Below are 72,089 nucleotides of genomic sequence, written 5' to 3'. Positions count from 1 at the left end.
CCTTCAATCTATTTGATCCATCCAATCATGATAGGATGACAACCCGACATCACTCAATCCTATGCAAAAAGGTGAATGCTACCAGAATAATTGTAGTCTTACATCATACCCGGTCTCCTTCGACCTACTGTTTCCTGATTCCAATTATGTTGTGACCTACTTACAACCTTGCGAACTGGCCCACCCTGGCCTAAGTCATTTGAACGAATCCGTGAATGGCACGGCTATCCTGTAGTCTTTCTGAACTTCCCACACCATCTGACCGCTTATGAATGCTATGGCTCACTCGCAGTCTTACAACACTTTTCCACTCTATCCGACTACTAGTGAATGTAATGGCTCCCCCGTAGTCTTACAACACTTTCTCTATAACTGATCATTAGTGAATGCTACGGCTCCCCCGTAGTCTTACAAAGTTTTGGCCCTAACTTACCATTAGTGAATGCTACAGCTCCCCCGCATTCTTACAACACTTTCACCCCAGCTGACCATTAGTGAATGCTACAGCTCCCCCGTAGTCTTACAACACTTCCATCCTAACACAACCGCAACCAAATGCCTTACCCCTCATCTATCAATTCGAATCGCATACAGAGTCGAGCACGCACTCGACTAAACACTTGAACTGAACTCAATTCATGAATGGAGTCCCAACCTGCTTCCCCAAATTCTGCTATCAAGCCCCAAGAAGATGCGATTCACATGCTGGGAAGTTTTGCCAAACTCCAAACTAACACAACCCTCAAACTAAATAGCCACTTGGGCCGCCATTTTCCTTGATCAAGATGAGAACTCATCCCGGTCTCATACCTACCCTTGTCCTGAATACCTGTGTGATTCTCCCCCACTTAGATTCCATTGAGTCCGCTTGTCACATAAAAATTGAAGGATTCCCAATCCTTCTTTCGTTCCAATGATCAATATGTTGACGACCGGTTCCTACCAAACTAGTGCACCATAAGTAACCCTTCCTAAAACAACACAACTCCTGAAAACTAGCTAACACTTCTTGTATTCCAACAACATCAATGACTTCAGACACTTAAAAGTTATATCACGCTCAGATCTCGGAGTCCAACGGTCGGACATTCTAACCAAAACCTCAGCAACAACTCTCTCTTCCCTCGACGATCCTAAATGCTCTTCCAAGCACAAAATACTAAGGCTACTGAAAATTTTCATGATTCCCTCATACAAGCCCTTGATCCAACCCTGATTACACCCAAGATGACATTCGAACACTGGGAATCTGTTGTATATAAGGAGACGATGTAACGCCTGTGTTTCTGGGCTTGTCATTAATGTTGATATAATAGTCTAGGTTAACCTTTGTAACCCGTTTTGAAATAATAGAAGAATGTTATTTGAGTATTATGTGTCTTGTGCTTAATTGCTTAATTATGTGGTTCGATTAATTAAGAATAAAAAATAAGCGTCAAAAATTAAGTGTAAAATAAACTTGATATCTTTGGTTAATGTTGTAGTAGCCGAAACGAGGTTTCCGAATATATATAGAACGCCCAAATCTGACTTCGTATGAGGAGGTTATGATTTATCGAAGTTTCGGCTTAGCGGTATGCAGCCTGAAATACTCGATTTGAGATCGAGCGGTTTTTAGCCGAAGCAATCTAAACGAGGATCGAAGGTCTCATTGTTGGTATCGAAGCGATGAAAAGTTAGGCGAGAACGGACGTCAAACGAAGACGTTATGAATTTTATAACGAAGTTTTTCTGTCCCGGCATATTAAAAATAAATAATAAAAATAAAGTCAATATTAGCCGACGGAGTCTAAACGAAAGTTGTAGAGCATAGTCCCACCTTCGCGTGGATATAAAGAACGTCGAAAACGGAGTTCGTATGAAGAAGATATGAATTTTCAAAGTTTATTAAATAATTAATATTTAAATTTAATTATTAAACCCAGTATTATCCGAAGGGTAGTCACCGGGCATATCCGAAGTACGCCCAGCGTACTGCAGTACGCCCCGCGTACAGCGAAGCATGGCGACCTTCGCACTCGAGTTCTTCGGATGACGAACGCAATGACGATTTCGGACGAGTACGCCCCGCGTACTCCGAGACTCCAGCCTCCTATAAATAGGATGCGAGGGTTCCGGGCTTATTTGCTCATTTCTCCTCGTTTTTGTGCCGAAGCTCTGCGCGTAAACCCCCAAAGCCATCCCGACACCCCGGATCTCATATCCAAGTTAAGAAGGAAGTTTTACGATCCCGAAGATCCCGAGAAGTGCGGTTCCCAAGCCGAAGCTCTGCCCGCGAGAAGTTCGATTTTTGTAGAGATCTTCCAGATCTGTTGAGGATTACTACTTCTGCAAGTCGTAGTGCTGTCCGATCATCTTCTGATCAAGTGAGTGTATACTACCTTTCATAAACACGATAATAATACAAGTATGGTTCAAGTGTATTAAGTATATTGTTGTTTATATGTGTGAGTGCGTAGTTACTTTCTTCTAACGCATGATTATGAAGTATTTTATACGAAATATGTGTTATGTGTATAATTTTGTTGTTATGTGTGTGAATGTATATTCACTCTCTTCCATCTCATAGATCTGAATTGCTTTCTATGAAATACGTGTTATGTGGGTGTGCCTCATCTGTTATGTGGAATATATATTGAATGAAGATGCTATACAGGTTTTAAACTATGTATAAAAATATATATTTTTATCTACTAATATGTTGGGTGGAACATGGGTAGATAGTTGGTGTGAAATAAACAGATGAGAGACCCTGATGTTGTTGTTGTTGTTGATCTAGTTATTCAGCGGAGTATGGATAACGACCACGGACTCTTTCTAGACAGTCCAGTGGAACACTAGCAGGTTCATAACCTATAGGTGTTGTGAACGATGTGTTCACCGGTGTACTCTATCCCCCTCATGGTTGCCTTTAGGATATCTATTGTTGAGGAAACCCCTTAGCAGTGATGTTCGTCCCAATGAAAATCCTAGATTAGGTCCCTTGAGATAGATGTTATTTTAGGGACGTAAAGTGAGGATAACGGGAATGGGTAATCGGGATAGTGATTGGTTGGTGAAATTAAATATAATTAATTTATTGTGGGTTGAAAACCCTATATGCTCACCAGGCTCCCAAGCCTGACCCACTCAGTTTTATTTGTATTACAGGAAGTGGAATCATCGAGTTGTTTTGTTTACAAGTCTGTATATGTATATATTTGTTGAATGACTTGTAATGTTATCGTTTATGCTTTATGGTCTGTATTGGAACATGACATCCCGAGTTTTTATTATATAATGAAAATGCATCTCTTGATGAAATGCTTTGATAAATATTACTTTATCATGTTTTGTTTTGGGAACAAATTCCGCAACACTTTTAAATAAAAAAGATTTACTCTGAAATTATTTTAAAAAGCATAAATGAAATCGGTCTTTTCTGGCCGAGATTTTGGGGATGTCACAGACGACCTCGTCCTGCTCCACCAAAGATCCATGGTATGAAGATGGCATATGACTTTTCTTTAATATAATTAACTCAACCACCAACAGAGATAACAACCCCAAAATAACTGGAGTAGGTGCACTCACTGCTCCTCTCTGATCATCAGACAGTCGAACTCCTTGTCGTCCACCTGATCACAACGCAAATATACCAGGCTTACCCCCTGTGGGCAATCCCTGTTGACATGGCCGAACGTGCTACACCTGTAGCAACCCAAATCATTGAATAGATTCTGACAACGACTCAGAGCAATCACGGTACACGCGGAACCCGCTCTGCGAGATACGTCTGTCTGAAGATTTCTCAAGGATTCCTCGACATGTTGAATGGAATCTGACAACCCTTGCTCACTCAGACATTAGCAGAGAACCGACCCAAGATCTAACTTATCATAATTCCAAAGCAATGCAAATTCCTGATATCCATTGGAAATGGCAGAAGATAGCATCTCTACAAACATCTGCAGGAATCCTGACCTCCTCCACTTCTTGTGTTACCTCGATCACCCTGAGGACATGGTGTAACACTTCCTTCCGATCCCAATGACAATCCAAACCCTTGGAACGAACCTCCTATTAGATTAGGTGTCTAAGTTCATAACTATTTCTTGAATGTACTTGACCCGATTAGCATGGTCCATTTGGGTTGCATGGCATCATGCATTTGGATAGACCAAAATGAGAGAAATAACACTTAAGGTTTATTAGTATATTATAAGTTCTAATATATTAATAATATTATTTAATTAGTATTGATCAAAGAATTAATTTGAAATTAATTAAGTGATCAAAAGGAAGACTAATTAAATATATGGGTTGATTATGTAAATCACCCATACTTGTATAGTGGGCTAATGCTCCATGGATTATCAAGTTAGGTTAAAACCCATAGGATGCTTCGTGGATGCTCCATGGTGTCCTTGAACCCATGGATCATGGAAATGAAGAGCCATGTCAAGTTAGGGTTTACATGGTGTAACCCTACTCTTGAAACACTATAAAAAGAATATGTGAGCAACCAAAATTGGCACTGGTGTGAGAACAAGAGGGCATAGCTGATTTTAGAAGTTTTCCATTTCTCTCAAGGTTATTCCAAATGTATTTGATGCTGTGTGAGACATTTGAGGCATCACACGTAAGGTGCTAGGCTCACAAGGTTCTCAAGGAATCCAAGCAACTAAAGGTATGCATTTCTTATTATCTTTTATGTTTAAAAATTCCCCATGTATGCTAGATAGTTTATGAAGCTTGGAAAATCAATTTTGCATGTCTCATAGATAAAACATAGATCCAAGGTTTCTAGGGTTGCATGTACACCATAGGAGTGTTAGAATGCTCAAAACCCAACAGTGGTATCAGAGCCTAGGCTTGTTTGCTTGATATTTGATGCAAAATTGTGAAAAAAGCTGAAAAGCTTGGTGTTTGGACAGTGGACTCGCCGATTCCATGGGGGGACTCAACGAGTCCAAGCTCAAACTCATCCTACTCGTCGAGTAGCTTGATGCACTCGACGACTAGGAGCCCCAGAATGCAGTTTTTCAACTTTTGCTACTAGAAATGGACTAGAACATTACCGTAAATTGTTTTGGTCTTATAAAACTTGTTTTAGACGGTGTAATGGTTATGCTAATCAATGCTATTATCAAAATTTAAAGTTTTATATGGTTAATTTTATGATTCTTGAAATTTTTGATATGCATGTTTATGAACTTATGAGTTTAAAAGATCATAGGAATTATTTGTAACTTGCTTGTTAGTTTAATTCTTGATCATTATGTGTTTTAATGGAATCCATAATTTGTCCTCAAGTTATGGATTACCAAAAGTCACTCTTTTAAAGTCTATTATGAAACACATAGGTTACATAAAATGAAAAGTCTCTCATTTTAATAAACCAATAACTCATAAGTTATGAAAGATGAAAAGTTTTGAAAGTTACAAAACTTGCCCTCAAGTTTTGGAACATGTAAAGTCACCTTAAAAACTTTAGTTCCAACTCGTAGAATTTTAAAAGTTAAAATTCAACCGTTATACTTTATATTATTATAAGTTTAATAATAACTATATATGTATAAGAAAAATTCGTTTTACTATTAGTAGGCCTCATTCACGAAGCCGGTCTATAATGGGGGGTATAAGGTTGCTGCCTATAAAATGACAGCTTAATGGGTGTCCACTCTCACTCACCGCTTCCTTGATCGGTGGAGGGTCGTTAGCCGAATAGGTAGGACAAGGACTAGAATTATCCTTTCATTAGAATTATTAATGATGAATATAAAGTAACTAAATGTTTTTATAATTCCCAATCTTAGTTACTTTAGGACAAAGTGAATAAGGTTCTAACCCATGAAATTACACTTTGCACTTTGCTTAAGTCAGTTAGTGGAGCGCGTGTGGTTAACTGGCACACTAGCTGGATTTAACAAGGTAGGCAAAGGGTAACTTAATGTTTATCATAGTATCGATGGAGCGCGTGTGGTTAACTGGCACATCAATTGAGGGGTAATACATTAAGGGTACCAAGTAATTTTCATGGTTACTTCACACCTTGTTTTGTGATCCTTGGCATCCCAGTCACAAAACGTGAAGGGCACACTCGAGATTGAAATATGCCATTAAAAGTCCAATGAATCTCAAAAGATCTAGGAGTTTCAAATCCAATTAAAACCTAATAAATTATTTTGTTTTTCATGGTGGAAATTGGTGAATCGTGATTGACCTACCTTCAAATATTTTATAGCTTGGATTACGACATCCCTCTTCGAAGTTATAAAATATTGTGTTGTTTCCTAGCCTTAATATTTCATATTGGGTGTTATATTAAGGACTTTAAATCAACTATCCTGAATATCTCCCAAAAGATGTTTGGTTCACACAATTACGATCTTCCCAAAACTCTTGGAATACGTTTTCCTAATGAAGATGATGTCCCGTGACTGCATCATGGAAATCATATTTCAATTCCTCTACCTCATCCAATTATTCTCCCTATCCCACAAGTTCAAGGTCACACAAGCCCTATTGGCAAGCAAGGTCTATGTGTGATCACATCTTGGAGATGAAGTCAAATATTGACAAGCCGGGAGAGTTGGGTGTCAAAGTCTTGAGAAAGTTGGTTGTTTAATCACTTTCTAAGTCACATAGTGAGTGTCCTTTGGTGTTGCTGAATCAGAAATGATTTGGAGCTCTGGTAAAGCAAATTTATTAGTAGATCAACTTCCCAAACTACCATGGACATTGATAAATTGGTGACTTTGGAAATCGAGAAAACTTTCTCTTCCCAATGGAAAGGGATCGGCCATAGTGAACTTGGTTGACCAAATGGTAAAGAGAAAGGCTAAGTCTGAGATAGTCTAGTGTACCATTCCCAAAGGGTCCATACGGTTCTATTGCCAAAAAGGGAAGGTGCGTTGGTTGCAAAGTTGTCCTAACTACCTGAAAGATCTGAGAGAAGGTCTAGTCAGAAAGTTTGATTCTGCTTCAGGTAAGTCCTCTATCTAACTCTGTTAAGTTCCTTGTTGACGATTCTTAATAGAAAATGTGACTCGGTTACATTTTGATGTTTAGCAGAATCAAGCAAAGGGAAGGACACTTAAAGAAAGAATATGTTGAATCTGATCGCGAAGATGGATTTCAATCGCATGGTTCGAAAATCGGATTCTTGAGCTACTACTTAAGAGTTATGATAGATTGCTAGGAAATATGTAATAGCATAGTTTTCATTTAAAGTTGCATTGTAAGGAAAAAGTTTTTTCCACATTTTATAAATAAATAAAAAATTGATTTTATTTTAGTTTATATCTCCTTGCAATGGCTTTTATGGAAAATTGATGTTTATATGTTTCTAGCAATAATGGAAATATGAATTTGATTCTTTCATTTGTGGTAGTGTGTAAATTTACCAAATAAGGAAAGATTCTCATCACCCAAGGTTTCAATCGGACTGAAACTTGGAATCATGCAAGTTCTATAGTATGATGAATGAGAATTTTCAGCTTTGGAAAATCAAGACTAATTCCTTGTTTACATGTATATGTGAGTCAAGTGAAGGACTAAGGGATCGAGTACACATTCTTGTGCACTATTCAAGTCCACGATAAAAGATCGATAAGATTATTCGTCATGATTTACTAAAGTTTAGAAAATATGATTATACTTACCAGTTTATGTATAATTCTAAAACATTGGAAAAGTTTCAATGTTTTGCAGGACGAATGAGAAGAATCAAATTAAGCAGAAGGATAAAAGTTTCTCAAATCTGAAAAGATGGGAGAGTACTTTAGTATCATGTCTAGTGATCATCTTAATGATTAAGAAACCATATCACAATTGGTCCTCTAAGGACATCTTAGTGCATTCTTATGGCTAAGAAGAGGAATCATGAATTGATGAAGTGGTTAAATCAAGAAAATGAGCCATACTTCTTTCCAAAACAAGTCTTAGAGTCATACTCCAAGATTGTAACTTGAGTGACATATCTTAAAGAAAGGTTTATAACACTTGTCAAATGTAAGAGTAAAATGTATCCTACTCTTGTACATTTGAAATCGGTAAGTTGTGATGTTTTGGATAAAACAAAGACCAACTAAGGCCAATTGTGTGAAGTGTTTGTCTTGATAAAGACTCTGTACTATCTCTTGAATATTTGGCAAGTGAGTCTTATATGTCAAGAGGACATTAGGAGTCTTAAAGATCTTGAAAAAGTTTTTAGATCTAATCAAGAAGAAAAACCTATAGTTTATCACTAGCACACGACTTGAGATTTATAACCTATCGTGTTGACATATTCCTACTTTTGTGCCCATTCCAGTGAAAGTTGGCTTTGCATATGAGTTCTGAGAGTTCTTAATTGGTTGCATAACAACTTGGAAGCAATGGCAGGCCCCTGTGTTGCGAGGTGGCAAGAAGTTAAGACTGCACAAGTTCAATCCATAAGAGTTTGGATTTATCACTAACCTTGTGTTGTGATTATGGTTTTGACAAATTCACATGAATAGGAACACATACACCAAAAAATCTAAGTGTCATGAGGTTTCTCTCCGATTCATGAAAATGATGGTGAGAAAACGCTTTCACTAAGTAGATTTTAGGTAGATAGCAAGTGTGATATTTGCATTCTCAAAGTCGTTAGTGGAGCGTGTGTGGTTAATCAGCACACTAACATCGACTTGTGAGGAATGTTAAAGGTCAAAACAATTGAGACTATGATTACGACATCCCTCTTCATAGTTCTGAAATTTTTTAGACACATATGTGTGCTATCAAGGGAAAGGTGTATGATTTTGATAAAGTTTTATCAAAACATCTCGTATCAGAAATATGAACTTTGGAAAGAAGGTCAATAAAGTATTGATTTCTAGAAGTCCAGATGATTTCTGAGTACATGTCAAAGCTAGTGGGAGCATAAGTTTTATGCTAATAATCATCATGCAAGTGGGAGCATGATAATTATAATAAGTGTTGCAAGTTAGCAATGTTAATTATAGAAAACAAAAGGTTTCAATTAGGATAAAGGTTGCTTTGCTATAATTAAGGGAGAGGAAATTATACTTCATTTCAATTCTAAAAGCTTAGATTGAGGTTTTAATCATCTTTAGTCAAGGATATATATATATATATATATATATATATATATATATATATATATATATATATATATATATATGAATTTTATGTTGGAATGGCTCAACATAAGGAAATTCTATACATGGGTCCATTATTTGCGTTCTAAAATTCGATTATGGTTACGGAATCCTTATTCATAATCTGAATTATGAGAACTTGGCAAATAGAAATAGAAATATTATAGCAAAAGACTGGTCTACTATCATGTCGTTATGAATTGTGTCCCATATGCTTCGGATATAGGATCGATTGCATGTGCTATAATATTCATCTGTTCTAAATTTTTTTCCGAATGCCCAGAGCATTAAGAGGGAAAAAGTACTAGACCTAGATATGACTAATTTGATTAAGCAATTGTCGAAGACAATCTAAGGTTTACCAAAGATTGGTTGATCAGGGACAGTTGAAAGTATAGTGTTAATTTTGGAAGGACCATATTGACATATTCTAAAAAAAGTCAACTCTTGTTCAGGAGTAATAGTCAAAAGGGGAATATGGAAATGTTCCGATAAATGGAAGTTATTCATTAAATATGTGTAAGATTAGGAAACTTAATGCAAGGAGAATGTTCAAAGCAATGAACTTTGAATATGAGACTTCGTTTCCATGGAGTTGATCTTCATTGGAATACTCTGTAATCTCTGTTGATAAGTCTTTGTGACTTTGTGCATAATCATTACAAGAGGACCAATGCATATAAGTTTAGAATCTAACAGATTTAGGTAAATAGCATGAATTTGTAATTCTTGCATTTGCGGTAAGGATTTGGGATTGTGAAATGAGTATCATTGGAAGTATGTTCAATCGATCTATTTCACAGAGTAAAGATCATAGACAAACTTAGTGTGCATACTTGGTGTGGCATGACTAATGTTTTAACATAGTGTGCATACTTGGTGTATGGCATGACTAGTGTTTAGAAAAACATAGTGTACATGCTTGGATCATGGAACAACTATTGTTTTAATTCAAGTATAAAGTTGATAGTTTGAAACAATATACAATGAATAATGTGTAATCAATATGGTGATAAATAAAAGTTGTTTCATTTATATTAATAAGTTCTGAGACCATATTGAATTCGATTATTCTTGTGTTTCACTTTGCATGTTTTGACTTCCAGAATAACTAAGTCGCTCTTCCTGAATGACTAAGTTATTCAAACCATCCACAGTCGGTCATATGTTGGAAGTAGATATGAATCAAGACTGTCATGAAGTTGGATTGTAGATGTCCAAGGTATGGGACATAGCAAGAGTTGCTGCAACATTCATGAGTGCTCATAAGTTCTGAGTATTGGATTCAACCCACGCTCACTGGTATCACTTCATGGAATTTATCACAAGTGATCGTGAGACGGTAATATCATATAAGTCTTCAAACCTAGAGATATGACTTGTTGCCTATGAGTTGGTTATACATTGATTGTACATAAATTCATTGGTAACTCGATGTTATAAAATGTGCCTTTGTGTAGGATTCAACAAGTAGTATAACAAGCATATGAGTCAAATTTTATCTGTTCCTTCTTGGATTAGAAGCGATATTTGGGCCCCTCGATGATTTTGTGTTGACCCATGTACTGGGCCCGGTCAGAACTAAGTTGATTTGTTCAATTAAGTTCTATGTCAAACAAATCGGAAATCGAGAAACAAACTGCTGGACAATAAGTAAGACATTGTTCCATGTATTTGTCCAGCTGATATCTAGAACAGAGGATTATATGATCACTTATCTTAAATGGCGTAACAGCATCATCTTAGTTCCACGAGACCTTGAAAGAGCTACGATTGTTGATCGGTTCCTGAAGTTATTCTTGCAGATATAGTTATTAGACTTATCCAAGTGGGAGACTGTTGGATTAGGTGTCTAAGTTCATAACTATTTCTGGAATGTACTTGACCCGATTAGCATGGTCCATTTGGGTTGCCTGACATCATGCATTTGGATAGACCAAAATGAGAGAAATAACACTTAAGGTTTATTATTAATATATTATAAGTTCTAATATATTAATAATATTATTTAATTAGTATTGATCAAAGAATTAATTTGAAATTAATTAAGTGATCAAAAAGAGGACTAATTAAATATATGGGTTGATTATGTAAATCACCCATACTTGTATAGTGGGCTAATGCTCCATGGATTATCAAGTTAGGTTAAAACCCATAGGATGCTCCGTGGATGCTCCATGGTGTCCTTGAACCCATGGATCATGGAAATGAAGAGCCATATTAAGTTAGGGTTTACATAGTGTAACCCTACTTATGAAGCACTATAAAAAGAATATGTGAGCAACCAAAATTGGCACTGGTGTGAGAACAAGAGGGCATAGCCGATTTTAAAAGTGTTCCATTTCTCTCAAGGTTATTCCAAATGTATTTGATGTTGTGTGATACATTTGAGGCATCACACTTGAGGTGCTAGGCTCACAAGGTTCTCAAGGAATCCAAGCAATTAAAGGTATGTATTTCTTATTATATTTTATGTTTAAAAGTTCCCTATGTATGCTAGATAGGTTATGAACCTTGGCAAATCAAATTTGCATGTATCATAGATAAAACATAGATCCAAGTTTTCTAGGGTTGCATGTACACCATAGGAGTGTTAGAATGCTCAAAACCCAACACCTACATCGTGAAATTTCCATAAGCGTTGCACCGAACCCGACTTGCTGGCCTCTCAAAACTAATCCAAATTTCTTGGGTCTCCGCCTGAGATCCTCCACTAAATTAACCTAACCTGAACCTCTCTCATCAAGGTACTCCTAATCAATTTTCCGCCCTCGGCTCTGGGATCCATATCATTCAGGGTTTTGGACCCCGACACGCTCACTAGCTCAATCATCACGACTGAACTGCAATAGCTGGAGCAACCTCTGTTCTAAGCCAGCTACAAAATACTCCTAAGACATAGTCTCCAATCCCAAAGCATAATAAATCGCACAATCAACCCCTGCCGCCTGATATAAGAGATCCAAGGCGAACCCGAAATCATGGCAGTCCTTCCGCTAACTGGCTCACCATCGGAGCCGAGACCAAACCCTGGTCCTTCCTCATGTGTGCACATCCTCAACTTGCAAGGAAAATATACTCATGATCGGAGCCTAATCAAGAGTTTCTTTACCCCAAGCTTCTCAGATTCTCCAAGACTCTCGCCGATTCGAGTATGGATCCTGTGCTTTCAGTGGTACGGGTCCAATACTACCTTCCACACCTATCCATACTTTCCTCAGCAATCCTCCTGAATCCTCTAAGCCACTCACTCTACCGTTATACTAAATGTATGCTAAACAACAACACGATATCTACCATAGCACCTCCTAGGCTCCCCCTAGGTTCCCAACTTCATCGAACCGCCCCACTAAACTCAGTGGAGCATATCCTAGGCTTTCCTAGGTTCCCAACCTCACCCTACCCTCAACTGCTGAAGGATTCTTATTAATGTCAACTAGATACCTCATGAATATATCCGTATGCAACAAAGATCAGATAATCCTTTGAGTAAAAGTCTTTACTCTAGAACGATTGGACTCATACGAGAGTTGCGCAACAGGGTCAAGTCCATCACTCTGAGATTATACAGCCTGTGCCACATGTAACTTAGCATATTCACTTAGTAGCTAACTCACATTAATAAGAGTCCTACAAAGCACAAAGCAAGCAACATTCAGGTAATGGTAAATCTAATCAGCATACACTAGACAAGTCAGTCTATCTACACGTACAATCTGCAAGCAGGTAACACCTATCACTAATCTCATATTAGGCTATCCCTAGGGTACTCCCTAATCTGTGAAACTATCATCAGACAATCAGTCCTTGTACCACTACCCATGTTATCCATCTCCACCCATCCTCACTGTTGGCTGCCTTATGCATGCAAATTGTACATAGAATAGGAAACGAGCCAAACCAATCATTCTAAAGCTATAAGATCCTAACTGTATAATTTTTTTAAAAATACACTTAGCCGTTATCAATACCAATAATCATTATCGTTCTAGCATGGCGTCCAGTATCCCCGAGGCTACAAGCATCACATATCAGGCCAATCTATTGTTGACTACTCAACACTAGCTTGCAAGTCTACCAGCACGTACAACATATAAAGGCATCTTTCCTAGCCCTAACTAGCATGAGATTCTTAAAACATAAACCAAGTCATAACAGATAACATATATGGGTATTATGGGGAAACATACTTGAGCTCGGCCGATTGCATGCACCACACCCTTTCTTGTGTTAGAAAACTTTTTCCATGAAAACATTTTTCTTTTCGAAAACTTTACAGATCCTCAGTTTTAGTTCAGACACACCTGAAAGTATGTCCGAATCCCTCAAACCAAGGCTCTGATACCGACTTGTAACGACCCAAAAATCAGGGGTAAAGTTTTCATTTTTAATAAAGCCAAAACATTGATACCATTTATTTCAAACATTCCAAAACATCGTTAAGTACAATACTGATCAGAGTTGATCCCAAAATCATTCATTGCGAAAAACATAGGTGTGTGTGTGTTGCGATCAATCCGGGCCCTTCTTTTCCAAATCGATGATACCTGAAACCAAAACTATAAACCGTAAGCATGAAGCTTAGTGAGTTCCCTAGAGCATACCCCACACAATCCACATAACCACATAATCTATATCAGCTATAACAGCTACATAAACCATATCAGTCGCATAAGCCATGCATATAAACATATAAGGATGTTGTGGGCTCCCCCCCAAGGTCTTACACCAAGATGCCATGGGCTCCCCCCAGGGTCTTATACCTTCGTGCCATGGGCTCCCCCATGGTCTGATATCCAACTTCCACGGGCTCCCCTGGAGTCTTCCATGTAAATAACACAAAGTCACAAGCATACTACATATCACGGAACAAAACTATCCTACTACATAACACATAAATATATAAGCATATGAGGATGTCGTGGACTCTTTCCAGGGTCTTACACCTATGTGCCATGGGCTCCCCCACATGATCTTAGCTATTTGTTATGGGCTCCCCCATGGTCTTTACCTGGTATGCCATGGGCTCCCCATGGTCTAATAACCAACTGCCACGGGCTCCCTCATGGTCTTACATGTAAGTATCACATAGATAACTAGCATACCACATAATCACTATCATACCACACATATCAGTAGTGAATCCGTAATAACACTACAACTAACTAAATGGGCCGACCTTGGTGCCTTAGACCCATTGGTATGCTGAAGAGACTCACCTCAAATGCAGAAGTTTCCTGAATGACATCCTTAGTTGCTGCCCTGCCGACTTCCCGAGCTATCAATACCAAAATATCACCCAATCAGCAATTAGGTTCTATCCCACGATCCATAATCCATACTTGGGTAAAATGACCATTTTACCCCTGGCCTACAAAATACTTAAATAAGTCCCAAGTCCAAAACCAATCATTTCCAACACTCAAAAAACATAAAGGCCCACTAATGGCCCAATTTTCCAAATTGGGCCCAAACCCCTTATTGGGCCTTATCCTATGATCCAATCATTCAATTAGTCCAGAACACAACTAACCAGATAGTCCATTAGGGACCAAGAATCTAGGCCCAAAAGATGTCCTAAACCCGAAGCCCAAAGTCTAAAATCCCAAATAGAGGCGTACGCGGGGCGTACCCACTTTGTACATTGGGCGTACCCTTGCCTCGCATTGACCATCTACGGGATGGTTGACTATGTATACGGGGCGTACTCGCAAAACTTCCAAACTACTTTTGTGACTTAATCAGTTAAGAGCTTTGCATCTAATCTTTAGGGAACCACCAAATGAAGCTTTTAATACACAAAGTTGGCACCTTTACGCATTTGCATGGCTCAAAGGGTTTTAATGACCAACTTAACCCAATAATACTCACCTAGGACATGCATGAATGGTTTCTAGCCTCAAAGATTGCAACTTCATGGGCTTATAACCTCTGAAATGCTAAGAGTAGCACCTCAAATCTCCTGAAGTGGTGTCTACCCTCTAGATCTTGCTCGTAAGGCCAAAAAGGGACCAAAAACCCACATATTCATAAATAACAACATCTAGTGATCAAGCCCATAACTTTTTACTTTCTTTGAGCTGAAAATGTAGCAAGAAGTCCCGATCTACAAGCCCTCCCTTAAACCACCACCTTGTATTGAGCTTCCACTTCTTGAAATGCACCAAAAAACCACCCAAAATGCACCCACAAAGCTCACAACACTCTTGGATGAAGCTACCACTCGAAATTAGGGTTTAAGGCTTTGAGAATGAAAGAGAGGTGCACCCCCTTAGACTTAAGGTGATTTAAATAGTGAGCTAACCCTAAAGATTAGGGTTTTGGAGATCCTGGACATACGATGGGCGTACTCCCTGTACATTGGGTGTACATCTTTCGCACCCACGTTTCCCTTATCCAGCACTACGTCGGGCATTCCCCAGCTTACGTTGAGCGTACTCATTGTTTGTCACCTTTGCCTGAATGCTGAAATACTAGCTTTTCCTACCCATGGACCAAAACTGCCAAATCCTTCAAACTATCATAACTCCCTCATTCTAGGTCCGTTTCCGAAAAACCTTATATCAATGGAAAGGTGGCGAGAAGCCCTACACTTCTAATACATCACCTGCACCCAAATGAGCGTAGATCTTACCTTTTTAAATGCCCTAATCCTTATGATGACCGATCTTTGGGCCACAACCTCCAACTAGGAATCGATTCGGAATAGGGCGTTACACTAGGACCACAACCAGACGAGAAACATGAAATAAGGCTAAATCAGACCTTCCAGGTCTATATGATCCTATTCCTATATAGTTCTTAAAGCACACACCGAGTAATCACTTCTACCAATATAGATTCCAAATCTAACATTACATCCAATTACTCCTATGCTACAAGGCATCCCATATCACGACAAACTATCATGCAATTCCTGAAAGTATCCTTAGCATTATCCTAGCATGCAAGTATACATATCATCCATGGTTGCAAAAATCGGGATTAATCGGCGATTAATCGTGGATTAATCGTTTGACGTTGTCCAACTGTCGATGATTAGGGTATTAATCAAAAATTTAGGATTAATCGGGGTTGGCGGGTTTAATCGGTCAACAAAAGTAAAAAAAAGTCAAAAAAAATTTAAAATTTTTTTTAAAAAAAATCAAAAAATCAACTTTTTTTACTCCAAAATTTTCAAGTTTTCAAATATTATACCAAAATGTTCATTTTTCATCTTTTCAATTTACAAATTTTTTTATTTTCTAATTTTGAAGTACTTGTTTTTTTAAGATATATTAATATTTGATTAATTTTAATATTTTATTAATAATCTATGGTCCTCGATTAATTTCCGCCAAGACCGATTAATCCCTTAACACCAGTCGAATGTCGAGCTACCGTCGATCGATTTTTACAACCTTGATATCATATAACCAGTGTTCTAAAAGGCGCGCCATGGCGTGAGGCGTGGCGTCGCTGTTACGAAAAGCTTTATAACGTTGCTGTTAGGCGTGGCGCGTGGCAAGGCTTGATATGGCATGCCATGGCGCGTTATGGCGTGTTATGGCGCATGTTTTTTCGTTTGAGACACGTTTTTTGCTCTTTTTTATACCTTTTCTAATCGGACATACAAGTATTGTGTTTTTTATTAACTTTCTGTTATTAGTTGTTGATGTAACACTTCTAAAAACTAGGTATATTTGATATAAATTTATATTTATGCGGTAATATAATTATAAATTAATACAAAATCGCCGCCTTACATCACGCCTTGAAAAACGCCATGGCTCGCCATAACTTGTTAAGCTTGAGGCTTGGCCTTGCCGCCACGCCTCACGCCTTTTAGAACCTTGCATATAACATATCAACATGTATGGGTATTCTGATATCACTTACTTGAGCTCGGCTAATTACATGCATCACACCCCCTTTTTTCTTTATAAAAAAAATCCTTTTATAAACTTATTTTCTTTCGAAAGATTCCCAATTCCTCTGTTTGAGTTCACTCACACCCGAGAGTGTGACCGATTCCATCAAACCAAGACTCTGATATCAACTTGTAACGTTCCAAAATTTCATAGTAAAATTTTCATTTTTAAAACAATAAACCATAAAACAAGTTTTTTCAAAACCGATCAAAGTGAATATATTATTTAAACATCTGAGTAAAGATCATAAATTGCCAATGCGGAAAACTCTAAGGGATGTTGTGCGGTCACGTTGGGCCCTTCCCTTTTGTACCTGAAGTACGTAAAACCATAAACATGAAACCGTAAGCATAAAGCTTAGTGATTTCCCCAAAATACCACATGCAATAGAGATTGCTATGTGCCAACCATAGTCGCGACCTACGATAACGATTGCGACTGAGATATCGTCGGTCGTGACTGCTGAGTCGACAGTTGTGACTGTTGGGTCGGTGGTTGCGACTGTTGTGTTGTTGTCGACTGAGGTGTTATGGTCATCGTTGTAACCAACGACTCTGTTGTTACGGGTGAAGGTTGCCAAAGGGCGACGATCGCTGTTGCTGCGGTTCCCGATAATCGGAACTGGTGTTTGTACTGTTGGCGTAGGTGTGGAGGCTTATACGTCTGACGTTGATGGTTGTGTGTTGTCAAGTGACGACATTGGTCTGAGCGGACTTGTTTCTCCTCCGTCAGACATTGCAGGTCGTTTCTTGTTATTGCCACCGTCTAGGGTCGATTTGAAATTGTGTAACTCTAAGTACACGCCCAAATGGCGCCAAATGTTGTGGTATCTACTTCGAGCTTAATGTCGTTTGAGGTGGTTTTGCCTGAGTTAAGCATGAGAATCACAACAAATAAAGAACTGACGTCAATCGTCGTCCGGGAGGGTGTCCCGGAACGAGGCTTCGACGGTAAAGTCAGTAATTTGATGAAAGAATTAGGGTTACCTGTTATTGGTGCAAAACCACCAAAGAGCAGCGCTCTGAGCGCTCCGCTTGTCGCTTTGGGGAGTGATCGATATTGTTTTGTCTTGTTATGGACCAGAGCCTCGTATTCTGAGTTGGACCTTGGCGCTAGATCGTTGAGGTTTAAGTGCGAAGCCGCGAGGACGAGTTCCCGGACATAGCACTTACACTGGGTATCGACCGTTAACTAGGTCGTCTTTTGGATAACCGTCTCGTTATCTTTGACGTATTCCTAGAGGGATACGTTAACAACCCGCATCTTCGGTTGTCTCTTCCAAGCCCAACCCTCGTGTGAGTTACATAGCCTGTCAACAATAAAACACGATTTTCTCCGATCCAGCTCAAAAATAGGAGGAAATTTTGAAGCAAAGTCCCCATCGCCCATCTAGTTGTCAAGCCAGAAGAGAGTGTTCCTGCCAGACCTAATTTTTGATACAAAAAAAAACATGATAGGAAGATACCTATGTCTTAGAGGGTGACAATTGTCTTAGTGATAGTTAACCATACACCTATAATGGATTTTTTTTGAGAGATTTGACATCGGCTTCCTGTCAAGATTGTAAGTCCCATAAATAACCCTATGCCAAAGGGCATTTGGGTCCGATTTAAAGCACCATATCCACTTACACAACAAAGCCCAATTAAGGGAAATCAACAACTCGATCCTAAGCCCTCCCTTTTCTTTTGGCCCTAAAGTAATCTTCCAAGCCACCCAATGAATCTTGTTTTCTTCTTCATTGCCACCCCAAAGGAATCTTCTTTGCAGCTTCTCTAACAAATTAATAACAGAGATGGGTGCTTTGAAAATCGAGAAAAAATAAAGGGGCAAACTGCCAATGACCGCCTTAGCAAGAGTAACCCGACCCCCAAACGATAAAGTTCAGGCTTTCTAGGAAGAAAGATGCCTTTGAACTCTCTCGATGAACAGCTGTCAATTCCTCTTAAGAGCCATATTAACTCCCATTGGAACACAAGGAAATTTAAAAGGAAAGTTAGTTGCATCACAACCGAGAAGACAAACACAATTGGCGATTTCCCCATCCGAGGCTCCGACTCCATAAACTTTAGACTTGTGAAAATTCACCTTTAAACCGGATGCTGCATGAAAACATCTAAGGATGCGCGCCAAGTTTGTGAAGTTGGTGTTTTCCCATATTACAACTCTTTCAAATCATTTTTTGGTAAACGGTGATTTAAAAAAAATCTTATATTTAAACTATTATTGGCATTTTCACACAAAACGAAATAAAAAGTGTAATTCCTTATGCTATTATATTTTTGCAAGCAATATAAACAAGTCAAAAATAAGAAACAAATATACAAATTCCAAAATTGAAGAACATTTCTAGGAGCCGGACATGTAAAAAGTACTTAAAATCACTATTGTGGGTTAGCTCTACGAAGTGGTTTAGCTCTACGAAGTATAGCAAACATACAAACATATGTAATGTTTTTTTATGTATAAACATGTTACAACGACAACAATTCAGACAAGTTGAATATGTCCGAAATCTGAAGAACATTTATGAAATCCGAAATCCAAAATCCGGAAATCATTTTCGCAATCTATATTTTGTGCATAAAGTATACTAGGCTAACCCATGAAGTACAACAAACATACAAATATATGTAAATGTTTCTTGTATGAAAATGTAAAAAATCACCATTTCGGACTACAAAATCCTACATTTTGATGTGTAATCAACAAAGTAAACAAGTTTACCACATTGGAAGACATGAGTGACAATTTAATAATTTTTTTCTTTTTCTTTATTAATGTTTGATTCAAATAAAAAATACGACATATTATACAGATACTAAAATTTTAAACGAGTCTATTTGAAAAATAATGTCATTTCAGGAAATCGCAAAATATATAATCATCCATCTTTATTTTCAATAATCATATGATATTTTCACGATCATTCCCGTAATTTATTTATCTCCTCTCCATTCATAGTCCATAGATGTAAAAGGGCACTAAACAATTACTGTTTCAAATAATTAGCTTGTTCATTAAACTTCACTTCTCATGTTGACGGAGTAAAGGGCTAACAGCTATGGTAGTTCTAATATCTTTCTGTAACAGACTAGTTAGATACATGATAAATTATTTGTTTCACATGCCAAACATGCATTAAAACATATAAGTTTGATAAATTATTTGTAATAATTTATGAGGCGACAATTACATCATCTATGTTTACTTTATTGATAATAATATATAAATTATATATTAAATGGTTGAAAAGAAAAAGCAAGTGCCAAAATTTGTGGTCACCCACCGATGTAAAAATAGCTTAGGTTGTGTTTTCTTTTTTTTCCTTTTTGCTTTTAGGTAATGGCTTTTGATATTATTGGCATGACTTGTGGGGTCAAAATGCAAAAGATTTTGGTTTGCATGGGCAAAAGTGAGAAAGGGAATATTTATTACATTTGTCTTTTTGCTCTTCATTTTTTTGGTAAATGTCTTAAAAAATAAGAGGTACTTTAAATCAAAGTAACAAGCATCACTTTGAATCTAGTTTATTATGAACCATACTTTGAAACATACATATATAGAGGATATTATAGTTTTAAAAATGATGGGTTTTGAGATCCATTCTAGAACCCGTACATTTAAAAAGGGCCACAGTGTGAAATTTGTCCATTTTAGGAACCGTACTTTTAATAAAGGCTCATAGTATGCAATTTCACCTTTTGAAGATTGCAATTTTCTGATCATTTATATATAAATTTTGAAAAAAGCATATATAATAAAAAAGAAAAATTAAATATCATCTTACATTTTGTTTATCTTACTACTCATATAAAAACATTTTAATAAAAATGGTCACTATGGTATAACAAAAATTACAACTTTAGTCCAAATTTTAAATTTCTTGCATGAAAAGGCCCATGGCTTGCGTTTTTGGTTTTTGACCAATGAAAAATGACTTTACCCTTTATGTAATTTTTTTATTATCTAATTGATTATGTATTAATATATTATTAATTTGATATGGACAAGTACATATTTTTCAATTTACATCTATTATAATTAAGATAGACAAGATAAATATGTTTAATCTTAATAATTTTTTAAAAATAGTGTAACATTAGCTTAATCAGCGAAATATGAATTAATTTCACAGATAACATATGTGAAATCAAAGTTGTCAAGATTAAAATATTTTCTGTTTTACAAAACCGTGATCATAAGAACCAACCAAAATCAGTTTAAAACACACACACACACACACACACACACATATATATATATATATATATATATATATATATATATATATATATATTAATCATTTAGTTAATAATAATAGTTTAAAACTTGAAAAATACATCTACAACACATCATTTAACAATAAACAATTCAAAATGAGTTTTATAAGTTTCATAATAAGTTCACTTGATTACCTCAAAAAATATTATGTATTTTTTTAAATTAATAATAATGATCTTACAATCCTACATCTGATCATATACAACAACGACCCTAACATGGCCGAGATCAGTTTGCCTATGTGAGATTGTAGTATTCTACAATTAGGATCTTAATTTTAATAAACTTTTGTGAAATTACAAACCAATTGCAAAATGATAAAGTCACTTGAGAAATGTTGATGTTACAACCACCCGATGTCGTTTTGAAAGAAAATTTCTACAAAATTAAATATTCATAGATGCCATCTTTGTTAATGAATATCAAATGTAAAAATATCACATAAATGTTTTTTTAATTACTACGGATAAAAAATATGATTTTATAGAGGGTAATTGTAGACTTTTTAAGATTTTTTTTTTCTTTTAAAATGCCTTCATTTTAGTTCACATCACCATTGACTGTAATGTTTTTAGAGAGAAAGATTGATTTATTAATTTATTATATGATTAATAAATTAATTAGAAATCAAAATAAATGATTTATTAATATATTATGAGAATAATATATTAATTAGAAATAGTATTGTTTAATTAAAATTTAATCAAAAATTAACTGAAACCAATTTTGGGATTAATTAGATTAATTAAAAGTAGAAGGACTAAAGGTGACAATGTTTAAAAGTCAAACATTGACTAATTTTAGAACCTCCCATAGAGGGGACGGTTTTTAGAGGGTTTCTAAAGGTTTTCTAGAGCTTTTATTGGGCTCTAAGGAAGCTTGGATGTCTTAGGGGGGAAGCAAAAAGATTAGGGTTATTTAAAAGGAACATGTCTTATCTTTAGCCTCCATATCACCAATATAACCCCCTTAGGTTTAATTTTTGAAATTCACCTCATTCCAAAGAGAAAATTTGAAAATTTCTAACCTCTCCTCTCTCTTCTTAAGCCTCCAACTTGCTAGGGTTTGGGTGTGAGCCATTAGACGCACGAGACTTCTAGTGTCTGCTTTCTGAAGACCAACAAAGAAGGAATATTAGTTTATTTGATATAATAAACTACAAATATGTATTTTATAATAACCCTTTCTTAATTTTGAAAATAGGAACATACTTTTAGGGTTCTTGATATTCAATAGTTGTTTGCAAATCATAGTGAGAACATAGATACTTTAGGTTGCATGTGAACTTAGGGTTTAAGTTTTCCGCAAAAATCAGAATTTTGTAACGTATAAAACCCATCAGTGGTATCGGATTCGTTGTTCTCGTTGATCTTGCACAAAGTTGAATATATCAAAATTAGGGTTTATAGAAACCGTAATAACATAACCCCCTTTGTAGATAGTAATATCCCAATCCATCCGCCAATCACTTAGCCTACGACTATAGTCCTCGAGCCGATCATCAAAATCGCTTCCTTATTCAGTCCCACGACTCAACTGGCACTACCTCGAGCAAGGCCCTTGAGACCTTAAAATCAACTAACTCACCAAGGTTTGCAACATTTACACCCAAACTGACAGGTGATGAAGTTATGGGTGGATAGATAGGGGAGAGATAGAAGGTCAGTCCAGTCGCAACCGGCAGAAAAGCAGGAAAAGCATGTTGATTTGTGAACAAGGGGTCAAAGGAGTTGCACTTGCATTGAGTGCGACAAGGGTCATGATGGTCCCTACCGACCGGGATTGGTATTCTACTTATGTGGCAATGACGAGCACTTTGCAAAGGAGTCAAAGTTCCTGAAGGGTTTGCGAGTTTGTTTCAGTTGCAACCAGGAAAGCAATGTGAAGGCTAAATGTTCGCTTCTTGTAGTGAAGCCAGTTCAATCTCCAACTCATACAACCCTACGCATGACTTATGGGCATTAGGGAAAGGTTGAGGCCCTGAAGGCCAGGGGTCGATCTTTTCAGTTGATTGCGGAGGAGGCCCGAGCAGCACCCGATGTCGTCACTGATTTTATATTTCTACTGAATAATTTTAATAAATAAGCTTATGTTGTATTTATGTTAGGTACTTTCTTATGAATTTTCTACCTTCCTTAGTGTTATTTAACTCGGGTACGAGTCACTCATTTGTGTCTACATCTTTTTGTAGAGGTTTCAATGTTGCTCGTGAGGCCATAGATGGACCTTTGAAGGTCGTTATAGATAATGGTCACACAGTTTTAGCGGTTGAGGTCTATCGGGATTTTGTATTGGAGATTTTTTAATGATTGTGGGTATAGGTTGGTTAAGCTGGTTCAGAGAATTGATAGACTGCAAAAATCGGTTAGTGTCGATTTGTGACCCTATTAGGGGAGTGCTAACTATCTACGGTGAGTGTGCTAGGGTTGGATTCGCCTTTTGTTTCGCTGCCAGGGCGAGGCAGTGTCTTCAACATGGAGGTGAGGGGTACCTTACTTATATGGTTGATACATGGGTTGAGAAGAAGAAGTCAATTTCTGATGTCCCTATTGTGAGAGAGTTTCCTAATGTTTTCCCTGAGGAATTGTATGGTGTGCCTCCCGAGAGAAAAGTTGAGTTCAGGATCGATCTGATCCCTGGTGTCGCCCCGATTACGAAGGTGCCATATCGCCTCCCGCCACCGGAGATGCAAGAGCTATCCTCACAACTGTAGGAGCTATTGGGGAAGGAGTTTATTCGGTCGAGTAGCTCTCCATGGGTAGCACCAATCATTTTTGTTAAGAAGAAGGATGGTTCACACCAAATGTGCATTGATTACTGGGAGTTGAGCATGTTGGATTATGTGTCTAAGCCCATAACTATAATTAGTATGTACTTGACCTGATACATCATGGTCCATTTGGGTTGTAACACTCTGGAACAATTTGATAGAATGGATATTTGAGAAAGAGGTTATTTGTCAATTATTAATATATTATAAGTATAATATATTAATTGATAAATCATATTATTTAATTAGTATTGATCAAGAATTAATTTGAAATCAATTTAGTGATCAAAAGAGACTAATTAAATTAACGGGGACTGATTGTATAAATCAGTGATACATATGATTTGGGCTATTGATCCATGATGGACTAAGCTTATGTGAAAGTCCATGAAATATTTGTCCATATGGATTATGGATCATAAGCCTAAGTGTAACAATTAGGGTTTGCTTATGACTCTTGGAATTCTAAACTATATATGTATTCCTCTAAAGCCAAAATCATGCACAAACTATTCTTAGAAGCTCTAGCCGATTTTTGTGTCTCCTTACTTCTCTCTCAAATTCCTCCTCTTATTCTTGGTTTGTTATAATACATTTGAGGCATCACACTTGAGGTGCTAGGCTCTTGAAATACCAATTCCTACAAGCTACAATGAAGAGGTAATCTTCTAACTTACTTTTATGATTTATATGTAAAATTGTATGCTAGTTGTAGGCTTCAAGCTTTGGAAATTTTGTTGCATGTATAACTAGAGAAAACTTAAATCCAAAGCTATTAGGGTTGTATGTGCACCATAGGAATGTTATAGTACTTAAAACCCAACAGTGGTATCACAACCATGGGTAGTTTTCTGTTATATAGATGCATAGCTAATTGTTCAAAGTTGGAAAAATCGAGAAATTGCACTCTCATAGGAGGACTCGACGAGTCCATACACGGACTCGTCGAGTCCTTGCTCATAAGTGATGAACTCGTCGAGTCCATTATCTGACTCAACAAGTTGGATCATCCGTTGGCAGTTTTCGGGTTTTTTGGCCTCAATTGGATTAGAATCATTACCACAAACTGTTTTGTATCATAAAATCTATTTTTCTGATATGGTAGTGATTATTCTCATCCAATTAAAAGATAAATTGTCAAATTTTAAGATAATTACTAGTTTATATGATAAAGCTAATAATTTGTAATTTTTTGATTGAAATTATCTTACTACAAGAATTGTATTATGATCAAATTGGCAAAAGCTAAAAATGGTTATTTTATAAGTTTATAATTTGATCTAAATGTTTTTAAGGAGTTACAAATTTTGTCATCAAATTTGGAACTCAAAAAGTTTTTTTAAGGAGTTACAAATTTTGTCATCAAATTTGGAACTCAAAAGGTTTTTTAAGGAGTTACAAATAAATATTAGTTAAATTGACCTTAATGTTTTTGAAGAGTTCCATAAGTTATGGAACTTGAAAAGTCTCGTCTTCATAAAACAAATTAACTCCTTAAGTTATGAAGTTCAAAAGTTTTTCAAGAATGACAAAACTTAACTCATAGATGATAGGATCATTCTCTTCACGAAGGAAGTTATCATCAGGGCAGTTAGAGTTCCTCCAAATCCTAAAGGTTTTAAAGTTGTTGAACTTTTTGTTCAATAATTTCAAGATTTATTAACCCAATTTGGATTCAAAGGGGAATCTAAGTCCAAAGAATTCAAGAAATCTTATGTGCCTGACATTTGAACCATCTTGATGCACATAATTATGAATTGTATCTTTGTAAAACATGGAGGTTATGACTTCATGATAAAAGATTGGTTGTACCTCATCTACAACATCTTCATAGGAAAAGTCAAAGTCATCGATCTTCCTGAAGTGTCGTGGAGTGATTTTTGGAAATTTACTAATCGTCAGAAAGACAATGAGATTCCTTATCTGAGGTTCTGGGACCTGAATTTTCAACAAATCTACAAAGAATGGCGTGGAGTAGTGTAACGACGTAAATTTTCAAACAATTTTTCTCATTTTAAAAACATAATATAACTCATTTCATAACTCTCAAAATCACATATGTCTCAAATGTCAACAAACAAAACATAAATCCCAGAATCATAAAGCAATCTCTCGCTAGTGTGTACAATCATGCCAATGCCTTGCCACGATCCTCAGAACTACCTGAAACACATAACACATAACACAGTAAGCATAAATCTTAGTGAGTTCCCCAAAATACCACATACAACACATTTTCCACTTGAGGCTATAACTCTGTAGGACCCTCCAGTCGATGTGTCTCAGTGGGACACTCTAGTCCCACAACTCAGTAACTCAATACAACACACAGTAAGCATATCACAGAATAAATAACAGGATATCTCAATACACATCACATACACATAAGACCCTCTGGTCACACATAAATTACCACTCAAGGTATGTATAGTGAGAAGACTCACCTCGTAAGCTAACAAGTGAAAACCTCGTACTCGGAAATCCCAAACTCTACCCACCGGTCTAGCCTCCGCCTATCACATAATCATTATCCCTAATTAATATTGCTCCTCAAGAAGCTAGACTCATCCTTCTACACTCACAGAAGGGTAAAAGACCATTTTACCCCTCCAAAGGATCAATAGTTCACAAATTGACCAAACCCTAAAAGTCAACAAAAGTCAAAGGCAGGGAGTACGTTGCACGTTCCACCTCCCTACACTGGGCGTACTCGGCTGCTACATAGAAATCGAGGATGCTCGACCCCTACATTACGCGTACTGGGGTTACGCCCAGCGTACGCCCCAGTTTCACACTCCTCACGATTTTGGTCTTAATCAGTTAAGACATGGGCTCATATTTCAGATCCGGTCACTCTAATGTCTCTTAATCCATAAAGTCAGTGACTTTAAGCCTTTGCATGGCTGAAAAGGTCACCAACACTCAAAACACACAACCCCTTTCCTTAAGAAGCTCACAACTCATGAATGGCTCACTCCTAACGTCCAAGATTGGATTTTTATGACTCTATGTCACAATATACACTGAAAAGGGGTAGATCAAGGTCCTTGGAGATCATTTACTCATAAAGTCTCCACCTTTTAGGACTAAAACCCTAAATACACCAATATTGTTTTCTCAAAACTATAAGATTCAAGTAATCAAGAAGATGTTCATATAACTCAATATACTTAGTCATTAACAGAAAATAATTATCATTAACACATAAGGATCTTTTAACAAGCTTAACAAGATAAATAACCAAATCAATATAATCCAGCCACTAATCAAACCATATTCATAAGATCATCTAGTCTAAACAGAAGTATAAAGTTTTAGCCCATAACTTCAGCAAATAACATCATAGAAATGAAATTCAATGTTACAAACATGATTTACACAAAGAATTAAGAGAAAAGTAATAGTTAAATGCATTTGATCACTTCAAAAGTAGCCTCTATTCGAATTCTGAGTTCCAAAACTTCTTGAGAATGTCTCTGGTCTCCAAAGGCGCTAAAAATCTTCAGCCAACGTTAGGGTTTCGAGTAAAAATGATCTATATATAGATTCTGAAAAACAACACAACTCGTCGAGTTTTATGACCAAACTCGCCGAGTTTTTTACCTAAATCATGTGTACGGCAAGGCACTATTTTGTCGGGAATCTTCATTTCAACTCATCAAGTTGAAGGACCCAAACTCGCCGAGTTCTTCTTCAATTTTGCCTTCTTTCTTCAAAATCCAATTTCCAAGCTTCCAATTGCTAAATCTGCTTCCTTTTCCTTCCGAGCATGTCTTCGTTGCTGAAAATGAAATTTTAAACTAATTAAACACCTTTTGTTCATTATTTTAGACAAAAACAACATAAAGGATTAAGATAATGCATGAATTTGATAACTAAATATGCCTATACCAACAACAAAACCGATATCCTCCACGAATCAAGGACATTCGGGTAGTACTAATGTTTCATGAGATTCTCTTATCTATAGGCTTCAATCTCTCTATCCAGAGAAATATATTGTTGACATCACAAATTTTCTTCTTGGAAAGAGACATCGTGCAACTGGAAAATTTCCAAGAGACTTCATATTTCTAAAAGGTGATGTTGATTCCATTCTTGACGATACAAACCATAAATTCGCAGCCCAGACCTATGATGATGTTCCCAATCCTTTGGACGATCCATCAAACGGTGCTCTCAAGAAATCGAGTTTATATGTTCCCGAACAAACTCCTATTTCGGATGAGACTCCTCAAACAATTAAAGCTACAGGGGATGTTCCCATCAGCATCTAACTTAATATGATCCACCAATGTCTTCCAACAAACCAGAAGGAAATATGCATCGACCGACCAAGGTTTCACAGGATCCTCCAACAAATTTTAATTTCTATGTTGAAGATGGTGCAAGTATTGAAGTGATTTTTGAAGATGTTAATATTGGAATATCCAATGTTCTGAAATCTCCTCATTTATTCAACTTTTAACAACCGTCCTCTTCAAGACCACAAGTTGAGTTTGATTTGTAATCTTCATCGGACGACATGTATATTGGGGGTGATACTTGTGAAGAAGATGAGGAGGAGAATGTTGGGTTTTTGTTCAAAAACTAGTTTAAAAAACATAAGATTTACGCAATGGAAGACTTAATAATTTTTGAATAACATAAACAAGTTAAACCCACCAAGGATCATCTTTCAAAGTTTGAAAAGAAAACAAGAACCAAAGAAGAAGATGGAGAAAACACAACCTTTATAGTTCTTTGGATCCTCTTGGGAGGCTTGGAAGTTGATGAAGAATGAAGAACTTTAGAGACACCAACAAGTTGTCAACTTGATTTAAGATGCTAGTCTTGTAAGAAAAACTCGTAATCTCTTTAGCTTGAAGTTCATAACCAATATGAACTTCAAGAGAGCATAAGAATAAGCAAGTATTCTTTAAAAGAAGGAACAAAATAGAGAGTCTCCATGTATGTGTATCTCATGGTTTTAGGACAAGCACAAAAGAAGTGCATAAAAGCCTTTTAACATGCCATATTTAACCATTAGATCTTAACCTTTAAGACCTACCTATCCTAGAATCACCCATACTTAATCATGTGCTCCAAGCTTACTTTTAAGAGGAGTGTTCTTTACATTATAATAATCAAATACCCATTCCTATATCTTCCAAGAAGATTTCGGCCGTACGGACGAACAAAGCAAGACCAAAGTTTATAAAAACTACAAACCTTTTATATTTTATAAACTATAATTTTTAGCTAAAAGACAAAAGTCTTTATAGTTTAAAAAGATGTACATGACTTAATAAATCATACCGTATGATATATATTTTGTTACTTGCTAATGAAAATTATTATTTCCTAGAAATAAATAATTTCCAATTTAATTATAAGAGTTTATTGAATATTTATTAAAACCAATTTCTAATAAATAATCAATTATATCAAGTTATTGTTAGTGTGACCCATTAGTTTCATATGTTAATTAGCAATATCACTTCAATACGATTGTTGAGCATACCAGATCTTTCAGACAGGAGTGCTAAAACACCAAATCAAGGCGATGGTGGTGATGATGGTAATTATGATGAGTTAACTGAAGGATCCAACTCGGACACTGAATCTTCCGGAGAGCTTAGTTTCGATCCCTTTGCTCTTCTAGAGATGCGAGTTAAAGTGGAAGGAGTTGATGCCAAAGCCGACACGGTGACTTAAGTCGGAGCACTTGATTCTAAAATGGATTTAGTTCTCTGATCCATTTTCGAGATCAAGGCTGCCACTCCTTAACTCCAATACCGAGAGCAACATTTGGATCAACTCGTCTCGTTAAGATTGAAGCACACCCTGGAAGAATCTGACTGTTGATATGCTGAAAATCTCCAAAATCGCTTAAGACGATGGAGAAGATGCTCAAGGTCCATGCCAACATAGTCTCTACTACTAATGAGTTAATCAAGCAGGCGTATGTTTGACATGAAAAAAAATTCAGAGATTGGAGAAAGAAATTAAAGATAAGGATGGCATGAATCTCAACATGCAAAAAGTTCTAATAAAGGTAGTTCGGTTTGCCCAACATTTTGTGGATATTCCAGATTACAAATTCGATGAGGTTCTTAGTATTTTTGAATATACTTTGGAAACTCTGAATGCTCAAGCTCCGATGGCAAATGCATATGGAAATCTCATCGAGATTATAAATGTGAGTTTTCAAAAGGTTTTTGAGAAGTTCGGAGAGCCGGAATAAAGCATGAAGCTTGCAATGAAAGTTGAGCCTTCGGTTGCAAGAGGATGGAGAAGATTTTGGAAAGTAAAAGTGGACCTCAAAATTCAAACTCTAAGATGAAACATATGATGACGAAGATGAATATTGATGCTTGTGTCAACTGAGGAGAAACGACAACTAGTGGATCCGAGCAATTAAGCGCAATCTTCTGCTGGAAAGATCGTTTCCGACGAAAAGAAAGATAAATCGTCTACATGGCCATCCACTCTTACTGATTATTTAAATCAAGGAATGGAGGTCGCAAAAGTAAAAACTCAACTCAAGGTTGATGCATTTCGATCCACTCAACTAAAACTGCTTCAAATTCATACTCCTCAAATTCAGCTAATTGATGAAGGCTCACCAATGCAAACCAATGATGGAATTCCTGCCCTGGAATTGGTCCTTCCAAATTTTTGTGACTCATACGCTCATCATTATACTCCAAGAGCACTTGCCAAAAGCAAAGGCAAAGCCATCAAGCTTAAAGAAATCATTCAAATGAAGTCGTTTGACAAAAACGATGATTGGTCACAGGAACAAATGGATCTGGCAGTTCAAGAACGTCATTTTTTCCATGCTATGAAATATTTTCCAAATTAAATTGAGGTAATTTCTCCTTACTTCCATGAAGGACAATTATACGAGTTCCATTTTGTTCCCTATGTGATCTATGCTCTGCCATCCTCGAATAAAGATCAACTCGACCTTCCTTTCTCACCACATGGAAGATTGTACATGGAATTTTCCAGTCTCCACTCATCGGACATGGCCATCTAAGCCTGAATTGAAAGAGACAATTTAAATTTCTACTCTTCAAATGCATTTCCATTAAAAGAAGCATGGTCGAAGAAAAGGATTACCGAGAAAAATGGATATGGGTTCAAGATATTGAACAAATTCAGACTAAATTGAAAACTTCATTACTTCTACATTCATCAGAACTTGAAGATTTAGGATGCCGACTTTCCGACCATAAAACCTAATGATGTTTTAGATCTAGCAGTTCATTTTCAACAGAAGAAAGAATCCAATCTTACCATTGGTGCATATTAATCTGCACAAATGTTCCTTCGAGATTATGTAGCCGATTTTCCATAATGGATGTTGAGACTGCTCTGATTTCAAGATCAAGAATTTCCTGCCCCTTGTAATGATGAATTAGATGGGATTGAATTTCAAGATGTTGGTCCTATTGGAGATCCAAAGCTTGGATACATTTACAAAGTAAAGGATTCGAACTAGAAGAATTTTAATAGAGTTAAAAAACCACTTGTCTAGCACCTATGTTCCTAAGAAGTTTGTTTCAAGAACAACCAAGTCCCAAACACTTAAAGAGATCAAGAAGCAGTTCATAAAACAATTGAGTAGGTGGTTGGAAATCAGTGAGTGGCTGCAGAAGGCATATTTGTTCTCCTATGACAATGCAACATGAGTAGTGTTGGGATAGCTAAAGATCACTTAGGGGGAGATTCTTAATACACGAAAAGTGACCCTTTGTGCTATTCGAAGTTACTAAGTTTCCGAGACGAGCAATTCATCTGAAGTAATGATGTTCTAAGAAGTAAAGAATCTGAAGTTGAGAGAATGACAGAAGACTGAAGACTTGTACTGTTTTATCCTATTGTATTTCTCTTGTTCATTGTAATAGTAGTAGGAGACAAAATCAACTGTAATACCTTATTAGGTGATCAAAAGTCCGTATTTCACTTTATAGTCTCTTTTGTCAATTGTGCTCCTAAGTTGTATAAATAAGAGTGTTAACCACGTAATCCATGTGACTTTTATCAAAACATTTTACATGAAACATAAATCATCAAAACATTGTTTCATAATCATATCATAAAACCAGATTATCAAAAACATAGAATCTCTAAGAACGTATCGACTACTAGATAATGTGTACAATTGTGCCTTCGCCTTGCCCCAATCCTTAGAAGTACCTAAAACATTTAAATCCACAACTTTAAGCCAAAACTTAGTGAGTTCCTCAAAATACCCCACACAACAATACACATACATTGCTTGCACACAAGGCCTACAACACAAGGCGGGACCGCCACCTGAGCCTACAACCAATAGTTAGACCTCTCTCCTGAGCCTACAATATCAATTAGATTGCTCTCCTGAGCCTATAACATGTAGTTGGACCGCTCTCTTTGGGCCTACAGCAACAAGTGGACCGCCTATTTATTTTGGCCTACAACACGAAGTAGGGCCGCTTCAACCCAAGCACAATATGTCGACATATGAAAAAAACAAATAATAACCAAAAAAACACAGGTAATTATAACAGATCTACCAATCTAACAGATCATTACAACATATCAACATCGTACACACAAAGGATACATACTCTAGTATAAAGTATAATGAGAAAACTCACCTTGTAGGCTAGTAGACAATCAACACAACTCACATGAAACAAAGACTAGTGCTACAAGCCACCTATACAAAAATTAGAGGCACATCCTCAATCTATAGCCTAAAAAATCTTAAGGTGATCAAAAGTCAACTTGGTCAAATAATCAATGGCTAAAGTCAACCCTAGCTGACCACCACGTCGTGGCCAAGCATATGCCACGTTGTGGTACCTTCATGAAGAAACAGTCGCAAGAATGCCTATCACCACGTCGTAGTGATTAAACCACCACGTTGTGACATCTATTTGGCCAACTAAATGGATTATTCTCTTAATAACTTAAACCACTCATTCATAATTTCCAAAAGGCTTCTTACACCCATATCAATCACAAAAATCTTTGCTTTATGGACATGCATGTCTTTTCCAAGCTAGGTAAAAAATAAAAGAAATGAGCTCAAAACTCATGCATGAGACCAAGGACTCCATAGAACATTAGATATGGAACATATAACCACAAAGGGGACTCAAGGATCTATAATGTTGCCAACTTTATGGAATCTATCCACTCAAACCACCTTAAACATGGAGAAAAGTGCTTAAAATCCTAGATCTAGAAAGGTTACACACAAAATTTATGATATTGAGGACTTAAAAATGTCCAAAATATGTGTAAGAATATGGTGAGGAGCTTGCTTTTTGAATCTTAGACTAAGAAAACCTTCTTCTTGCTTTAAAACCACCAAAAAGCTTCAAGATACAACCAAGGGAGGTTAGGTTTTGTTCTAAGTCAGGAGGGAGTGATGGAGGTTGAGGGTGAGCAAACACAACCATCGCATATCTTGAATATGGGAACTAACCCCAGAAATTAGGGTTATACATAATGGTTGCCACCACATCATGGCTAGGACCTTGCCATGTCGTGGCATCCAAAAGAATGTGCGCTTTTTTTCGGGTGAGTCCATGTCGTGGTGTCTTCACCACCACGTCATGACCACCCAAAATTCCATTTTTTTAAATCTTAATTGCTATGAACACAAAATACATATATAAATGGGATCGGTGTTATAAGTCTCCTTCACTTGAACTAGATTTCGTCCTCGAAATCCTCAATCAAAAAAAGATATGGGTAGTGCTCGCGTATCTCTGCCTCGGGCTCCCAAATCCACTTTGAGCCCTTTTCGATGCTGCCACCGAACCTTAACCAAGGACACCACCTTTTTATGTATGACCTTCGTGTTCCTATCAATAATTGCCATTGGTCTTTCCACATAATTCAAGCACTTGTTAACCTGGATGTCATCTAACTGGACCATAGTTGAATTATCTACTAAGCTCTTTCGAAGCTGTGAGACATGGAAGGTAAAGCTCTTTTGGTAAATCCAATCGATAGGTTTGATACTATGATCACCTCGGGTGTATTGAACTTGATATATATGAATCCTACGAGGCTACAACTTCAAGTACGATGGTTTGATAACCATGATCACCTCGGGTGTATTGACCTTGATATGCATTCGGACAATTACCCCATGCCTAGTGGATGGAAACTAGGCTTCCTAACATTTCAAGGAATCCAAGCACATTTGTATGATGAGTGTTAAATGTTTAACTTAGCTAAACCTGAGATCAACTGAACACAACCTTCAAGGGACCATAAGGACCCATAACAACTTTATGGAATCCTCCCATCCAAACTTCTACAATATGAAGAAAAAGGAACAATAAGCCTGGATCTAGAAGCTAGCATCATAAAGTTTGGATCTTAAATACTTACAATGCTCCAGAAATGGCTCAAACTCAAACTCCAAGCTTGCCAATAGGTCTTCAACATCACACGTGTCTTCTTCTTCCTTCTAAGGACACCAAAACTTCAAAAATATGCTCTTAAATGAAGAGGAGGCTATTAGGGTTTAATCAAAGTTCTATAGGGTGATGGAGGCTGGAAATGTATCCTTAAATCCGAGATTAGGGGCTTAAATACTAAGGAAACCCTAAATGATCATGGGCTTGGGTTGTTGCCCTTGTCACGTCGTGACCATACACATGTCACGTCATGACAAGCCTCCAACCACACGTTCTCATTCTCTACTTGTCACTTCATGACATCCTCATGGTCACGTCGTAGCTCATGGTTTTTCCTAAAAACCATGTCTTTAGCTAGGCCTGTCGAAAAAACCCGAAACCCGTTCTACCCACCCGACCCATTCCGAATTCGGGTAGAATGGGTCAGGTAGAACGGATAACGGGTATGAACATTCGGGTAATAGGTTAACCCGATAATAATATAGGTCGGGTTTTAGGTATGAATATTTATTTTCAGGTATACCGGAATACCCGAATTCGATTTTCAAATAATATCAAATATACAATGCAGTCACGTACGCACACTTCAAATAAAACAAAACCCTTCATTTCCTTCTTATGAACGATGGCTCGACAATCGACGCAAACTTGCAAAGGGAATACGCCGCTGAAGCTGAAGTCCTGAACCGTCATCACAATTCTCAGTTTCTCACTATCGCATGTAATGGAATTAAAAAAGTAAATAACATATTATAATGATTTGTATTGTTATTATATATGTACTTGTTAATTGTATCGAGTATTTTCCTACCCGATTCTTTATTAAACCAACCAACATATAAAAATAAAAAATTATCAATAAGTGTCATTTAAGAAATTTTCGGGTATACCCGATAATTATCCGACCCGACCTCAAACCCGAATACCCGAAACCCGAAAACCCGAATTACAATATAGGTCGGGTATCGGGTATTATTTTCTTAAGGAAATACCCGTTCTACCCGAAACCCGAAAATTGTACCCGTTCGACACCCCTATCTTTAGCTCCTAAAGCACTACATTAAACCATTCTAGAAAACAAGTGTTATAGAATCCATTGTGTCAGTCTGGAACGTACGATTGTCAGATTCTAGACCCGATACATTCAAATGACCCCCAAGTCCAAAATGACAGTAACTACTCCACAATATAATATTTCGAAGAAAGCGATAATTTTTCAAAAACAAAATTTAGATGATTATTATTATTAAAATACTCGTTTATACGAGTTAGATTACTTAATTTCCCTTATTTTAATTAGTAATTACTTAAAATATATCAATCAATTATAATTATCAAATATTTTGATATTGATGTTCAAATTTATTCTTATATGCTCATTTTATTTGATGTTCTCTTTTAATTGATCTTTTATAAAATAATAAAAATAATAAAAATGATTTTGAAATATTAATATTCTAATAAAAATTCAGATTAGGTCGAGTTGCTAATAACCTAACAAAAATTATAATGATTAAATATTTAAATTAAAAAGGAATACTTTTCTAATAAGTATTTGGTCGACTAAATCGTGTAAAAGTAATATATATCATATTTATGTTTGTGTATATTAGCTCACAAGAATATTTCAAATGTAGACCCAATAACTATCTTTCCCACTTTTTTGTTGACTTCTACCGTAAAGTCCAAAACAAATTGTTCATACTTAAGAGAAGACGAGACAAGTAGAAAACAAATTTATGTCTAAGGTGTTATTTACATTTAGTCCATCTTACTTTCTATAATGACATTTTGGTACTTCAGTTTTCTTTCTTGGAAACATGTTTTTGTTAACAAGTTTTACAGATAGTTTGGATCTTCGAGAATGCTAGGCCTTCAAGCATCATTTTATTAGTGAAAACATAAAAACTTTGAATTATACATGTTTATGATACATCTCTTGTTCTAACACAACGAGCCTTAGCTACATGCAATTCTTTTTTCTACGAAAATATTCTTTCAATTTAGACATGTAAGACAATTGGTTGCAGATCCATACATCCGACTTTTTGAATTAGTTGATATTTGACACAATGGTTACTCTATTCAAACTTATTTTGACAGTTTTACAACTTTATCGACGCAACAACATGTAAATAAAATTGCCTTTCATGACATAGTCTATAGGATATTGGACCTTTTGTTTGACCCGTGTAAACATTGATTGTTTTGATCCTTTCATTTTGTCACATTTGATGGCTAAATATGTTTATAGAATGTGATTTCAATCATTACATACAATAAAATCAAACAAAATAAAGCAGAAATATATATATATATATATATATATATATATATATATATATATATATATATATATATATATATATATATATATATAATTCATGAATGGGAAAGACTAAATAGTATAAGAATAAAACCTAGTCAAATAATCTCACCAAACCCACCAAACAAGTTCAGTTCTCATCCAAAAGACTTGAAATTAGGGTAGGCGACATATTTGGCTATTCGGGGCCCATCCATTATCCCTTGTTTTTGACTTGTGATCAATACAACACCAAAATTTTCATTCTTATAAGTTTTTGAAAACCAAACAAAAACTAATAAATTCTGTGCAACTTACCTTCCCCGTTGATGGAGCAAGTTTGCATCCCATTAAAATCCCCATTTTGTCACATTACCGCAATTGACGCGTAGATTAGATTTCTAGAGAGGGATTGAAGAAAAAAAGAAGAAGTCAGTTTTAATGCTCAGGAAACACATGTATATAAAAGGAATAGCAATTCTTAGCCTTCCGTGATCTATTATACTTATATACAAAGACAAATCTGTTGAAAGAATTAAGCATGACCCTATTGAGATTCGCCTGATTCTTGATCTGGGGTCGACTGAAAATTTCATATTGTTTTTTTTAATGGTTTCGTCTTGTTAAAGTGGTGTGAGAAATGGGTTGTGTGACATCGAAGCAGGCAGTGTCTGTGACGCCGGCGGTTGATCATTCTGGGGTTTTCCGGGACAATGCAACGGTGGGTTCTGGCCGGAGCTTAGGTGGTAATGGTAATGATGTTGTTGCGGAACTGGAGAAAAGCAAGAGCAAAAGCAAGAGCAAGAAGAAGAATAAGAGGAGCGAGTCAGGGTTGAGTGGGACTGGGAGCGAGTTGGGTGACTCAGGGAGAGCGAGTTCCACAACTGGTGGTGGTGGTGACTCGGTTAGTTTTAGGTTGGGGAATTTACTCAAATATGTGGAAGCAGAGCAGGTTGCCGCCGGTTGGCCTGCGTGGCTCAGTGCGGTTGCCGGCGAAGCCATTCATGGCTGGGTTCCTCTCAGAGCCGAATCCTATGAGAAATTAGAAAAGGTCCATTTCCGATTTCACACACACACACACACACTATGTGTTCCCAAATTAGCATCTCCTCTTCTTTCATCATATTCTTCAATATTGCTGATAATGATTTTGGTTTAACAGGTCGGACAAGGTACATACAGCAGTGTTTTTCGTGCTCGTGAGCTAGAAACGGGGAGGATAGTTGCCCTGAAGAAGGTTCGATTTGACAATTTCGAACCTGAAAGTGTTCGATTTATGGCAAGAGAAATAGTGATTCTTCGAAGGCTCGATCATCCGAACGTTATGAAACTAGATGGGATCATAACCTCCCGGTTATCTTGTAGCATATACCTCGTTTTTGAGTACATGGAACACGATATTTCCGGCCTTCTTTCTTGCCCCGACATCAAATTCACAGAATCTCAGGTTCTTAATATTTTTAAAAAAAAAATTATTTATAACTTCAAAGATCATAGAGGCAAAGAGGCTGACACTTTTTTGGTTTCAATCGTGAATCAGATTAAATGCTACATGAAACAACTGTTATCTGGGCTCGAGCATTGTCATTCGCGTGGTGTAATGCATCGCGACATTAAAGGAGCGAATCTTTTGGTAAATAATGAAGGAATTATGAAAATCGGCGATTTTGGGTTGGCCAATTTCTGTAATACCGCCGGTGACAAAAAACAGCCATTGACGAGCAGAGTTGTGACTTTATGGTACCGGCCACCGGAACTTTTGTTGGGTTCAACGGATTATGAAGCTTCTGTGGATCTATGGAGTATTGGGTGCGTATTTGCAGAGCTTCTTCTTGGTTCACCTATTCTTCAAGGAAGAACCGAGGTATTTCCACCCCCTTTGACTTTCCAAAGTCAAACAACTACCTTTCACTTTCAACTTCCAGTTTTTGATTTTGAAGGGTAAAAGTAAGGAATATAACCAGTCCCCATCATCAAAAAACATTTTGCTAAAAAGATTAAAAGATTTGTGACAAATTTAAGTTTATAAAGTTCCATTCCATGTTTGACTCTCAAAATAGTCCACTTAGATGGAAAAGTCATATGTTTCATTGTCCAAAAGCTTTTTAAGGCTGGTTTCGAATTTTGATGATGAAGGTGGAGAGGGCATTTACGGCCTTTGCACAAACGTAGTACAATATTTCATATCATGTGCTGTGTAACAAATGGAGTCTTGGGTTGATGATGATGATGGGAAATGTTTGCAGGTTGAACAATTGCACAAAATCTTTAAGCTTTGTGGTTCGCCACCAGAAGACTACTGGAAAAAGTCAAAGCTTCCTCATGCCACCATGTTTAAACCACAGCATCCGTATGAAAGCTGTTTGCTTGAAACTTTCAAAGAGTTGCCTAAATGTGCTGTGGATCTAATCCAAACATTGCTGTCTGTGGAACCATATAAGCGTGGGACTGCCTCTTCTGCTCTTGCAACTGAGGTACTATTGACTTCTTTTGACTTTCAAAGTCAAACAAACAATATCCAGTTTCACAATCGATGTGATGTGTTTAACTTTTCATGAAAAATTGTATGAGTAGATTAAAGTTTTTTAAAATTAGTATAAAAGTATGAAAGAAGAGTATGTAGCTAGCAGTTATACGTCAAGTCAATATGCTAAGACTTATTTTGCAACAATCTTTGATGACTACAGTATTTCAAGACAAAGCCACATGCATGTGATCCATCAAGTTTACCAAAATACCCACCGAACAAAGAGATAGATGCAAAACATCGTGAAGACTCAAGAAGGTAACTTTCTCATTCTGATCACATTACATACTTGCCATTTTGATTCTACATAAAATATTCACAAGTCTGTAATCTTGATTTTAATTATCATACTGAAATTGGGACATAACCCATTTTGTATTTGATCCAAATTATCATACGAATTGAGAAAAAAAAATTATTGTCTTTTTTTTAGTAAAAAGCTGGTTGGGAGAACTCGTGGACCTGAAGTCTCAAGAAGGTTAGCCAGAAAACAGAATGGTTTGACTAAATTGGCACCTGAGGAGGTATGTCCATATCATCCTACTTCAATTTTTTTCTATTACATCATATTTTCATAATCTTATCAACAAATTGAACATTTTCTACAGAGTCTACCGGAAAAAACTCAAACTCAAACCCGAGTTAAAATCAATGGAAATAGTTTAGATACTAAAAAAGGAGGAGACATAATCTTGGGTTTTGAAGTACGAAAGGCATCTGTAAACACAACAGACGATAGTTCACACACAAAACACGCGTCTCAAGGAGACATTCCGTATTCGGGCCCTTTACAAGTTCCGGGCTCGAGTGGTTTTGCGTGGGCCCGCAGGCGATTGGATGATTCCTTATCGATACGATCACGCAGCCGATCGAGTTCAAGAAGCCTGATTTCTGAACCTTCAGCCACTACACATTTGAGAAACTTTGAGTCCAAGTGTGATGAGTCCAATGAGACAGGGGCCCGTGGGCTTGTTATTAAAAACTGGAGCCAATTGGATCAGCCCAATTCTTATGATGCCGGGTCGGATGGGTTTGTGAAGAGAATGAATATGGTAAGTCCAAAAAGGATTTTTTTTTTTTTTTTGAGGTTTCATTTGGTATATGAGATTTGAATGTTTCGAATGTTGTGTGATGTGACAGGCTTATCAAGATCAAGAAGAGAAGGTCGAATTTTCGGGACCTTTATTGACTCAATCACACCGAATTGATGAACTTTTGGAGAGACATGAACGCCAGATTCGCCAAGCGGTTCGAAGATCATGGTTCCAAAGAGGTAAAAACTCATGGAGCTTATTTTTGACAAACAGAATGAGGAGGACATTTACGTCTTTTTGAGCAGGACAAAAAATTGTAATTTTTGTCCATTGACATCAGTCATGGTCCTTGGTGCAATGCATGGCATGTCATGTCATGTCATGTGATAGAGTGTAAATCCAACTGTAATTATGTTTGTGCAGGGAAAAGAAACAGCTAGCAAAGGGAGACGATTCTTGACACTGGAACACTAGAAAATGGTTTGTTAAAGGTGCAAAAACTTGAACCTTTGGAGGATGTTTAACTTTAAGGGACCTAAGTCAATGACAGTTTGCCGTTAAGTAAAGCTTGATGGTCCATTAAACACGGCTCAATGGGATTGGGTGTAGAAAAGAGAGTTGATGGATCATAATCTTTCCTCGTTGTCCAACCTCTATTTCGTAGTATTTTGATTATATATTTATTTTGGGTATTTGATGTAGACTCACCTTCCATCCCTACCCATCATATATATATATATATATATATATATATATATATATATATATATATATATATATATATATATTAGAGTATATGTACATGTTACTGTTGGAGGAAGTTTTTGTGAACGTGACTGTAACACACTAAATTTCTCCAAATACCAATTTATATAAAGATTTGAAGTTGACATAATATTAAATGGAGGATAGATGAAGTTCCGTAAGTTTTGTTTATACATTTTCAACTGATACCTCAAAAGTGTATTACTAGTATTTACTAAATAGTAACTACCCCAAGCATGACCATTGAATTGGTGAGGAGCAGAAAGATAATTCAGTATTGCCATTATGTTGTGCTCTCATCCATCATTTGTAGGCCAAACAAGTACTTCATGAATATGACATCTGAATTATGATGTACCGCTTTTACCGTGTCTCACAAGATATCATAGACCAAGACGTCAACATACACCTTCACACTAATATGGTCTGGAGTAACTTTATTTATTTATCATTTATGTACATCAAATTCATAATTGGTATAAACGGTTGCCTGTTTTCATTGATAACACAAGATATATAAGAGAGTACAATTCGAATTCCGATAATTAAGGGATGATTATCTTCAAATAATCATAATAGCAAAGCAATATCTTACCCCAATACACCCCCATGGTTTAAAATGTTCAAATACCTTTAGTGAAGATATCAGTATATGAGTATATGGAAGGTATATGTAAAACTCGAACATAACAAAATGTATGTCAATTTCAATGCGTTTTGTTCAATGGTATTAGACGAGATTTTCAAACAAAAAGATGGTTGAGAAGTTATCACAACACCCCAATTGGCTCTTTGTAGAGGAATGTGTGGTTTGAGGACAAGGTTTCTTTGCCAATAAGTTTTGGCGACTACATTTTCCACCCTCAGTATTTGGATTTGACACTAGACTATGAGAGGGAAGGTTGACATTTTGTAAAAAAAAGTAATACACATCATTTGAACAACCCACGTCAACCCTTCCCAAGACCGACATGAGAGGTCAATAATAAGATACTAGTAATATTTTGGTTGTGTTATGGTTTGAACCCTAGGCCTCCTATATGTAAATTCACTCTTCAACCATTGGGCTCCCATTGCGGGGGCTATGTTGACATTTTGTTGATTACATGATAAGGTTATCATCCAAGAAGACACAATATTCAGAAGTAGATCGTCGGGTTTTAAGGTAGCCACCTCACTAGCGTTGGTCTATCATATAAGTTAAGTATGGATGGATGGGTAAAGATGTAAGCGGAGTTCAAGTATGCCCTTAAGGTACTTAATACTACGTTTTAATACATGATAATGTTGTTCACGTAGGGCATGTATAAACAAGTAGATTTGTTGTATCACATAGAGTATGTACGGTCTAGTGAGGATGAGGTATTGTAAAGCGCCAACTAAACTTTGATAGATGGACATATCATCCATCAAATCTCTAACATTCACACTTAGTTTGGAGTTAGTGTCTATCGGGATGGCAACATGTTTGTAATGTTGCATTTTGGCCTATTCTTTTATATCTTCGGCATACTTGTGTTTACTAAGAAACATGCTTTTAGCCATTCGAGTAACCAAGATATCTAAGAAGTAAGCAACGAACATTAAATCTGTCATTTTAAATTATATCTAGAGAGCATTGATGATCTTGTCTTTAAGGATTTGTTATGAGGCTGTGAAAATGATATTGTTTCCGTATGAGGAGATAAACAAATTTTGAACTAGCATGTATATGAAAAAGGACATGTCACACTTCATACAAGTAAAGCCAAGTTTGAGTAGATGTTGGGTAAAATGTGGATACCAAGCCCGTTGGGCATGCTTTCTTATGAAGCTTACAAACATGTATAAGACAAGAAGGATCTAAGAAAGGTGGTTGATGCATGTAGATTGTATTTCATGAAGGTCATCGTGAAGGAATGTATTTTTGACATCTAACTTTTGTATTGGCCAGTGACAACCCGTATTACTGTAGAAATGCTTAGGACAAAGTGTATGTATATTTCAATCTGTTTTGTTCATTGATATCACACTAGATTTCTATATAAATAGATGCTTCGGACGTTGTCGCAATACACCAGTTGACTCTTTGTAAATGAATGTTGTTGGAATATTCACCGTCCAATTTCATAGCAAAACAAGATTTATAAGGGTAAAAATGCATTGTTTTTGTTTTAGTTTTAGTTTTTTTTTTTTAATTTATGTTTTAGAATTTTTTAAGAGTTTTAACCAAAATATCCTTTAAAAGTGAAAAAAAGAATATGGAGGTTTTTATACATCAAGAAACGTGAGTCTCACCAATTTCGCTAAGGGTATATGCAAAATGGGTCTTGTACCTTCGAAAATGCCTTAAATGTAGATTATTTTTGTGCTTTCGTAAGTATTATGAATGACCTCTATGAAATTATTGGTTATTTCTATTCATGCTTTGATTTTTATTTATGTAGCGCCCACAACTTCGAACCGGAAAATTAAGGTTTAATAAGCGATAAAAATGACTTTTGATAGAAGGTTATTTATGACAAATAATCTTGACCAAAGTTATAGTATACGTGACAAGAATTTCGTATATATAAAAAAACTCGGAAATCTGACTTCGTAGAAGAAAGTTATGATTTTTCAAAGTTTCAGCACAACGGTATGCGACACGGAAACTTAAATTTAGATTGGTGGATTGTTAGGAAAAACAATCTAAACAAGAGTAGAAAATCTCGTTAATACCTATCCATCGATATAAAGACAGTCAAGAACGGATATCATATGAGAAAGTTGTGATTTTATACAGTTTTTAACGGTCTAAGCCTATTAAAAATATAACTTTTAAAAATAAAGTCAAAACTAGCCGACGAAATTTAAATGAAAGTTGTAGATTTTGTCGATAGCTATGTGTGGATATAAAATACGTCAAAAATGGAGCTCATGTGAAGAAGATATGAATTTTTACGAAAATAAGATTTTTCGCGCGCAACCGCGCGCATAGACAAGAGGCGCGAGAAGCTTCTGACCCACCATAGAATTTTGACACGTGTCACCACCCAGATGACGCCACGTCAGCACTCCGACAATTTGTACGGCACCCCGAACAAAGTGTGTGGCGTGCTTTTGCCTTTTAGCCCTATATAAATTGCATTTTGCAGCCTCATTTCTCACCCCTTTCATCTGAATTCTCTCTGGAATTCTCTCGTATCTCTAGCCCTTTGCTCTCTAGTTCTCGACCACTTTGGCAAAAATCCAGCGGTGTCATATAGCCGGGGAATAGAAGCTTCTGGATCATAGTTTTGCCCATATAATTCATGCTTTCGCTCAAAGCTCTGTAAGTTAAGCTACACTTATTTTATTCTAGTGTAATTCTAGTCATAGTTGTTATTATGAGCCGATAATTAAGATTTATCTTTGATTCTAAGTCATTATACTGATTGATCTACTTACGGGGATCATGTCTAGGCTGGATTTAGTGAGGTGTTTAAAGTGAGATTTCCAAACGATATACTTTGTATACCAAAAAGACCCTACCTCCGATATGATTCTACTTGATTGTTCCTTACTTGATAGATTTTGATGTAGACATTGAGATTAGTGAGGAATCTAGACTATCATTAGTCGTCAGGAACATAAGACTACGACTTAGTAATGTGAATCTATGTCATGTCAGAGGAAAAGATAAATACCAAGGTAAAGTTCTGAAATTCCGAGGTATCTACTTTTATCAAGTGAGTGCATAGTTACTTTCATCTTACACACAGATATGAAGTATTTAGATAATTGAATTCTATATGTGCTAATGTGCAAAGATGTTGTGTGTTAGATGAAATATTATAAAGATAAATTTATATGATTTATACCGTATATGTATTTTTTATGAATGAAGTATTTAGATAATTGAATTCTATATGTGCTTATGTGCAGAGATGTTGTGTGTTAGATGAAATATTATAAAGATAAATTTATATGATTTATGTTGTGTGTTAGATGAAATATTATAAAGATAAATTTATATGATTTATACCGTATATGTATTTTTTATGAATATGATATTGGGTAATGAAGGGCAAAAATGGTAAAAATGATAAGATTCTTTAGTACGATGAAAGAGGAAAATGACGATAGGATGTTACGCCTTTAATAGTATTATACTAACGATGTAAGAACTAGTATTATTATACAAATGATGTACAAATTAGTACTATTGTACTAACGATGTAGGAACTAATACTATTGTACTAACGATGTAGGAACCAATACTATTATACTAACGATGTAGTTATCTAATAGAATATAAATGGCAACCACAATATTTACAACAATAGTCCTTAAGATAGGAGATACTAGGAATGGGTAATCAAGTTGATTGTTTGATATGAAATAAATAAATTAAACAAATTAACTATATTATTGTGGGTTGAAAACTCTATGTACTTATCAGGTTTCCCAACCTAACCCATTCAACTTCTTTGTATCACAAGTAGCGGTACAAATATACATGAATGATGAGAGATTCGAGGAGATATAGACTGACAGGCTAAGATACTGTAAGGTCTGTTTATGCTTAAGTTTTGTATCAATTATGACATCTCAAGCTTTTATAAATCAATGAAAAAAATTTCTTCGGAAATACTTTTAGAGGACCAAATTTCACATTTATAAATTAACTATGTTTTAAATAAACATAAATAAAAAGTTTTAAAATGGCCATAAATTTGAAGATGTCACAACTTAAATCTTGAAAAAAGTTAGAAAGAATAGTTAATTTTTTTTACATAATGATAATTTATAGTAAATATTAATTTTGTAACCAAAATGATAAAAAGAATTAGTTGATTACCTAAATAAATAAGGACAAATTCCACAAAATTCATTATTTACACGAACATTCAATTTTGACACCACGTTGTTTTTTTGCTATATTTCTTTTTCCGATTTGTTTCAATGTGACATCATATTTTGGGTGTCAAAATTGAAAAAAAAAATGTAGTGCATTTTGTGATAATTATCCAAAACACAATGACTTTTATGCAATTTCGTATTGTCATTTTCAAAATTAAACTTCTGCAATCATATTTTAAACCATATACATATTGTTAAAATGTAGATTTGAAAAATAAGTTTTGAGACTTTCATAGAGGTTTGTATTTGGGTCATATGCTATTTGGGTCGGATGTTATCGCTAAACCAGTCCATGAGCTTGTTGTAGGGAAGAGAGATGGTGTGATTAAGTTTAGATACACGAATTATTTAACCACATGATACACATTACTCAACGCTTTAAAAATGTGCATAGTGTAGCCTATCAAGGATCTCATGTGAAATATATAAGGCAATGGATTTTCCCATGAAATGCATAGAATTATTGTACAAGTCTAGAATATATGGTTATGACAAAAGATATGAAAGACCTTAAGCCATTTTATATTGATAGTATTACGATGAGATGCATGAATTTAACACCTGGATCCTGAGGTAATTCAAATTCCAATTTTCGACATTTTAAGGTTTGCCACAATGTGGGGGAGGCACCACAACGTGGGAAATCAAGAAGCATCACAGGTTCATTTTAAGTCGTCATGGCGTGACAATATATAGCCACGACGTGGCAACTAGCAAATGACCAAAACCCTATTTTCGGGTTTTGCTCCCTATTTAAAGGAGCGATGAGGCTAGGGTTTGCTCAGCCTCAGCCTTCATCAGCCTCTTTGAGATATGAGAAAACCCTAATCCCCTCCTCATTTGTTTAAGCCTTGTTTTGGTGTTATTTGAAGCCATTAAAGGAAGAGAGAAGAAGTGAGCTAAGATCCAACAAGCAAGGCCGCCTCCTTTGTGGTAGCATTCTTTTGCACCTTTGTAAGTGTCCAAGACTCGATTTTATCATGATAAGTTGCTAAATCTTGAGTTTTATCCCTAAATCTTTATGTTCTTGTTTGTTGGAGTGGTAAGATCTCATAAAGTTTACGAATTTATGAATCTCGAGGTTATTTAGGGTGTGTGGTGCTTAGGGTGTGTGGTGCTTTGGATCTGGATTTGTAGTGAGTTTTGGTATCATGCATGGATTTCTGGTCAAAAATCCTCATTTTGACCTAATAAGAGCCCAAGACATGCATTAGACATGCATGTCTGGAAAGTAAGGGTTTTTATGTTGTTTTATTGTAGCACCTGGTTCCTGGTACGTAAATCTTATTTGAGTACTTCCCTTCTTTTAGCCTTGGACTCGGCGAGTCATAGGTCCAACTCGCCGAGTGGATGCGGGACCCGGGACAAGTTTAAGTTGGCGACTCGGCGAGTCACAGCTGTTGGATGAAACCCTAAGTTTCAGGGGTTTGCACCCTATTTAAACGACTTAACTGCCCCAAGCCAGCCCCCATTCACCCTCAGAGCCCTGTATCTCTCTCTAGTCTTGCTTTCTTGTGAGTTTGAAGTGTTTTGTGGTGTATTGAAGTTTCTTTGAAGGAAAAGAAGAGGGAATCAAGAAGAGGAGAAGGAGGCCAAGCATCTCTGTGTCATTCCAACGTTTCCCCTAAGGTATAGCTCGTTTCCCCTCTGTTTTTAAGCTTATAGCTACATAAAAGTCCTTTTTGAGCCATTTCCAAGATTGTGTATGCTTGAGGGTTTGTAATAAGTCGATTGGCCTCTAGATCTAGGCAAGATTGAGCTCCAGGAGCTCAGATCTGTTAGCTTTATGGCCCCATGTTGCTTGTTCACCCTAGATCTACCCTTTTGAGGCATTTTGAGCCCTAAAATCCATATTGGTGAATATCCACACGTAAAGTTGGAAACTTTACGTGTGATTCGTGTCCTAGAAGTCTAGATCTGTGAATGGCATGGACTGGAATCGAGCAAATCTGTGTATTTAGTGGGTGCATGGCAACGACTCGGCGAGTCTGTTCGCGAGTCTCCGTGTTTGTCCCCTTTTCGTAGTGTCGAGTGAGCAGTGAGTCACGGGGTGTGACTCAGTGAGTCGGAAGCCGAACTCATCTATGGAGGTACTCGGCGAGTCAATGCCCTGACTCGGCGAGTCCAAGGCAATCTCCTTAGATCAAGAACAGACTCGGCGAGTTGTTCATACAACTCGGCGAGTCGCAACATAAGTGTTCATCGGATGAAGATGAACTCGACGAGTTGTTCATACAACTCGGCGAGTAGGATGAAGGACTTGAATATCAGTTTAGAAGGAGAACTCGTCGAGTCGTCGCCTAACTCGACGAGTAGGAACGGGTTCCAGGACAATCGTTTGGGTGGTGACTCGGCGAGTTGGAAAGCCAACTCGGCGAGTCGGGTCAACTGAAAGTTGACTCTGACTTTGACTTATGGCATGGTCAGGGGTAAAATGGTCATTTTACCCAAAGGTCAGTGAGCAGTGTTTGATTGAGTATGTTGTGGGAATTGCAGCCGGAGGATTTCCGGAGCAGCAGCAGCAGTAGGCAGTCAGTTCCCGATCAGGTCAGCAGCTACTTCGAGGTGAGTTACTTTCCAGTAGCGGTGGGTCTACGGCCACAATGCCGGCCCACCAGTAGGAGTTGTATGATAGGTGATTGTCTTTGTGATATCATCTAGGTTTGTTACTACCTGATATGTTGTATGCTGGCATGATATGTATATGTGATAATCGTAGAGTTCGGTTGTTAGGACCGAAGGGTAGGTCGGACACCCCAGATATGTCTGACAGTACGTGATGATATGATTGTATGCTGGCTTGTTATGTTATATGAGATAAAGGTAATAAGAGGGGACTAGTCCCCGAGGATCGGTTGTTAGGACCGATGGGTAGTCAGCACCCTAGAATGGCTTGACATGGGTAGTCAGCACCCCAGAATGGCTTGACACGGGTAGTCAGCACCCCAGAATGGCTTGACACGGGTAGGACGACACCCCAGAACGGCCGTACCGGGTAGTCAGGCACCCCAGAATAGCCTGGCAGTATGTATGTTATGTGTTTGTATGGTATGTGGTACGATGGGGGAACTCACTAAGCTTTGTGCTTACGGTTTTCAGTTTTGGTTTCTGGTACCTCCTCAGCTAGGGGAAAGGAGCCGGCGCGGTAGCAGCATGTCACACACACTCTTCGGTTTCCGCATTTACGAGCTTCACTGGGATTTGTACTCTGATATTTTGATTGGGTGTATGAATTGGCTTTTAGACATGGTTCACTTTGTGTTATGGTTTGATCAAACAATGTTTTAGTTATTAATATTTTCTAAAGTAATGTTTTAAAACAAAATTTTTGGTCGTGAAAATTGGGTCGTTACATTTATGATGCTAGAAACATTTATGGAAATGTTGCACTAAAAGTCTTCAAGATTAAGTGCTTAATGAATTAAACCAAGTTGTGTTTTACCCTTTTTGGACCTAGGAGTGAAATTCTTACCTCTTGGAGAGTCTAAAGGGATAAAGTTGGAAACTTAATCCACTTAGAGCATGGTATGGATCAGATTTGAGCTTTGGAGCCCTTAGAATCGAAGAAGAGAGCTTAACCCACTAAGCTGTTAGGAACCTAGTGCCCACAACGTGGCCTAGGTCTCCATAGCGTGGCGAGTGGGCTAAGACTCATCTGTTTTGTCACTTAGTGGCCACGACATGGCCACGATGTGGCGATCAACTGGAGTGACTTTTGACTTTGACCGTTGATTGTTGACTTTGACCAAGTTTGACTTTAGGTCAATGGGCATATTTTAAGTAGTAAATTAAGGATTGGTCCCTAGGTGTTGTATAGGTGACCCGTAGAGCCAGGTAGTTGGAGAATCTTTCAGTTCTGCTATCTTTCTGTCATTAAGGTGAGTTGTTCTTCACTGTACTTATGGGTTGAAGACACCAATGTCGGAAAACTGGATTATGTATACTAGTATATTGGATGATGTTATGCTGGTTATATGATAGACTAGTATATCTGTATGATTACCTTTGTTCACTAGATATGTGTTAGACTGGTAGATCTGTATGATTACATGTGTTTGTTGGTTATTGATTGATATTGTATATGTCGACATGATATGGTTTGTTGGGTTGAGGTGGTCCTGCTTTGTGTTGAAAGCTAATATACCCAGGGCGGTCTGGATAAACTGAAGGCGTACGAGGCGGTCTAGTCAAGCCGAAGGCACATACAACAGTCTAGATAGGTTGTAGGACCTACGAGGTGGTCTAGTCAGGCTGAAGGCTCATATATTCATGTTGTTATCTGTTTGGTTGTGCGTGGTACTTTGGAGGAACTCACTAAGCTTTGGCTTAAAATTTGATTGTTATGGTTTCAGGTTCTTCTGAGGATAGGGGCAAGGCGAAGGCATGATTGTACACATCTTTTAGTGATATGCTTTGTGATTTTATGATACTATGATTTTGGGATAATTGTCTCTGACTTGATTTTATGACTTGGGTTTTGATTGGAATAATAATTTACTATATTTGAAAAATAAAATATTTTCCATGATTTTTGGGACGTTACAATGAATATCAAGGCTAAAGATTTGATTACATGTTAATATATAAGCTAAGGGTATCTTTTTGTTTACACTTTATTGGTCGTGTTTGATAGTCTCAAAACTCAGTAGTTTATTTTATATTTTAAAAAGTTATATAAGGTTTAAAATATGAGTGCAAAAGTTTAATTTTGAAACTGATAATACGAAATTGCACAGAAGTCACTAAAATTGAGATAACTATCACAAAAGTCACTACAAATTTTTTATTCAGTTTTGGCATCCATAATGTGATGTCACCAAAAGAATGACACATCAGCATGTCATGTCAACTGTCACATCATCTGTCCACTGGGTGACCGGATAAATTGTCAATATTAAAACAAATTGGAAAAAAACGTACCCGAATTGAAAAGAAAATAACACAATATCAAAATCAAATTCTCTATATAAATTTAGGGGTTATTTGATAGCTGTTGATTGAGTCAGAGTTGATTGAGTTAGAAGCCGAGTCTGCTTCTAAATTAAACTTGATTATTTGATTTTACATCTGATTGACTGTTCTGAATGATGAACATGACCATGTTACCCCCTTTTTTTTAATACTTCTTGTGTGGCGGTGGGACTCATGCTTATTGAACCAATAATCTTTCCCTGACACATCAATTTAGAAGTTTTTTCTTATTAATTGTTGTCACAAAGTAGTTGTCATGAATAATGCAAAGTGCAGGTTAAATCAATTAGTAGGGTAGTAGAGAATAATACATCTTGTACATGTTGACTCATAATGCAAGTAAATATGAAACACATGATAGGATGAATCAATAATAATACAATAATTTTTCAGCTTATAAGGTTGGTCTTATCATCTGATGGCCTCACTAAAGTGACTGCTAAATAAACATTTGAATCTAACCATTGGTTTATGATTAGAGCAATGAATCTGTTCACAATGGATTATATCATCTACATTACAAAATGAACTTAACAAAATATTTGAAGTTATAAAATTTGCTTTATGACCAGAAATAAGCATTTCTCTAATCATGTACATTGCAATTAATTAATCTAAGTCCTTTTTGTAGCAATTAATTCAAGTCCTTCCTATACCAGCTCTATAGGTCATTATCCCAACCTGATAAACAAACTTACCCACATCAGATGCCATAAAGCTGCAAATATCAATAAGATTCCTCCCACACATAAGATTATTATAGGTAGGAGTGTTTAAAATATCTAAAAACCGAAAAACCAAACCTTAAAACCTAAAACCTGTACCGATTTTCAGGTTAACCAAACTGATATTTTTGAATTTTTCAGTTTGGTTAACCGAACCAGTAAAATCTTCAGTTACGGTTCATGTTTTTTGCTATGAATGGTTAATTGAAAAGTTGATTTTTTTTAGACAAAATTGAAAAAATGGTCCCTATGGTATGCATTTTTTTGGGGTTTTAGTCCAAACTACGACTTTTTGGATTGGTGGTCCTTTTGAGCTAGTTTCCTTGCACTTTTGGTCCCCCGGAAAATTGAAAAGACTAAAATGCCCTTCTAATACATTTTTTTTATGGTTTTTGCGATTTAATTTAAAGTTTTATTAATAAAAATTATTGGGCCCACCTCTCTCTCTCTCTCTCCTAGTTTTATTTCTTCCTTTTCTTCTTCGTTTTTGTGGTAAAAACACCACCGGAGATGGATGCATTTCCAGTGACCATCAAGAACAACAACTCCACCGGTGAGCCAAGGGGCTGCCATCGCCACCACCAACACCTCCCTCGCCACCAACTGCCGCCTCCGCTAATGCTTCATTCTTCTCGGATCAACAGAGGATCAAAGACCTCCATGTGTAACCACCATAGATGAACCACCACAAGACCAAGTTTCTTTGTTGCCCCCATGTTTCTTTTCTACTTTTGTCCAAGTTCTTTCTTCTCAGATCAGACAAGGACCGAAGAAACCCACTCCCAAGCCTCCTCTTCATCCCCTTTCTGCAGACGATCACCACCCATAGACATCCCCCTCAATCTGTTGTTGCTTCCAATCGGGCCCCTCTTCTCGATCAGACAAAGGCAGTGGACCGAAGTCCTTATTCCTTCTTCGTGTGTTGCTGGTCGATTGGATCAGAAGAAGAAAGAAGACGCTGAAGAGGAAAAGGGTTTTTGGGTTTGATGTTTGACAGCCTCGTGGTTTTGTAGGATGCTTCTCCATCTCCGGTGGAGCTTCTTGAAAACAATCAAGAAGAGGATGAAGTGAGGAATTGAAGAGGTTGGTCAATTGCAAAGAGGGAGAAGGCATCTCTGGTTCCGGTCTGCAATTGATTTGGAACGAAAGGAACTTGATTGAAATAAGGGAAGAAGGAATGTAATGCAACAATCGGGGTGGATTGATCGTTATTTACAGGAAGAGAGGGAGGGTTGCCATGGTGGTCTGTTAGTTAGGGTGCAAACAACAGCTTTGGCTATTTGTTGCTGCTTCTTTTCTTTGTTGAGAGAGAGAGAGAGGGTAGACATGTGGGCCCAATCATTTATTTAATAATAATAATAAGAATTTTAAAACGTGAAAGAAAAATGAAAATTAAATTCATTAAGGGTATAATAGTCTTTTTACTTTGGACAGTGACCAAAAGTGCAAGGAAACTAGCTCAAAAGGAACACCAATCCAAAAAAGTCGTAGTTTGGACTAAAACCCCAAAAAAATGCATACCACAGGGACCATTTTTGCATTTTTGCAATTTTGTCTTTTTTTTTTTTAATATTGTTTAGATTTAGTCGTTTAAGTTAATATCAAATTATTTCTTAGAGAATTCCAATTACAATTAATAATCGACAAAATTGCAAAAATGGTCCCTATGGTATGCAAAATTTTGGGGTTTTAGTCTAAACAGTGACTTTTTTGGTTTCGTAGTTCTTTTGGAGTGGTTTGTATGTGAAAATGGTCCCTCCAAAAATTGAAATGACTATAATACCCTTGGGGTATTTATTTTTCATTTTTCTTTCATTATTCTTAAATTTTAATATTTATTTATTTATTTTAACAATTAAAAAAAATAAAGGACCTCTCTCTCTCTCTCTCTCTCTCTCTCTCTCTCTCTCCTTCTCTGATGTTAATTCTTCTACAGTCATTTCCCCAAGTCCAACAACATGGTATAGAGCCATTTGAGAGGGGATTTCAATCAAACAATGATTCAACGGTGAGGTTCTTGGCTGGGCTTCTAAAGTGGGTGAAGGAAACAGTCGGGTGACAGATTAGATTTCTATTTCACAAGTGATTATCGATTAAGAAGACTGCAAAAACTCAAGTACAGTGTGCGATTTCTATGGCTTCTTCGAAATTCAATTGGGCGATTAAAGACAAGTCCAATTTTGTTTTTTTCTCCTTTAAATTGCCTATGTTTTATAGTTGTTTGGGTGCGTGGAATCTCTCTACGAATTGCTTCTGTATAAAGGTGGAGTTTTCATTGTGGCAGACCAAGTGTTTGACTAAAGTCCTCAAAGAAGAGGTTGCCGCCTTCGATGTTTGCTCCGGGGAAACACCCACTTCGGTGGTGGGTTCAGGCCAAGGAATGAAAAAGAAATGAAGGATGAAAGGGGGAAAGGCAGCAGCGATCGCAATAATCTTCAGTGTGGAGGGGGGGTTCATGAGATTCAATTTTGCTCCACAGAAAAAATCTTCAAAGAAAGAGCAAAAAAACTCACTGGAAGTAGTTGCAGGTTTTAGAGTGGAATCCACAATATGGGGCCTGAACACGTCATTTAATTGAAGCCCTTTTCTTATCACATCGCCATTGAAGATTAGCTTGGACTTGACTTTGCTTCAGCTGCGCATTAAATCTTGATCTGAAATCCATTAGTGCAGCGATGGAGAATTTTAAGGTATCTTGAAAACCCCAAGCCATGTATAAAGAATAGCACATCAATTTAGGGGCCAAGGCATACAACTGTATCAGATACTTTCATCGAAGGTGTGTTTTCGATTCGGTTAACCATCCATGAACACCCCTATTGACAAGAAATAATCCTAGGGGTAATATCGTCAAACTCACCGACAAAAAAAATTACCGATTAAGAAAATAATTCAAAGGAGTATTTAAACAAAAACAAGGAATTGATTGATTGAAGCAAAATCAAGGACGAAACCCTTAACTCACCTCTTGTTGTTGCTTCAAAAAATCGAAGATGAAATCAGGAAGAATAGAAGATGACCTTTTGTTGCTTATGAAGGGAAGGGGGATGGTGGTGGCACCGTTTTCTATACATACCCAACACACATAGATGACGAAGTGAGGAGGAGGAGCGACACAGATGAAAAGAAGGGCACATGAAATTAAAGTCTAGGTCAATGTTAGTTTTTCACTAGACCGAGTTAGACCAATTTTATGGACCGAGACCAGGTAAAATGTCCAATCTATACAAATTAAACACTTTGATCTGACCGAGTCAGCTGAAAACGTATGACTGAACCGGATCAGCACCCAGCCAAACAAACCCTTATTAAACATAAAATCGACTTTTACCGATGAATAAACATAAAATAAGGAGAAAATTACAAATTGAGCCAAATATGTTAATTACTTTGTAGAAAATAGCCAAAAAAACTTAAATTTCATTTTTAGCCACCAAAATCGCAGATGGATTAAGCTTATCTGCGATTTTGGCAAGCCATCTACGATTGTACAAGTCGCTAAAGCACATATGTGCTTTAGTGACTTGTAGGTTCGCATATGACTTTTTTTTTGCTATATAAATACCTCATTGGCCCCCTTAAAATCGCAGATGGACTAAGCCCATCTGCGATTTCCTCTCCATTTCAAATGCGATTTTGGTTTTTTTTTAATTTTTATTTATTTATTTTGACTACGAAATTGATAGGGTTCGACTACGAAACAATCTTATTATCAACAAGTTATACGCACCAAGTGTATTATTTTCAAAATTTTAAACTAAACATTGTTGGCACTCTTTTCTAGTTGATATCTACTCTCCCACTTATACATATAACCCATATAAAGAATTTATGTTATGTAAAATCCAACATAATCATAATAATGTGTTGTTGGTTTGTATGGGGTTTTCGGTCAACCTGTTGGTGTTAAGTTAAATCTTCAAATTGTAAAAACACCTAAACAAGTAACAAACTAACAATTATATCTTTAAAACATATTAATGCTAAATTATTTTCTAAAATAATTTAAAACGTCCAAGAATAATTAAAGACTAAAACAGATTAATGTTAAGTAATTTGAAACTTCGGTCCTTATAACAACTAAACAAGTATAAAGATAAAGTTTTAAACATAATCAAACTTTTCAGAGAGAGTTTTCTAACAAAAAAAAGTGAAAAATAAAGCAAAAAAATCGTTTTTATACTAACTAAAACTATGTTCACAACTGGGTTTCTATGTTCACAGAAGGAGTAGTTCATCTGAAAACATACAAGTCTGTGTTTTAACGATTTATACGTTCACAAATAGATTGCCAAAATCGTAGATGAGCTTAATATATATGTGATACGTTCACAAATAGATTGCCAAAATCGTAAATGAGCTTAATATATATGTGATACGTTCACAAATAGATTGCCAAAATCGTAGATGAGTTTAATATATATATATATATATATATATATATATATATATATATATATATATATATATATATATATATATATATATGTGTGTGATTTTGATGTATAATTTGTTTTTTGTTTTTTTGTTTTTTTTTACTATTTCCACAAACTAATTAATATTTTTGGTTAAATTGGCAATTATTTTAGACGGTTGGTTTTAGGATGCTGAACTCGTCGTCCAAAACCCTCCTTAAATCCTGTCACCGCACTTGAACATCACCGGCGACCAACTCCGCACAAAAACACGATTCCCGGGCGGACTTCCGTTCAACACGCAACAATGTTACTCCGTCTGGTCGGTCGCGTCGGAAGAAGACCAACATCTTTCTTCCCTCAACACTCTTCTTATCGTCACATAACCCTAATTGCACACCCTTTTGCCCGTCGTTCTTCAATCGAAAACAACTATGTAGACTACGTTCCACAACAATCGAGAAGGAACGTATCAGTGATGCGGAAATCAGCTTTCGAAGACCGAATACGTAGACTCATCCGCAACGATATCCAATATGAACTCGATCAATCTCCTCGTACTAAGGTGTTTCCCTAATTTCCCTCTTTTCATTTTCGTGTTTCCTCTTTGGTATTGGAATTCGCATCATTCTTCTCGTTCCAATAAAAAGAAAAAAAAAATCATATCATACACAAACCCTAATTAATATCCTTCCTCTCATCGAACATATATCTCGATTCTGCCCTCAACGATTGAGAATCATTAATTAGAGGAAATGGACAATACACATCAGGAATATAGCGACTTTGGTATATTTGAGCAGTGCTATTGAATCGGAAAGAATGTAGGAATAGTAATTATTTGTGATTGTTTTTTTTTTTTTTTTTTTTCCTGAAAGCATCTTACATCATGTAATCTGTTTTGAACTAGAACTGTAGATCCTGGTTTACAGACTTATTAGTGCATATTGTGTACAGCTTATTCCAAATTTCAAATCTTTTGCGGTTGATGAGAGGCCAGGAGAGCAGTGGATCAGATTGAACAAGCAATTTGGAGAAGATGAAGAGATTAAAGTAGAGGTAACCATGTTCCGTGTTTCTACTCCTGCTGAAAAAGAAGGTAGTGTTACAACAGAGAACGATCTAGAGCTTTACATTTCAATGGTGATCAACATCTTTAAGGATGAAGAAAATGGTATTTTGGAGTTTGTGTGCAATGTATGGCCTGACAGCATTGAGATTGAGAAAGTTTTTATGCGTGACCAAGATGGAATGACTGGTAAACCCTACTTGGGTCCTCCCTTCAAGTAAGTTCCAAATCATTGTTATTTTGCTTTCAGTTCTGGGATGCTTTCCTGGAGATGAACTGGGGTTCAATGTTATTTATGATTCTGAACATATTTATAATTTGGTAACTTTCAGTGATTTGGATGATGAACTGCAAACTTCACTGTATGATTTCCTGGAGATAAGGGGCATAAATGATGAACTAGCTCTCTTCTTGCATAAATGTATGCAACACAAAAGTAAGAATGAGTATATTCGATGGATGGAAAGCCTGGAGTCTTTTGTAGCACGGAATAAGTAATGTCCAAATCACATTTTGGGTGGTGCTATTTGAATACTTGCCTTAACAATACTTATGAGAATCCATAAGTGAGGTCTGAGATCACCTTTCTTGCTCTAAGAGTCTAAATACATTATGATTTATGAACAATTTATTGGTGGAGGCTCTGTGGGATGGGTGACATTTACCTTTTCAAAAAAAAAAAAAAAAAATTGTTTACAGAACCACCATGTGGATATAGAGATATAAAACCTTTGGTCTTTTGTTGCAGTAATAGTTGAATACTCTTACTTTTTTTTTCTTAGACTCATTCTTGGGAAATTTAGGAATTTAAGTATTACCTTGGATGTGCGATATAGCCTATAGTGATGAGTATTTTTTTTTTGGGAGACATCTACATATAGTCAAACACGAATTAAAACCCCGTTAACCTTGTTCCTTTCCATTGTATAAAAAAAGATCGGTTAGCAGGTCAATGCTATTTTGTGAACAATGTAAAAAAGTTCAATGGTAAGAGGTACAAAGAAAAAAAATAATGACCAAATATGGATAAGAAACAAAGATGTTACTCTTACAAGTCATTAACCCTATTTCAAATTGTCTATCATCAATTTTAAACTTGAAATATAATTTATCAACTTATTGTATTGAACTGTACCACTTTAATTTCTACTTTATAGACAAAACTCAAAAAATAGGTTTTGAACCTTGGAGGCTTGGACAAGAGACATCGATGAAGGTACCATGGACCGAATAAAATCCAACGAGAGAGGAAAGTTTTAACATGTTTTATTAGAAAAAGAAAGCCATGTCGTTTTATTAGAAAAAGAAAACCATGTCGTCTAATTAGCTAGTGTGTTTTCACAAATTAAATGATCGGTTTAATTTAGGATAGAAGTTAAAAATAAAGAAAATAACAAAACTAGCCAAAACTTAACATTTATCCCAAAAGTATTAACGTTGTATGACCAATGAAATGGTCTACTCTTTCGTAGAAATAGTCTACTCTTTCACATATGTATATAAGGAAAAAAAATCATTTTTGTAAAACAAAACTTTAAACTAAAAATAGTCTGCTATTTGGATCGTTCTCAATATATTATATCTTCAATACATCACTTTTTATATCAATTCATTGAAATTATTAATCATCATATTTGGTATGTATATATGCATATTATTTCTTTCTAACTTTAGTGTGCCGTTGATTCATCTTGACATCTTATCAAATATTGGGTTATAAACAATGATGTTAACCTTTTCAATGAATTGTTAAATTCAACCACACACTAATGCTAGAAAGAATATATATATATATATATATATATATATATATATATATATATATATATATATATATATATATATATATATATATATATATATATATATATATCAATTAATAATTTCAATGAATTAATATAAAAAATGTTGTTTTGAAAATGTAGTATATTGATAACGATCCAAACAAGTAATAAGAAAAAATAACTACAAATACTAGTCAAATACCAAAAAAAAAACGAAAGAGTAGCTTTTTGCCTGAAACAATAGACCATTTTTAGTCTACGGTTTGGGAAACAGTAGATCATCGAGAGGAAACCGTAGACCATAAAATGGTTTACGGTTTTGTTTTGCAAAAATGATTTTTTTCCTTATATACATATGCGAAAGAGTAGACCATTTTGGCGAAAGAGTAGACTATTTCATTCGCTTACGGTTTTGATGGCTAGTTTGGGATAAATACTAATTTTTGACTAAAAACTAATATGTAATTAAGGATTTTGACTAGTTTTTTTTTTCTTAAAAATATATTTAATTTGTATTATAGGGCTTTATTTTTGGTAATTTTCGTGAAAATGGCTCCACGGCCCACGTTTAGTTGTGGTTAAAGTCTTAAAATTCTTTATATTTTAGAAAGATAAGACGGTATTGGGCTTTTCTTTTTTTTAATTAAAAGATATATTTTTTTGCAATGGTTTTTTAAGGGTTTTTAGATTTTAAGAAAGTTATCAAATACAGAAAAAAGTTTGTTTATAAGTACGAACTTAAAGTTCCAATTTAAAACAAAGAAATAATAATAATAAAGTTTCATGCATTATATATATATATATATATATATATATATATATATATATATATATATATATATATATATATATATATACATTTTTTTAGATTTACAAAACTATTTTTGACAAACAAGTTTACAGAAATAAAAATGATAACTTACAACTTCAAGTAACTATTACAACTTCTAGCTTCTAGTTAAATAGCTATCCTCAATTTTTTGACAAATATTATCCATAAACTATAGGTTTTATGCATATCTTGTTTATTGGATTGCAACTAGTTTGAAATATTGGCTTTGTTACGACTTATTGGTCAAGCGTGCTTCTATATAAGGACTGGTCCTAGTCAATTAGAGTTGGGTGTTTTGGGCATTTTTGACGACTTATGTATTTTGAAAGAGAAATTACTTATGTGCATATATATTTCATATATATACGCTTCTAAACATCTGATCTATATATCAACCTACCTCTTGAACCTTTTTTTTTCATCCTTGATGAAATTTGTAACTCATTTGTAACCCATGCATTTCAAATTGTACCTTCTATTCGTTTTGTCCTTCATTACTCGTATGCAATTTCAACGTGAAAACGTCACCAAAACTGTTGACGTTTTTGGGTAGTGAGCTAGTAATGCTGATCTTGGCTTTTATTTTTGATGCACTAAATATATGTATGTATATCTATTTTTAGTGCTGCTATTATTGAATATTGATTACACCCACGTCACATATGGATAAATCTTTGATAACTGTTGACGTCATAATAATTTCATGCGTCTGGGAGTCTTCCACTGCTCATCTTCTTACTTTAAATAATAACAGTTTAGCAGTTTAACATGTTTTAAAATTTAAAAGATATGGAATAAATATTTAAATTCTGGTAACTAGTATCATCTTAATATCAATAAGCTAAGACAAAATAACTTCATAATAATGATAATAATAATAACAATAATAAAAATAATAATTGTTTACATGGACCAAAAACATAAAGAACACTTTTTCTCTTTCTTACCAACAAAAGAAGCATCTTTATATTTTAGGCCATTTTCTAAAAATATAAGGTTTCCTTTTCTTAATAAGTTCTTTATGAGAGGGTGTATATTTATGAATAATCACTATTAAATGAAATAAATAACTTTAACATGGATTTTATTTTTTTATTCTATATTTTGATCATGTGATTAATAATTAGATATTTAGATATATTTAATAACCTTATATGACAAGACAAAAAGTTGGATTATTTTAACAAAAGAAACAAAAGTTGTTGTTCTCCTAAAAGATTGTTAGTAGAAGTTAACAGGTAATATATATAATTTAGTAATTTACTATATTTACGGTAATCATTAAATATTAAACACATTTAGGATGGTTACCTAATTTTTGCTATTCGGTAACTTGCATCCAACCAATTTCTCTACATACTATTTTATAAAAATATAAATAAAAAATATGATACTCGTCATTAAAAAACTTTTTAATTAAGGGTTAAATGCTGAAAATAGCAATTTATTTTCATGTATTTGGATATTATAGCATCTTACCTTCATTTTATTGTATTGCAATATTGTAGTTTCAAAACTTTTCATATTAAGGCTTTGTATTATGAGATTTCTTTATCCAATTGTAGTATTATACATTAATTTTTTTAGTTATGATATTATAATTTAAATATCTATCTAATTACATCAACAATCATTTTTTGTTTGGACGATATTACTATAATATGATAGATTTTTAAATTATAATGGTGTAATGAAAAGAAATCAATATAGTTATTTAATACTCAAAACTTTAATTAATAGATGCATCTTGAATGGTTTTCAAAGAACAAGTATATATATTAAACGATAATTTGAATGTCGAAGGAGTAGAATGACTCAAGGACGTTTTAAGTGATTGAATATATATGTATTTACTTGGTGAAAATAGTCCACACAAGAATGTTTCATCTGTATTGGGAGCTATTTTACATGGTTTTATTTCCTATGATCTAATTTGCACATGAATTAAAACTTAATGATCACAAAAAAAAAAAAAGAAGAATAAAAAGTAAATTCAATACAGCACTTCTTCTTCTTCTTCTCGTTTGACTTCCAAACAATACTCATTTCTCCTACATGCCTCTTGATCAGAAGCTTTAATTTTACAGCTTTTGTAGAAGATACAGCCAGTGATGGTGTCAAGTGTGATGACGATGGAGTATAAATATGCTATCAACAATCCTTCGAACACCATTAAAGGACTGGGATTACTTGTTCCTGAGTTGGAATAAGCACTTGCCAACCGGAATTGGAAAAGTGCTTCAATTCCAGCCAAAGTGATGTTGATGTAAAGCGCTAATGAAAGGGCTGTTGGAATTCTTCTTTTAATCATAACACATGCTTTGAGAATGGAAAGAAACCCACCTTGGGTTTCCATTCCAGAGAGCACTAGCGCCATGTTACATATGATCATCGTATTGGCTATAACTACGGAATATGCGATTCCTCCCACCATAGAAAATAATACGACCAAGGTAGAAGATGATAACATCTTTTCTAAACAGTTGAATGCGATGAAAAGAACCCAAAAAGAAGTGGCGTTTGCTGACATGATTAGAAAGGTGTTCCATAGTTGTGTTTGGAGGATGGAATTGTAGATTCCGGAGAAAGATGATCGCTTTTTGTTGTGGGTGTTGAAGGATTGAATTATAAAAGTCTTTGTGATGAGGAGGAAAGAGAAGGTAAAGGGTAGGAGTAGTATTCCTGAGGTGATGGTTTGGGAGAGTTTGAGGTTGAAGGTGGAGAAGAATTGAGATGAAACTGGGATTCCGGTGGCATCAAAAAGGGACTGAAGTCGGAAATGGATTGTGTGTTGGAGGGAGATGAAATCAGGTGAAAGAGATGATAAGAGGAGGATTGATATTGAGAATGGAAGGGTTAACAGGGATGCAATTGTGAAGTGATTGTAGCTTTGGAGGAATGTGTGGATTGATGTTCTGATGATCTTGATCGAGGTTGTTCTCCCCATTGAAATTGAAGACAGCTTTGGAATTGATGATTCCAGAGTATATACAGGTGGGGGTTTGTATTTGAAAGTGGGAGGTTTTTGTATTTAAATGGAACAAGGAAGTCGCTACTCAATACATGACATATCATTTAGTTGAGAATTTATGGTATAAAATGTAGATGAAAAGTATATTAGCTACGATTACTTGTTTTTGCATTCATTATATCCAAGAAATGGTTTCTTGTATAGGTTTATAACTTTTTTTTTTTTTATTTATCTATATTAAGTTATGATTAAATATATAATAACTCAAATCAAATCTTTTATCTGAATTTTCAAGAAAATAATGAAATATTAAATTTTGTTGTGTATAGTTTGCTAGTGTTTGGTGCAATTGAGGTCAACAACCCAAGTCTTTTTGGTGCTTAGTTTCTACCAAAGCTTTGTGATCATCCACAAAATCCCGACAGTTGGTAATTATTGGTCCAGCAAGACATAGATTTTATAAATTATAATTATTTTTGTACGAATTTTATATAAGGAATATTTAAAATCTGTCTCAGAAGCATGTATCGTGTGTTGTGTAGTTGTCATTTTCGGTTGTCTATAGTGTATTTTAAATCATTACTTTGTGATTACCCAACAAATATTTACCTAAACGTTGTAATAATGCATATGTGTGTTTAAATTGGTAGTTTTCGTATTTTTTTTTTTTTTAATTCTCTTTTCTATTCTTTCTGTAAACAGCAGATTATAGGTTGGTTTTGTTTACAGTAGAATGCATAGTTTAATGTTTAGCTGGAATTCAATGAATTAAACTTAACATGAGACTTTGGTTTAATGAATTTAGAATTCAATAACCATTGAACTATTCAACGGGAAAAAGAAAAAAAAATAAGTTTAAAATAAATGTGTTTGCATGTAATAATAAATCAATTTATTAAATCGTATAATTGAAAATTAGTTAAATTAAATCTAAAGATCATAAATTAAAATTTTATAGAATGAACTGAAAAAATAATTAAAAAAAAAGATTTATTCTAATTAGGCAATGATTATAAAAAGACATCCTTATATGTGTTGTCTATGTTAATGGCATCTATTTTTGGTGAGGTGGTTAAGTATTTACTATTTATGATCACTACCCATTATTGTTTTTACACTAAATTACAAAAATAACAAAAACGAAAGAAATAAAACTTTTTTGAGATACGTTTCGACTTATTTTTTTCGACAGCTAAGGAGATCTTTATTAAAAAACTAATAAGAGGTTAGACTAAAAGCGATTACAAAACATCAACAGGGACGGATGTATGATTTTATAGTAGGTTTTGACGGTAATATATATATATATATATATATATATATATATATATATATATATATATATATATATATATTTACGTAGTGTCATAATAGTAAAAAAAAATTCAAAATATTTTACACTGCGTCTGAGAAAAACAAAGGTTGCCGGGCTACTATAGACACCATAGTGGAACCACCTATGAACATTAACGAATAACAGTCAAACTTAATCTAGTAAAAAATTCATTTTAAACACTTGTTTTTTAATAAACTGTTAGTTTTAAGAAGAGAGATGAAATTGATATTTATTATTATTTAAATTGTTTAAATTAAATAATTTTTGTTTATACAACAGTTTATTTAGTAAAATTTACTTATATCATTTAATGAAATAGGAAAAAAAATCCATTACTATATTTTAATCAAATATTAGTAATAGAAAACTTTACAAATGGTATTTATGGTATTTCGAAATCTAAAGTTTAGTCCATAAGTTTAAAAAGCGTTACAAGTGGTCCCTGTGGTTTCAAAACTTTTATTACATACACCTTATTGTTCATTCAGTCTGTATTTGCCCGAATGACATTTTTCATCATCTTACTACCATAGGGACCATTTATGAAGTTTTTGTTATTAAATGTGTGTGTATGTGTGTGTGTGTATATATATATATATATATATATATATATATATATATAAAGAGTCCTCTCTCTCTCTCTCTCTCCCTCTCTTTCTCTCTCTTATCTTCATCATATCCGGTGTATCAAATTCCAAATATCCAGACTAATTTCCTCCATGAATCATCCAACATATCATTAAATCGGAACATCCATTAGATAATATAACATCAAGAAAAACGAAATTAACCATTTGATCATTCTTCCAATCGATATCACCACATTGAAATCAACAATTTCGACGGCTTAATCAAGCTTAATCTATTTTCTTCAGATGTCAAGAGCTCCAAAGCTCAGATCTGGTCATTTCTAAGGTCTTAATGGATAAAGTTTCCAACTTTATCCCCTAAGACATCTCTTTAAGTCTAGATCTAAATTCTAAGGTCCAAAAAGGAAACTTAATGCATGAGATTAGACCATTAAGCTCTTAATCCATGAAATCTTCAATCCAAAACTTATCAATCCTGGAATATGGGTTATGAAGTTTAGATCTGATGGGTTCTCGGTCTCAGCAAGCATATTGATAGATTTGATTCGGTGATTGTAGTTTTGAGAGTCCCCGGCTCTATGGTTCTCACTAGAGTTCGGTCGTATAGCTAGGAAGTTGTGGAATATGTTAGCGTTGTATGTCCTTCTTTGCAGTAGTTATATAGATGAGACCCGCGTTAGGAGTCACCTTGTTTTGAATGGAGGTTTCACCATCAGCAAATACTCAGGGTGTAACGTCCAAAAATTTCGACCAATTTAAAACATTTTATTTCAGTCAAAAACCACTAAGTTAACAGAACTCGTTTTCAAAATAGTTCAAACATCAGAGTATTTCCCAGAACCATACCATAAGAACATAAAACATGAGGAGCGGTACGATCACGCCTTCGCCTTGCCACGATCTCCTGAAGTACCTGAAACAATAAACCACAACTGTAAGCCCGAAAGCTTAGTGAGTTCCCCCAAAGTACCCATACACACATAAACATATGCATACAACAAAGAACAACATACTACGGGTCCAATCAACCTTCCGGTTGGAATACCCCTGACCCTCAACCATCGGGTTGGAATGCCAACATACTATGAGTCCAATCATCCTACCGGGATGGAATAATCCTGGACCACAACCATCGGGTTGGAATGCCCCACTTCCTATACATACAATAACTACTACTACTATGGGTCCAATCATCCCTCAGGATGGAATACCCTAGGCCCCTCAACCATCGGGTTGGAATGCCAAACTACTATGAGTCCAATCATGCTACCGGGATGGAATACTCCTAGCCCACAACCATCGGGTTGGAATGGCCCATAGTAGCAAACATGAACACATAACAGGCAACCACATAACACTCTATAGAACCAACATACTAGGGCCCTGTCATCCTACCGGGATGGAATACCCTCTGCTACTGCTCAACAAACATAACCCGCAGGTAACCTCCTACCAGCGTACATAAGGCAAGACCAACTACAGATCTATAAATGACCACTACCCAACTACCAGGGCGCTGATCCAACAGAACTAGTCATCACTTAACTATCCATTCCTCTAGGATACTAAGCTAACAAGGCATATCATCATATCATTATCCTATCTACCAGGATACTAGCAAGCATATCATCACATAACATAACAAGCTCTAAACAACAATTCAAAGGGTCAACCTTGGTGCCTTAGACCCTTGAGTATAGTAAGGATAACTCACCTGAATGAAGAACCGAACCACGGAAGCACACACCCGAAGCACTGCTCCAAACTCCAACACCTATTGCCATCAATGGAACATTGACATAAATGACCAATTACCATAACACCCTTAAAGGTCAAAGTCAAAGTCCAGGCCAAAGTCAAACTTCCTGACTGACGCTACTCGCCGAGTCAACTCGTTGACTCGTCGAGTCCTTATACTCTAAAAGCTATTAGAACACGACTCAACTCGCCGAGTCACCCCAAGACTCGTCGAGTCCAACGATCTCCGAGTCCCATCCTGCTCAACTCACAGAGTCACCCCTCGACTCAATGATTCGAGGCTTTAACCAGAAGAGGTTAGGGTTCCGTGACCAGACTCGCCGAGTCCAAGAACAGACTCGCCGAGTCCAAGGCAATCTTCAACAAACTCGTCGAGTTGTTCTTCCAACTCGCCGAGTCCATGCTTATGTTCATACAACTCGTCGAGTACACCCATGTGACTCGTCGAGTCTCTCCAGCTCTCAATCCGTACAGAGGATTTTCGAGCCATGCAGGGGCTCCAATCCATAGATCCACTCTTCTACAGTCTAACCCTCACATAAAGTGGCAAACTTTACGTAAAACCAAGGAGATATAGGCTCAAAACACTCTAGGGCTAGGGTTTATAACAAAGGGGCTTTACCAACAACTCTTAGACAGAAGCTTTATGGCATTTTGGACCATCACAAGCCTAGATCTGAAGTAGCAACCTCAGATCTAAGCCTCTAACTCGAAATAGCTCTCAATCATACCAAAAATGCCCCAAATCTCAAATGATAATAGATCTAGATGCAAAAGAGCCCCAGAAACAGATTATTACCTCCAATATATGCTCCAACTGAATTAGACCCCGGATCTACACCACTCCTTTGCAGCAAGCCTCTTGATCTTCAAGCCCCTTTCTAAGATTTCCTCCTCCAAAGCTCTATTCGCTTTATTAATGGAGGCTCACTCAATTCTAGGGTTTCTGGATCTCAAAAGGGTAGCAAAGAGGCTGAGGGTGGGTTATAATGTGCTTTATATAGGGCACAACCCCCGGGATTAGGGTTTTCTCTCTTTAGCACGAACTCGTCGAGTCCAAGCCGCCGAATCGGCGAGTTGGCCACTTAGTCTGCGACCCAATCCCACTCTGAATCAGCAAGTAAGAAGACCTACTCGTTAAGTCCCTTCTTTTATTTACACTTTTCGCCCTTCATTGAACTTCTGAAATTTCGGGATGTTACAACTCTCCCCCACTTAAATTAGGCTTCGTCCTCGAAGCCTACTACAACATACGCTTCAGAACAAACCCCTTGCACTGCAGACTCCGATTTCTCAATCAACTCAAGTTCTTACAAACCCTACTTCTGCATCTCTCTTAAAATGGATTATTCTCGCGTGGCATCCTTGCCACTAATCCAATTCGACCATTGGCCTTTCAACTCAATAGCACCAACTATCAACCACGAATCACCCGATAATACTAACCCTTCATATCAGGGACACACTTCCGCGCCCTGGGAACACTAGATTCCACAAACACCCACTGAGCTCCGCCAAGACACTAATCCATCTTCCTACGCCCAAAAATTAGTGATAACCCTGATAACTTGCAACCTGGAACGAAACTTGATTTCCCCCCTCTGATTCTATACTATGCTTGCGCTGACAGGATAGGACATCCTTCATCTCCCATAACCCATCAACCAACCATATCGCGCAACTACTCGTACCTGGCCCAATCAACCTCGGTCTGGAATACCAGGCACGCCTATAACGGGTCCAGTCATCCCTAGGATGGTATACCCTCGCATCCTCATGTATGTTTGGCCCAATCAACCCTCGGGTTGGAATACCAAACACACCAGGTCCAATCAATCATAGGGTCCGGTCATCCTCATGATGGAATACCCCAGATTGGAATACCTCCACAAACATAACTCAAGCCTACAACCATACTCGGAACCAAGGACCTTGTCCTTGCGTCACCCTCGAACCCTTCGTACCGACACAACAGAGTGTAACCCACTCACACCTCCTCATCACGATCTCTAGGTCCTCGACCTCCGACTGTAATATCCTTATACAGTCCTTATCACCAATCCAGACTGCTCCCGAGTCTGTTAACCTGCTATCTCACTTTCCTCTGTCCAAATCTCCAATCTGGAACCACTATCCCCCTCCTCTTTCAAGGAGACTGAAAGCATGCCTACGCATCATCCAACATTGCCAAAGTGACAGGACCTCACTATACATCACCCCTTAGCGGCGCACACCGCTAACTCTAAACATGCATACGTACTAAGAGACTGATCGCATGGCTAGCAATCCATACATAGCCTGCCGCATTTCCTCGACATCTCCACCATTCGGGGACAACCCCACTAGCCGCTATCACATAACAACATCCTCACTACTAGTTCAAAGATCCAAGACACATGCAAAGTCCTTACTATAACTGAACTGCCTCAACGCACCACTCTAATAACCAACATTCAAACCGCATCAGGCAACATTTTACAACCAACGACTCATCCGAGAATTTCCAATTCTCCCCCACTTAGGGCACTAACCACCATCCACTGGCGGCGAAGCTAACACGCTGCTCAGTCAAATCAAACCAGTACACTGAATTTCGAGGAACCTGAGTTCCTGCTGAAAGTTCCCGAATTCCCGAATCATGACCTTCCTTTCTGACGAATTCCACCCCGGATACTAACCCTCTAAAAACCCTCAATACTAACTCTTCTCTAACACATACAACACTTTATATCTCATGCAAGAAACAACATCTCATACATACCACATAAACAAGATAAGGCAGAAAACATACCGGCTGACACCTCTGGCGCTGACCTGATCTCCTCGGTCACAAGCTAATAAGCATGCCCTGGAGCCTTCGGAGACTCTGCTCGACCCTGACCTCTGTCAGTAAGTATCAAAGTGGCTGGCGCTAGGGCCTGCACTGACCTGGAAGCCAGCCAGAGGACACTGGGCCTTCATATGGCCCACCTGATCACAATGATAACAAAGTTGGACTCTTGCCGCTGGAGTCGACTGCCTTCAATCCCTGGCTATGTGGCCCTCCTTGCCACACTTGTGGCACCCCCGAAGAAGAATGAAAACTTCCTTCGTGCACCTTGCCGCACTTCCCACAAGTGCGACTTCTCAGACCTCCCTGCCTATAATCAACGACCCTCATCCGCTTTGGTGCAGGCTGAGACTGCACCGAGGCCTGCCTCTTCTCTCTCAAGTGGAGCTCAATCTCTAACTCGCGCCGCCTAGTGGCCTCCTGCAACTCCAACAAGGTACTACACCTCTGCATGGACACAAACTGCCTGATGTCCCTCTTGAGCATACTCAGATATCGAGACATTTAAGCCTACTCCGAAGCAAACTCCGGGAAAAACATCGCCCTCTCAGTGAACATCCTGGTGATCTCCGTCACCGACTATGAACCCTACTTCAGTTCCAGGAACTCCTGAGCCAACCTCTCTCTCTCAACTTGCGAAACATAATGAGTACTGAACATTTCCCGGAATTGTTCCCACAAAAACATAGCCCGCTGCACATCAGAATAAGATCTTGTAGTCAACCTGCACCAATCCTTCGCCCCGAGCCTCAAAAGGTTCAGAGCACACCTCACCCTCTGATCTGCAGGGCATGAGCACGTGAAGAAACAACCCCCCACGTCTGACAACCATCTCATAGCAACGATCGGATCCTGAACTCCATCAAAAGTAGGGGGCTTCGTATTATCGAAGTCCCGATACTGAAAACCTCGACCAGCTCCTCCCCCTGCCGCTGCTACAGCCGTTGTATCTGTCGCGACAGCTGTCTCCGTAATAGTTGCATAGTGCTCATCAAAGTACTCAACCATGGCAGTCTTGATCGACCCAAACATCTCCGACAACTCAGCCCGGAACATAGCAGCAACCTCATCATGAAGGATCTCACGAATCCTTGCATCCAACTCATCCATACTCATCTGACCAATGAATTCGGGTGGTACTGGTCCATCCTAACCACCCTCTCCTGATCCCGATCATGAACCGAATCCTGCCTCGAAACATCTCGTAATCGCCATACTGAAAATACGCCACAAGATATTAGGCATTCCTCATAATAACCCCAAGAACTAGCTCCCAACAAAACCCTAGGGATTGTGACTTCCTTGATACGCGTATGGGTCATGTGCGTTCAGTAGTAAAGGCCTATACTACCTTCCACACCTACCCATATTTGTATCAAGTATCACCACAACACCCTAACAATAACATATACATAACGAACACTCGATCCTCACTCCTAGAGGAGCACCACTATCTCATTACCGACATACTGGTCTCACACAACCCACCCATCCATGAAACGTCCACTAACCCTGCATCACTATTGTATGCTAGTCATACATAACGCTAGATCCTATAGACTTTCGAATATCTAACCCTACCTTAAGCTCCCAATCATACAGGAACAGAACATAAGGCCAAATCAAACATTGCCAGGCTATAAGATCTTAATTATGTATAACTGTGATGCATACACTAGATAACTACAATAATGATGTCAATTTCATATAAGGAGAACCCTAGGCTAGCAGGCATCATGTAATTAGGCAATTCTATCATGCAATTCCTGAAGATCCCTAGCCTAGTACTAGCATGTTGTTCTAACATATCTCATAAACAAATAACTTGTATGGTATTTTGGGGTAACTTACTGGCTCCGGCTGATCGTACCTTCTGCGTCCTCCTTTACTTATTTTGAAAACCTTTTGAAAACTATTTGTAACACCGTAAAAATTAAAACAAATTTTCACATTTTCAAAACACATTTTCCATACACATTTATTAATAAAATCTCATTGTATCATATCTTTGTTCCACAAAACATTTCCCAATATCGAAATACATAAAATCTCATGTGTGTGTACGAATCATGTCGGCGCCTTCCCGCGATCATCACTGGTACCTGAAACACATAACACATAACACTGTAAGCATAAAGCTTAGTGAGTTCCCCAAAATACCACTCTAACACATATTAGCCACTCAAGGCTATAGCTCTGCTGACCCTCTGGTCAGTGTGTCTCAGTGGGACCCTCCAGTCCCAACTCTGTGCGGGGTCTCTAGCCCTAACTCTAGGGACCCACTGGTCCCATCTCTGGAAACTCTGAATCATGCATATCACATATCACAATAACACACATAAATAGCATACAAATACCATGGCACATAACTCAGCAGTATACTAGCACATAACTCTGTTACCAGTCTAGGTAAGTATAGTGAGAAGACTCACCTCGGATGTATCGGTAAATCTCCGACTCGGTGGAAATATGGTCTAGCCTCCGCCTAATCACATAAAGTATAATACTCTCATAAATATAACTCTCGAGACTAGACTCAACCCTCTCTTGACACAAAGACCCCATTGTTGACCAAACCCTCAAAGTCAACGGTCATACTTTGACCCGACTCGCCGAGTGCACTTAGGTGACTCGGCGAGTCTACGCGTGTCCACTATCCCTTTAGTCTCGCATGACACGTCGAGTCTTTCCCTTGCTCGACGGGTTTCACCTGACATGAATCGCAGGGCCAACCCGACTCAACTCGCCGAGTCCCAATATGAACTCGGCGAGTTCAGCCTTGAACTCTAGTCCTCTAATTCCCTCTGACT

The 72,089-nt window shown here is 36.6% G+C and overlaps 3 protein-coding genes across 3 annotated transcripts; 2 read left to right on the top strand and 1 right to left on the bottom strand.

Annotated features, from left to right (window-relative positions):
* The first annotated feature begins 37,045 nt into the window (after window positions 1–37,045).
* On the top strand, window positions 37,046–41,296 carry LOC145058906 (protein IMPAIRED IN BABA-INDUCED STERILITY 1-like). The gene is made up of 9 exons (XM_079006819.1): window positions 37,046–37,860; window positions 37,972–38,256; window positions 38,350–38,673; window positions 39,056–39,283; window positions 39,497–39,594; window positions 39,770–39,860; window positions 39,945–40,388; window positions 40,477–40,609; window positions 40,794–41,296. Exons 1-9 carry the CDS (start codon window positions 37,450–37,452, stop codon window positions 40,808–40,810), a joined length of 2,031 nt encoding a protein of 676 aa, XP_078862945.1. The 5' UTR covers window positions 37,046–37,449; the 3' UTR covers window positions 40,811–41,296.
* A 14,984-nt stretch (window positions 41,297–56,280) lies between these two features.
* Window positions 56,281–57,959, top strand: LOC145058816 (uncharacterized protein At2g39795, mitochondrial-like). The gene is made up of 3 exons (XM_079006729.1): window positions 56,281–56,674; window positions 57,067–57,395; window positions 57,511–57,959. Exons 1-3 carry the CDS (start codon window positions 56,417–56,419, stop codon window positions 57,674–57,676), a joined length of 753 nt encoding a protein of 250 aa, XP_078862855.1. The 5' UTR covers window positions 56,281–56,416; the 3' UTR covers window positions 57,677–57,959.
* Window positions 57,960–61,787: 3,828 nt separating this feature from the next.
* On the bottom strand, window positions 61,788–62,741 carry LOC145052019 (uncharacterized). The gene has a single exon (XM_078999820.1). It carries the CDS (start codon window positions 62,739–62,741, stop codon window positions 61,788–61,790), a length of 954 nt encoding a protein of 317 aa, XP_078855946.1.
* Window positions 62,742–72,089: the final 9,348 nt, after the last annotated feature.

This window comes from Lactuca serriola, chromosome 1 (assembly GCF_051521515.1).
Source record: "Lactuca serriola cultivar US96UC23 chromosome 1, Lser_US96UC23_V15, whole genome shotgun sequence".
In the NCBI taxonomy this organism is placed as follows: Eukaryota; Viridiplantae; Streptophyta; class Magnoliopsida; order Asterales; family Asteraceae; genus Lactuca; species Lactuca serriola.
The sequence above is the reverse complement of the archived record's forward strand: the minus strand, read 5'-3'. Positions and strand labels throughout refer to the sequence as shown.

Bases quoted from the DNA above. Each gene is read 5' to 3' on its own strand.
- LOC145058906 (XM_079006819.1), top strand. From the start codon at position 37,450: ATGGGTTGTGTGACATCGAAGCAGGCAGTGTCTGTGACGCCGGCGGTT. The intron at 39,284-39,496 runs GTACTATTGACT...TGATGACTACAG, and splicing joins CTTCTGCTCTTGCAACTGAG to TATTTCAAGACAAAGCCACA. The intron at 40,389-40,476 runs GTAAGTCCAAAA...GTGATGTGACAG, and splicing joins TTGTGAAGAGAATGAATATG to GCTTATCAAGATCAAGAAGA.
- LOC145058816 (XM_079006729.1), top strand. From the start codon at position 56,417: ATGTTACTCCGTCTGGTCGGTCGCGTCGGAAGAAGACCAACATCTTTC. The intron at 56,675-57,066 runs GTGTTTCCCTAA...TATTGTGTACAG, and splicing joins ATCAATCTCCTCGTACTAAG to CTTATTCCAAATTTCAAATC. The intron at 57,396-57,510 runs GTAAGTTCCAAA...GGTAACTTTCAG, and splicing joins TACTTGGGTCCTCCCTTCAA to TGATTTGGATGATGAACTGC.
- LOC145052019 (XM_078999820.1), bottom strand. From the start codon at position 62,741: ATGGGGAGAACAACCTCGATCAAGATCATCAGAACATCAATCCACACA.